The sequence below is a fragment of the Carcharhinus amblyrhynchos genome, chromosome 7, assembly GCF_965287045.1.
Source record: "Carcharhinus amblyrhynchos chromosome 7, sCarAmb.v2.hapA, whole genome shotgun sequence".
In the NCBI taxonomy this organism is placed as follows: Eukaryota; Metazoa; Chordata; class Chondrichthyes; order Carcharhiniformes; family Carcharhinidae; genus Carcharhinus; species Carcharhinus amblyrhynchos.
This window is the reverse complement of record NC_137330.1, coordinates 12,170,051-12,242,139: the sequence shown is the minus strand read 5'-3', so window position 1 is coordinate 12,242,139 and position 72,089 is coordinate 12,170,051. Positions and strand designations below refer to the sequence as shown.

The 72,089-nt window shown below is 45.5% G+C and overlaps 1 protein-coding gene across 1 annotated transcript; it reads left to right on the top strand.

Annotated features, from left to right (window-relative positions):
- The first annotated feature begins 30,617 nt into the window (after window positions 1–30,617).
- On the top strand, window positions 30,618–56,278 carry lgsn (lengsin, lens protein with glutamine synthetase domain). The gene is made up of 4 exons (XM_080193165.1): window positions 30,618–30,659; window positions 34,707–35,445; window positions 47,723–47,895; window positions 53,463–56,278. The coding sequence occupies exons 1-4, from the start codon at window positions 30,618–30,620 to the stop codon at window positions 54,642–54,644; spliced, it is 2,136 nt and encodes a 711-aa protein (XP_080049291.1). The 3' UTR covers window positions 54,645–56,278.
- Window positions 56,279–72,089: the final 15,811 nt, after the last annotated feature.

The window sequence follows — 72,089 nt, the reverse complement described above, 5'->3', positions numbered from 1 at the left end:
ACACTAATAACAAATAAACTTAAAGTAGTTAAAGTGGAGGTGGATAAATATTTGATAGATCGAGGAATAGAGAAACATGGGGAAATGTCACAGAAAAGTAACAGAGGTTGGCATAGATCAGCCATAATCGTATTGAATAGTGGGACAGGCTTGAAGGGGCTGGTGGCCTACTCCTGCTTCTATTTCTTGTGTTCTTGTGTTGTCTAAATCTCTCAGTAATTATTTGTAGTTTAAGTTTGAAATTACTTTAGAAAATCTTATTTTCTTGTAGATCTTTTACTAGGCTTCTCAAAACTCTATAGCAATGTAAAGCATCCTGCTACGCTTAGGAAAATGATTGCTTTAAGTTCATCCGTAATCTTGAGGCAGCCAGTTTACATTGAAATCTCTCTTCATGAGCACAGTGGCATAGTGGTTCGCACCTCTGCCTCACAGCGCCAAGGACCTGGGTTCAATTCCCAGCTTGGGTGACTGTGCAGAGTCTGCACGTTCTCTCTATGTTTGCATGGGTTTCCTCCGGGTGCTCTGGTTTCTTCCCACAGCCTGAACGATGTGCTGGTTAGTTGGATTGGCAGTGCTAAATTCTCCCTCAGTGTACCCAAACAGGTGCTGGAGTGTGGTGACTAGCGGATTTTCACAGTAACTTCAGTGTTAATACTTGTGATATTAATAAATAAACTTTAAAAAAAAACCATGTTTCCACATTTTCTTCAAACATCTCTGTGGCACCGGCTTTGTCCGCAATTGCCTTTACCGGTTATTGTAATACTTTTGTTAACTTTTCCCCTCATTTTATTTTTTTTCTCTTCCTGATTAATTTGTGTTTATCGCTTGGAATTTTTTTTCAAAACTACCTCTTTGGTAGGCAATCACAGTTCTATTCCCTGGCCAAAATTGCTTTACTTGTGATTCCCATTTGGCTTTTTTTTGTTTGGAGCAATAGTGACTCTCTTTTGAATGTACAGGCTCTTTCTCTTTGTAATGAGTGTGAGGACGCCATTGCTGCAGTCCCCAAGTGCAAGGTCCCACTGCTCGGCAGTCTATCCAGCCACTAAGCAGCAGGCAAACAATTCTATTACAAGGCTGCTCACTGTTGTTCTTGCAGTGGTGGTGGGTTTTCATTATTCATCCTGTTTCAGAATGAAGGTGCTGAAGTTCTTCCTTCTGATGTCAATGTTCTATTTCAGGCCAAAGTCATGGTTTTAAAGAAAAGCTTCAGAATCTGGTCAATTTCCTCGACCTTGTCGCCAGTTTTTCCTTGTGTTGGTGCTATTGTTTCTGATCAATCTGACAACAAGGCAAAAGGTTATCTGAAGTGCCACACTGTGGGTTACTTAAAAAACACTGTGGGTTACTTAAAGATACAGAAGTCTGAGGTCACCTACCAATCAACTCAAAAAAAGCTTCTTCCTGCTGCCATCAGATATTTGAATGAACCTACCTCGCACTAAGTTGTTCTTTCTCTACACCCTAGCTATGAGTGTGACACTATATCCTGCACTCTCTCCATTCCTCCTCTATGAACGGTATGCTTTGTTCATAAAGTGTGCAAGAAACAATACTTTTCACTGTATACTAATACAAGTGACAATAACAACTCAGACCAAATCAAAATCAAATCAATGCAGCTTTATTTACAAGGTGTTGCCTGATTGAAGTCCAGCATGGAACAGAGATAAAAACCCAGGGATTCCTCTGTTGACATCACAGCACATCATGTCACTAATCACACAGAGATGCATTGCTTTATAATACATGACATTCTCCCCTTTTACTTCAGTAGTACAACAATAAACTTTTAATAACCAGCTCATTTCACATCTGTTACTGGCAAGATGCTGGATTCAATAATCAAGAGGAAATACTGAATCATTAGGAAAGCTGAATATAACCAAACCTAGTCAACATGGTTTTATGAAAGGTAAATCGTGTTTGACAAATTTGCTCAAATTCTTTGAGGATGTAACAGACAGAATAGATAGAGGGGAACCTGTAGATGTTGTGTATTTAAATTTCCAGGCATTTGAGAAGGTGCCGCATAAGAGGCTGGGGAATAAAGTAGAAGCCCATGGAGGTAAAAAGACATGGATTCATCTGGTAATATCACAGCATGTCACGTGACTAATCACACAGTGACACATTGCTTTAAAATGCATGACAATATTCCATTAGTATCTGGATGAATTGCATTGTATGTTTGAACCCAATGCATCAAGATTGCTACCATCTGATCTTTGTCGACAAAGAAGCTTTTTACTTCTCTTAATCTCTAGAAAAGTGATCCCCAATTTATTTGATATGGTGACCCTAAGCTTATGGCAACAACATCCAAAGCTATAAATGTATTCTTTGAATAATGGTTCAGAGATCAAAAGCACTCAGTCTTTACCATAATGTCGCCATCTGGCATGTACATAGAATCCATAGAATTAAGTACATGGCATGGTGGCACAATGGTTAGCACTGCTGCCTCACAGCACCAAGGTTCGATTCCCAGCTTGGGTCACTATCTGGGCGGAGTCTGCACATTCTCTCTGTGTCTGCATAGGTTTTCTCTGAGTGCTCCGGTTTCCTCCCACAGTCCAGATGTGCGGGTCAGGTTGATTGGCCAGGCTAAATTGTGCCTTAGTGTCATGGGAATTAGCAGAGTAAATATGCTGGGTTACGGGATTAGGGCCTGGGTGGGATTGTGGTCGGTGCAGACTTAATGGGTCGAATGGCCTCTTCCTGCACTGTAGGGATTCTATGATTCTACATAGAATCTACAACACAGAAGCAGGGCATTTGGCCGAAATGGCCCATGCTGTTTTATTTAGTGCTTCATAAAATGTGGGCGTCACTGGCTAGGTCAGCATTTATTGTCCATCCCTAATTGCTCTTGAGAAGGTGGTGGTGAGCTGCCTTTTTGAGCCGCTGCACTATTTGTGGCACAGGTAGATCCATTGTGCTGTTAGGGAGGGAATTCTAAGATTTTGACCCAGCGACAGTGAAAGAACGCTGATGTATTTCCAAGTCAGAATGGCGTGTTGTCTGGTGGTGTTTCCCTGCATCCCATTGTCCAATTACGCCGCATTCAAACCACATCCTCCCACGTTTCTTCATCATAGAATCCTACAGTGCAGAGGGAGGCCATTTGGCCCATTGAGTCTGCACTGCTACCAATCCCACCCAGGCCCTATCCAGACATGGGGAGAATGTGCAAACTCTACACAGACAGTGACTCAAGCCGAGAATTGAACCCGGGTCCCTAGCGCTGTGAGGCAGCAGTGCTAACCACTGTGCCACAGCAGATCCTTCTACGCTTTTCTCCCTCATGTTTTTTTTCTAGCTTTCTCTTCAACAATTCCATGATATTTATCTCAACCACTAGCTAGTAGCAAGTTCCGCATTGTAGCTTCTGTCACCCATGTGGATTGCACAGGATTAGACACAGCAGCCACAGCGGAGAGGATTTGCTAATCTCCTGTGTGTTACGCAGCAATGGTTTCATGAACCAGGAAATGTTGTCTACCATGCAGTTTGCAAAACACAGCTTGGTGTATTCTAGCATTCTGAAATTACAACTGGACATCTTTGAGAAGAGATAAGTTTGCATGATGATGTACAATTCTGCAACAGTAATCAGCATTTCTAACCCAGTTTGTTATCCAGAAGATTCATTTGCCAGACAAACCATTATAGGTTCAACATTAATAACAGTGGCCCTTTTTTTTCAACAAGGCATGTTACTTAAAAGAACAGACTTTAGTATGGGGTATAGGTGATAGAAACTGCCTGGGTTTTAATTTAGCTTCATGATGTAGTTCAAACCCCGGATTGAATTACAGCCTTGTACCACAAGTTTAAGTAGCTGTTACTCTATACTTTATTCTATATTTAATCGTCAGCTTGTAGTTTACTGCTGACTCCACTCTGCCAGCGGGCCAAGGTAAGAGCAGTCTCAGACGGTGCCAGCCATTAATTTGATTGCTGTGTCTCATGGAAACAATGCTATTGTAGGAGGTGCTGGTCAAGGAATTAAAAGCCCAACATGAAGAAGGCAAGAACCTGCATTTATATGGTGCCTTGGATGGCCTCAGGACAGCCCCCAAAGCGATTGACAGCCAGTGAAGGACCTTTAGAAGTGTGGTCACTGTTGTAACGTGGGAAATGGAGCATCGAGCCTGCACACACAGCAAGAACCCATAAGCAGAAATGTGATAACGACCAGATCATCTTCTGTTGGTGGAGGGGTAATTATTGGCGAGAATGCCACCAACTCCCCTAGACCCTCATGACAGTAGGTCTGGATCCCCACAGGAAAGATCAGGCAGAATTGCCCCGTCCCGCCTGCCATGGGAATTGCAATAGGCAGGACAGGACAATGTAAAGGTCCGTTGACCTCAGCGGGATTTTCTGACCTTGGGGGCGAGTGCGGCCGGAACATCCCACCAATCACCCCTGTGCTCACCTTATTGACCACTTGGATCATGATCAGATTATCTCTCGGTCTACACTTTTCCTGTTCAGGCTGTGCTTTTTGATAGGACCTATATCATCCTTATATCATCGTCGTAACTCATTTTTGTAATTTCTCTATCCTTGTTGTGATATGGAAAACAGAACCTTGCAGAGTAGCAATGTGACCTAACCAAGGTTCTACATGACAGTTTAACACAACTTCCTTGCTTGTCAATTCTTTTCCTCTAGAAATGAATTCCAGTGCGTTGTTTGTCATTTTTATGGCCTTATTAACTTGCGTCACTACTTTGAAAGGTTTATGTTGGTACCTTTCATGCCATTCTCCATCAAGCACCAGCTAGGTACAGGGTCAATGACATCAGCACAATGCATGGGATCTTGGAATTGGGTATGTCAATACTGTTACTTTTTAAAAAATTCATTCATGGGACCCGCATCGCTGGTTGGACGAGAATTTATTGCCAATCCTTAATTGCTCTTGAATTGAATGGCTTGGGAGGGCATTTCAGAGCTCAGTTAAGAATCACCACATAGCTATGGGTCTGGAGTCATGTGTAGGCCAGGTCAGGTAAGGGTGGCAGATTTCCTTTCCCAAAGGACCAAATACATTTTTATGATAATTGACAATGGTTTCATTGTCATCATCAGACTTTTTAATTCCAAATTTATATGGTATTCAAATTTCACCATCTGCCACAGTGGGATTCGAACGCAGGTCTCCACAGCCTTACCCTTGGTCTCTGAATTACTAGTTTAGTGAAAATACCACTATGCCACTGCCTCCCCATTTCTGGGTACAGTTGAGGGGAGAGCGGCTATGTGCAATTGGCTGCATTTGATAATGCAATTTTTATGATGGCCGCAAAGGATTGTTGATAGATCTCCCCGCGGACTTCATGGAACACAGACTCCCTTACTGAGTGAGCAGAAATTTTCCCAATGGAAAGAAATCAGCGCGAGATTAAAAACTGTTGCTTTAACCTGAACCATTATTGTAGGTCCCTGGGTATGGACATGCTGTAAGTCATGGGTGCGGCTCTTTCATGGGTTTCCAATAAAGGGTTTCTGGTGATGGCTGAGTTACTACATTAATAGAATAGGATCCCTGCAGTGAAGAAAGAGGCCATTCACCCCACTGAGTCTGCACCCAGTCTCTGAAAGAGCATCTCACCCAGCTGCCCCCCTCTCCCCCTTCCCCATCCACTCGCCCTATCTCCTTAACCATGCACATTTATCATGGCCAATCCATCTGACCTGCACATCTTTAGACATTAAGGGGAAATTTACCATGGCCAATCCACCTAACCTGCACATCTTTGAACACTAAGGGGAAATTTACCATGGCTAATCCACCTAACCTACACATCTTTAAACACTAAGGGGAAATTTACCATGGCTAATCCACCTAACCTACACATCTTTAAACACTAAGGGGAAATTTACCATGGCTAATCCACCTAACCTGCAATTCTTTGGAAACTAAGGGGTAGTTTACCATGGCTAATCCACCTAACCTGCACATCTTTGGAAACTAAGGGGTAGTTTACCATGGCAAATCCACCTAACGTGCACATCTTTGGAAACTAAGAGGTAGTTTACCATGGCTAATCCACCTAACCTGCACATCTTTGAACACTAAGGGGAAATTTACCATGGCTAATCCATCTAACCTGCACATCTTTAGACTCTAACGGGCAATTTAGTGTGACCAATCTAATGGTACCAAAGGGGAAGTCATTCAGCTGCTAAGCCTGTTCCACTATTCAATTATCTTGTCTACCTGACTTGGTTCTGTAACCTTAAAATACCCTTAGCCAACAACAATCTATCAACATCAATTGTGATGTTTTTAACTGATTCCCAGCCTCAACAATCTCTTTGGGATTGTGAGTTCCTCCTGATTGAAAAACACTTCCTGATATTACCCTGAACATCCGAGCTCGCATTTTAAGGATATGCACTCTTGTTCTGGACTCACTGGAGGAAATAATCACTTTCCATCATTGTCTGAGTGTTGTCAATTGTGCCTCACCAAAGGACTTGGTGTGGCAGCAGGCCGTGAGAACTACCTCAGCCAGTACAGGGATTGAATCATACAATTGGCATTATTGTGCGCTAGACCCTAGCCAACTGACCAAATTATTTTGTCCATCACACTTGCTCTGATGATGCAATCTTCCACAACAGTGTTTCTGATATAGGTGACACAGTGGTTAGCACTGCTGCCTCACAGTGCCAGGGACCCGGGTTCGATTCCCAGCTTGGGTCACTTCACTGTCTGTATGAAATTTGCATGTTCTCCCCGTGTCTGCGTGGGTTTCTTCTGGGTGCTCCAGTTTCCTCCCACAGTCCAAAGGTGTGCAGGTTAGGTTGATTGCTAAATTGCCCATTCGTGTCAGTGGGACTAGCTAGGATAAATACCTGGGGTGTGGGGATAGGGCCTGGGTGGGATTGTGGTCGGTGCAGGCTCAGTAGGTTGAATGGCCTCCTTCTGCACTATAGGGATTCCATGAAATATCTTCCACTTTTTTCTCAACCAAGGATCAGACATGTTCCCCCCCAACACCTTCACAGTGGTTGACAAGGCTCTCAACTGTGCCCATCCTATTTTCTGCACTTCTACTCTCAGCCCTTTTCCTTCCATTCCAGAACCACAATCGGGTACTACTCATCCTTGCGTTCCACCCCATCAGTTGCTACATTCAGAGGATCATCCTCCACCATTCCCAGGAGCTCCAACTCAATGTCAGCACCAAACATATCTTCCCCTCCACTCTCAGCAGTGTGAAGAGACCATTCTATCCACAACATCCTGGTCCTCTCTTCAATCATCTCCAAACACTTTGTCCCCTCATCATATTTCTTCCCATACAATCACAAAAGGTGTTACACCAGCCCTTTTACCTCCTCACTGTCCCATACACTGCTTCTAGCTAAGCAGCAATTTACTGGTACCTCTTTCAGGTCAGGATACTATATTAATTACTCATAATTGTTCCATTCAACTGGGGAGAAAAACAGAGACTAAACTAACAAGACTAAATAGTGAGAGTGATGGATAAAGTTTGGGAAGATGTGATAAATTAAATAGAGAAGACAAGCCACAAGAGCATGATAGGAATAAGGGAAATGGGCTCTTTGTGTGACAGGAAGGGACAGAATATACAAAACTAAGAGTGCACCAGCAGAAAATGTTAGCAATAAGATTACAAAAATAATAAAAAGGTAGAATTAAAGGCTTTATACCTGAGTGCTGGTAGCTTTGATTTTGATTTGACTTGATTTATTATTGTCACATGTATTAGTATACAATAAAAAGTAGTGTTTCTTGCGCGCTATACAAACAAAACATACCATTCATAGAGAAGGAAAGGAAAGAGTGCAGAATATTACAGTCATAGCTAAGGTGTAGAGAAAGATCAACTTAATGCAGGGTAAGTCCATTCAAAAACCTGATGGCAGCAGGGAAGAAGCTGTTCTTGTGTCAGTTGGTACATGACCTCAGACTTTTGTATATTTTTCCCGACGGATAGCATTTGTGGTAGCATTTGTGACAAAGCAGATGAATTGATAAAGCAAATAGAAATGAGTGTGTATGATTTGATAGCAATTACAGAGACACAAAGTTAAAGTTAATTTATTAGTCATAAGTGGGTTTACATTAATGGTGTTACTGTGAAAATTCCCTAGTCGCCACACTTCGGAGCCTGTTCGGGTACACTGAGGGAGAATTTAGCACGGCCAATATACCTAACCAGCACATCTTTCGGACTGTGGGAGGAAACCGGAGCACCCGGAGGAAACCCACGCAGGGGAAAACGCACAGACTCCATACAGACAGTAACCCAAGATGGAAATCGAACCTGGGTCACTGGCATTGTGAGGCAAAAGTGCTTGCCACCATACTGTCCCTTGGCTGCGGGATGACAAAGACTAAGACCTGACTATTCAAGGGTACATGACATTTAGGAAGGACAGGAAGGATAATAGTACAATAGATAGAGATGACCTTAATTCTGGAGACCAAAGATGTAGGAATAGGTTGAGTGGAGATAAGAAAGAGTAAAGGTAAGAAGTCACTTGTGGGAGTTGTTTATCAGTCCACTAACAGTAACCACACAGTGGGATGGGGTAAACAGGGAGCAACAATGGTGGCTTGTATATTCTATCCCTTCCTGCCCATCTCTCATTGCCCTTGAGTAGGTGGTAGTAAATTTATTCTTGAACCACTACAGTCCATGTGTTGTAGGTACACCTACAGTGCCATTAGGGGGAGGAGTTCCAGGATTCTGACCCAGCGTCAGTGAGGGAATGATGATATATTTCCAAATCAGGATGGTGAGTGACTTGGGAGGGAAGTTCCAAATGCTGGTGTTTCCAGGTATCAGCTGTCCTCGTCCTTCTAGATGGTACTGGTCACATGTTTGGAAGGAACCATGGTGAGTTCCTACAATGCATCTTGTAGATGATACATGCTGCTGTCACTGTTCGATGGTGGTGGAGTGTAACCTGGCTGATTATTCATTGTGTGTTTTCACAATAGTTTCTTAGTGCAGCGCATTTTAGCACCAACCAAAGAGCAGACTATATTGGATGTATCATCAGTATGTATCATCTATAAGATGCATTGCAGGAACTCACCATGGTTCCTTAGCCAGCACCTTCCAAACATGTGACCACTACCATCTAGAAGAACAAGGACAGTTGATACCTGGAAGCACAGTTGCCTCACTGCTGCTCGGTCAAAATCCTGGAACTTCCCCCCAAACAGCACTGTGGGTGTACCTACAACACATGAGCTGTAATGTACAATGAGACAGGATTAATTAGTGACCTCCTAGTGAAGGTCCTCCTAGGTAGCAGTGATCATAAGATGGTTGAATTTCACATTCAGTTAAAGGAAGAGAGGAATGGATCTAAGACTAGTGTTTTATACTTAAATAAGGTCAATAATAAGGTTATGAACACAGAGCTGGTTATACTAAACTGGGAAAATAGGTGAAGAGATAGATCATTAGAGATGCAATAACTGATATTTAAGAAGATATTTTAGAATAGTCGGAAAGGATGCATTCCAATAAGAAAAACTCGAAGGGAATGATGCACCATCTTTTTTAAAGTTTATTTATTAGTGTCACAGGTAGGCTTATATTAACATTGCAATCAAGTTATTGTGAAAATCCCCTAGTTGCCACATTCTGACACCTGTTTGCATGCACTGAGGGAGAATTTAGCATGACCAATGCACCTAACCACACATCTTTTGGACTCTGGGAGGAAACCAGAGCACCCAGAGGAAACCCGTGCAAACACAGGGAGAACTTGCAGACTCCACAAGGACAGTGACCCAAGCTGGGAATTGACCCAGGTGCCTGGTGCTGTGAGGCAGCAGTGCTAACCACCGTGCCACCGTGTTGTCCACAATTTGTAACTAAGGAGGTTAAAGATGGTATCAAATTGAAGGGAAGAGAGCATAATTCCGCAGAGATAAGTGGCAGATTAGAAGATTGGACAGAATATAAAGATCAGCAAAGAATGGCTGAAAGTTTAAAAGGAAAGAGAAGTAAGAATATGAGAGAAAGCTAACTAGAAACACAAAGACAGTTAGTAGAAGCTTCTACAAATATTTAAAAACAAAAAGGGTAAGTTGGTCATCGAGAAGAGAGTGAGAATGGGGAATTAGTATTGGAAAATAAGGAAATTGTGGATGAACTGAACAGATATTTTTCATTGTCTTCACCGTACAGAATACAATTAACATCCTAGAAATAATTACAAATGATGAGGAGAAAGGGAGGGATCAAATTAAAACAATTATAATTATCAGGGAAAGAGTACTGAGAAAATTATTGGAACTGATAGCTCCTGATGGTCTTTGTCCTCGAGTCTGAGAAGAAGTGGTTGCTGATATAGTCGATGCATTGATTATGATTTTTCATAATTCCCTAGATCCTGCAAAGGTCCCATTAGGTTAAAAAATAGCGAATGTGAATCCCCATTCAAGAAAGGAAGCAGATGCAAAGGAGGACACCAGAGGTCAGTCATCCTAACATCCATCACAGGGAAAAGGATGGAAGATATTATTAAGGAGGCTGCAGCGGGGCCCCTGGCAAATCTTAATGCAATCTGGCAGAGTCAGCATGGTTTTGTGAAAGGGAAATCATTTGGCAGGAAGAATAGAAAAGTAGCATATTATTTAAAAAGCGATAGATTGCAGAACTGAGAAGTACAGAGGGATCTGGGTGTCCTAGCACATGAATCACGAAAGGCTGGCATACAGGTACGGCAGGCGATTAGAAAAGCAAATGGAATCTTGTTACTGCAGGGGGAATGGAATAAGGAATTAGGAATGTTTGGCTGCAGTTGTACAGGGCACTGGTGGGACTACATATGGGATTTTCCTGTCCTGCCCCATGGAGGTGGTCCACCATTGGCCACCAGAGGGATCTTCTGGTCCATTGCTGCCAACGTGTTTTCCCATTGTTCACAGCCCCTGTGTTGAGGAACCTGCGATGGGGTGGTGGTGAGGGGGTGCTGTTGGTGAGGGAAGGAATGGGGGAGGGGTGTGTCGTGATCAGTGGGACCAGAGGATGCTGGTGCATATGGTCTAAACGGTGAGCCCACATGTGGAGTATTGTGTACAGTTTTGGTATCTTTATTTACGAAATGATATAAATGCATTAGAACCAGTTCGGAGAATGCTCATGGTCACACGGCTAATACCTGGGATGAGCTTTTATCTTCTGAGGGAAGATTGGACAGGTTGGGCTTGTAGCCGTTAAAGTTTACAAAATGGAGAGCTAATCTTATTGAAACATGTGGGCCGAAATTTTACCATTCCGCCTGCCATGGAAATTGGAGTGGGCAAGGGGCGGACGAAGGAAAGATCGGTTGACCTCAGGCGGGATTTTACAGTTTCGGGACGAGCGAGGCCGTAAAATCCCACCCCTCAGTGGGGATTCTGTGACCTTATGTACAGCTGGGATTCTCTGGTTCCCCTGCAGTGAATGGAGATTTGGCTGAGCGGTGGCTGGGAGAACTACATCAGAGCATTCCGGTCATAAGATCTTGAGGGGATTTGGCTGGGTGACTTGGGGAAGGAGGTAGAACCCAGGTGGCATGGTTTAAAAATAAGGGTAATCCCCATTTGAGATGGGGATTACAAGAATATTTCCTCTCAGAGAATCATGGACCATTGGAACGTCCACAAATGGAGACCAGTCCTGATGGTCACATCAGGGGGCTTGGAGGTTACTGAATCCCTGGGTAGTTGGGAAAATGGCTGGGTAGTATCCTGGCATTGCCAAGTGCCAGGTTGGCAGTGCCATAGGGGCATATGGGGTGGTCTGGAGATTTGGGTTCCCATTAAAAGTGGCAACTGTGTCATTCATATCGTTTTGTAAATAAGGATACCGAAACTGTGCACAATATTCCACATGCGGGCTCACTGTTCTGACCATTTCTGCTGGCATCTTCTGGTCCCGTGAATGGTGACCCCCCCCCGCTCATCGCAGGTTACCCAGTAGCAGAGGCAGTGAACAGTGAGAAAACCCACTGACAGCAGTGGACCAGAAGATCCCTCCATCAACATCTTCAGGTTCCCACCTCAAAATATTGAATGCTAAGTGTGGGAGAATTCAGTGAGAATCTCCCCAGGCTCTATTTTTTAAAATTCATTCATGGGACCTGGGTGTCACTGGCTGCCCAGTATTTATTGCCCATCCTTAGTTACCCTTGCACTGAGTTTCTGGTTTGGCCATTTCAGAGGGCAGTTGAGAGTCAACCACATTGCTGTGGGTCTTGAGTCACATTTAGGCTAGACCTGATAAAGACAGCAGATTTCCTTCCCTAAAGGACATTAGTGAACCAGATGGATTTTTCTGACAATCGACAATGGTTTCATGGTCAGTAGTAAGTTCTTAATTCCAGATATTTTTTATTGAATTCAAATTCCACAACCTGACGAGGTGGAATTCGAACTTGGGGCCCAAGAACATTCGTTGAGTTTCTGGATTAATAGTCTAGGAATAATATCACTAGGCCATGATCTCCCCCTAAAACATTACGAACCAAATCTCACTGGTTCCCCTGCTGTGGACAACAGTGAGACTGGAATTCTGCAAGCTCGCCCGTGGCTGCGATTCTCCAGTCCTGCTGCAGTGAGTGGAGTTTGGGCTGAGTGCCAAATTTTCCATTCTCACTAGCCAGTGTTAACGGGGTGAACAAGACCAGGGAATTCCAGCTTTAGAAATTTTTGGAGAGAATTCCGCCCTTAGTTTGTGCGTCCTGTCCAAAAATGTACGGATTAGGTTGGTTGTCCATGCTAAATTGCTCCTTAGTGTCGGGGGATTAGTAGGGTAAAAATGTGGGGTTAAGGGGATAGGGCATGGGTGGGATTGTGGTCAGTGCAGGCTTGATGGGCCAAATGGCCTCCTTCTGCACTGTAGGGAATCTATGAGCCTGGGATAATTTAACCTTTTAGGTCCCAGTACAATGCTAATAAATCTGGAAAATTCCAAACAGCACATTAAGTTCTACTAAATATTGGACAAAGGCTATAACCTCTGATTGCCAGAATCCACCTGCTCAGTGGCCAGGTACAGGGTTTTGTCGGGTGTGGGTAAGAGTTGGACAATGCAGATGGACATGAGAACTTTTAAAGCAATCTTTCACAGTGCTCAGCAAAAGTATATACCAGTGATAAGAAAGGACTGTAGAAAAAGAGGTAATCAACCAGGGATATCTAAGGAAATAAAGGAAGGTATCAAACTGAAAGAAAATGCATACAAAGTGGCAAAGAGTAGAACCATAGAACATTACAGCACAGAAACAGGCCTTTTGGCCCTTCTTGACTGTGCCAAACCATTTTTCTGCCTAGTCCCACTGACCTGCACCTGGACCATATCCCTCCACACCCCTCTCATCCATGTACCTGTCCAAGTTTTTCTTAAATGTTAAAAGTGAGCCCGCATACACCACTTCATCTGGCAGCTCATTCCACACTCCCACCACTCTCCGCATGAAGAAACCCCCCCCACGAATATTCCTTTTAAACTTTTCCCCCTTCACCCTTAACCCATGCCCTCTGGTTTTTTTCTCCCCTAGCCTCAGTGGAAAAAGCCTACTTGCATTCACTCTATCTATACCGATCATAATTTTATACACCTCTATCAAATCTCCCCTCATTCTTCTACGCTCCAGGGAATAAAGTCCTAACCTATTCAATCTTTCTCCGTAACTCAGTTTCTCAAGTCCCGGCAACATCCTTGTAAACCTTCTCTGCACTCTTTCAACTTTAATAATGTCTTCCTGTAATTAGGTGACTAAAACTGCACGCAGTATTCTAAATTTGGCCTCACCAATGTCTTATACTACCTCACTATAACACTCCAACTCTTATACTCAATACTTTGATTTATAAAGGCCAATGTTCCAAAAGCACTCCTTACGACTGTATCTACCTGTGATGCCACTTTTAGGGAATTATGTATCTGTATTCCCAGATCCCTCTGTTCTACTACACTCTTCAGTGTCCTACCATTTACCTTGTATGTTCTACTTTGGTTTGTCCTTCCAAAGTGCAATACCTCACACTTGTCTGCATTAAACTCCATCTGCCATTTTTCAGCCCATTTTTCTAGCTGGTCCAAATCCCTCTGCAAGCTTTGAAAACCTTCCTCACTGTCCACTACTCCTCCAATCTCTGTATTATCAGCAAATTTACTGATCCAATTTACCATGTTATCACCCAGATCATTGATATAGATGACAAACAACAATGGGCCCAGCATTGATCCCTGAGGCACACCTCTGGTCACAGGCCTCCACTTAGAGAAGCAATCCTCCACTACCATTTGCTGGCTTCTTCCATGGAGCCAATGTCTAATCCAATTTACTACCTCTCCATGTATACCTAGTGACTGAACCTTCCTAACTAACCTTCCACGAGGGGCCTTGTCAAAGGCTTTACTGAAGCCCATGTAGACAACATCCACTGCCTTCCCTTCATCCACTTTCCTGGTATCCTCCTTGAAAAGCTCTAATAGATTGGTTAAACATGATCTACCACACACAAAGCCAAGATGACGCTCCCTAATAAGTCCCTGTCCATCCAAGTATTTGTAGATTCTATCTCTTAGTACTCCTTCCAATAATTTATCTGCTACTGATGCCAAATTTACCAGCCTATAATTTCCTGGATTACTTTTAGAGCCTTTTTTAAACAACGGAACAACATAAACTATCTTCCAATCATCCGGCACCTCACCCGTGGATACTGTTATCGGACAACAAATTTTATGAAATTGGGCGCTCAAAATGGAAGCAAACTAAAGTTATCCTCAGGGCCCTTCACTAAAATCACAAAGTAACGGACACTGATCAGTAGGCAAGAGCATGCTTTTAGAACGCAAATGAGGGCTAGCACATAAGGGAAATTGGACAGGATGGCACCTACAGGAACTAAATTAAAGAACACATCCCCACCCCATCATAATCAGGACTTCTAAACCAGTTGAACAACCCACGGAGACACCTAAAATTAACACAGTTAAGGAAGCGTCCCTGGTCCCTCAAAACTCTTTGAGATCAATAACACACCTCTGGTTCAAACCCCAGAGATTCCAGACCATTGATAACCAACCAGACAAAAACGATCAACACACACTTAAAACAATTGCTCCAACACTCGAAAACATCGAAACAGGATGGCTGAGGTCAAATACTGTAAATAAAGGATTGGCATTTGAAACGCGAAGTTCAGGTATAACTGTAGCCCCTTGTGGGGGAGTCTTTAGAGCGCTTTCGGGACAGTCTGATCGTATGTCCTGACTGTGCTTCTCCGTCGACGTAAAAAGAAAATAAAGCTGTGCCGTTATTGAACTTCACCCTGAGTCCGTAGTGGTCGTTTCGCCCAGTCGCGCTAACAATACCAACATTTTAAATATATCTGCCAGGGCCCCTGCAATTTCAACGCTAGTCTCCTTCAAGGTCATGGGAATACCTTGTCTGGTCCTGGGGATTTATCTACTCTGATTTGCCTCAAGACAGCTAGCACCTCCTCCTCTTTAATCTGTACAGGTTACATGACCTCCCCACCTGTTTGCCTAATTTCCGTAGACTCCATGCCAGTTTCCTTAGTTAATACAGATGCAAAAACCCATTTACTATCTCCCCATTTCTTTTGGTTCTATACAAAGCTGACCACCCTGATCCTCAAGAGGACCAATTTTATCCCTTACTATCCTTTTGCTCTTAATATACCTGTAGAAGCTCTTAGGATTATCCTTCACCTTGACTGCCAAAGCAACCACATATCTTCTTTTAGCCCTCCTGATTTCCTTCTTAAGTAGTTTCTTGCACTTTTTATACTCCTCAAGCATCTTATTTGTTCCCTGTTGCCTATACATGTCATATATCTCTCTTCTTCTTTACCAGAGTTGCAATATCCCTCGAGAACCAAGGTTCCTTATTCTTATTCACTTTGCTTTTAATTGTGACAGGAACATACAAACTCTGCACTCTCAAAATTTCTCCTTTGAAGGCCTCCCACTTACCAATCACATCCTTGCCAGAGAACAGCCTGTCCCAATCCATGCTTTTTAGATCCTTTCTCATTTCTTCAAATTTGGCCTTTTTCCAGCTTAGAACATCAACCCGAGGACCAGATCTATCTTTATCCATGATCAAGTTGAAACTAATGACGTTATGATCACTGGAACCAAAGTGTTCCCTCACACTCACATCCATCACCTGCCCAAACTCATTCCCTAATAGGAGATATAATATTGCATCCTCTCTAGTTGGTACCTCTATATATTGATTTAGAAAAATTTCCTGAACACATTTTACAAGCTCCACCCGGTCTAGTCCTTTAACAGTATGTGAGTCCCAATCTATATGTGGAAAATTAAAATTCCTACTATCACAGCTTTATGTTTCTGGCAGTTGTCTGCTATCTCTCTGCAGATTTGCTCCTCCAATTCTCACTGACTATTGGGTGGTCTATAATACAACCCCATTAATATGGTCATACCCTTCCTGTTTCTCAGCTCCACCCATATGGCCTCAGCAGACAAGCCTTCTAATCTGTCTTGCCTGGGCACTGCTGCGAAATTTTCCCTGACTAGCAATGCCACCCCCCACCCTTCATCCCTCTGCCTCTATCACGTCTGAAACATTGGAACCCTGGAACATTAAGCTGCCAGTCCTGCCCCTCCTGTAACCAAGTTTGACTAATGGCTATAATGTCATAATTCCATGTGTCAATCCACACCCTCAGCTCGCCTGCCTTCCCCACAATACTCCTGACATTGAAATAGACACACCTCGGAAGATTATTACCACCACGCACAACCCTTCTATTTGCGATTTTGCATGAACTGTTATCATCATTTATTTTCACCCCCGCTCCACTACCTGCTCTGGCACTCTGGTTCCCACCCCCCTGCAAATCTAATTTAAACCCTCCCCAGGTTTAACCCTCCTCAGGGAACCCAGAGGACTGGGAAATCTTTAAAGGTCAACAGAAAGCCACGAATAAAGCTCTGGAGAAAAGTAAGATAGTCCATGAAAGTAAACTAGCACAGAATATAAAAACAGATAGCAAAAGTTTCAACAAATATATAACACGACAAAGAGTGGCTAAAGTAAACTTTGGTCCTTTAGAGGATGAGAAGCGGGATTAATAACTGGAAATGAGAAAATGGCTGAGGCATTGAACAGGTATTTTGTGTCGGTCTTCACAGTGGAAGACACAAATAACATGCCAAAAATTGATGACAGGAAGGCTTTGGCAGGTGAGGACTTAAAAACTATCATTATCACGAAAGAAGTAGTGTTGGGCAAGTTAAGGGGGCTAAAGGTAGACAAGTCTCCTGGTGCTGATGGAATCCTTCCCAGGGAACTAAGAGATGGCAGGAGAAATAGCAAATGCACTAGTGGTAATTTACCAAAATTCGCTTGACTCTGGACTGATTTCCACAGATTGGAAAACAGCAAATGTGATGCCACTGTTTAAAAAAGGAGGTAGACAAAAGGCAGATAACTATAGGCCAGTTAGCTTAACTTCTGTAGTAGGGAAAATGCTTGAATCTATCATCAAGGAAGAAATAGTGAGATATATGGATATAAATTGCCCCATTGGTAAGACACAGCATGGGTTCATGAAGGGCAGGTCATGTTTGACTAATTTAGTGGAATTCTTTGAGAACATTACATGTGCAGTGGATAATGGGGAACCTATGGATGTGGTGTATCTGGTTTTCCAGAAGGCATTTGACAAGGTGCTGCACCAAAGGCCACTACATAAGATAAAGGTGCACAGTGTTATGGGTAATGTATTAGCATGGAAAGACGATTGGTTAACTAACATAAAGCAAAGAGTGGGGGAAAATGGGTATTTTTCTGGTTGGCAATCAGTGACTAGTGGTATGCCTCAGGGACTGCAATTATTTATGATTAACATAGATGATTTGGATTGTGTAGTGTGTCAAAATTTGCATATGACCCTAAGATGAGTGGCAGAGTGAAGTGTGCAGAAGATGCTGAAAGTCTGCAAAGGGATATAAATAGTTTGAGTGAGTGGACAAGGGTCTGGCAGATGGAGTACAGCGTTGGTAAATGTGAGATCATCCATTTTGGTAGGAATAACAGCAAAATGGACTGTTGTTTAAATGGTAAAACATTGTAGCATGCTGCTGTGCAGAGGGACCTGGGTGTCCTTGTGCAAGAATCATGGAGTTGTTTGCAGCTGCAGCAGATGATTAAGGCGGCAAATGGAATTTTGTCCTTCGTTGCTAGAGGGATGGGGTTTAAAAACAGCGAGATTATGTTGCAGCTCTATAAGGTGCTGGTGAGGCTACACCTGGAGTACTGTGTACAGTTTTGGTCTCCTTGCTTGAGAAAAGATATACTGGCACTGGAAGGGGTGCAGAGGAGATTCACTAGGGTGATTCTGGAGTTGAGGTGGTTGGCTTATGAGGAGAGGCTGAGTAGACTGGGGCTATACTCATTGGAATTCAGAAGAATGAGGGGAGATCTTATAGAAATTTGTAAGATTATGAAGGGAATAGATAAGATAGAAGCAGGGAAGTTCTTCCACTGGTGGGTGAAAATAGAACTAGGGGCCATGGCCTCAAAATAAGGGGAAGCAGATTTAGGACTGAGTTGAGGAGGAACTTCTTCACACAAAGTGTTGTGAATCTGTGGAATTCCCTGCCCAGTGAAGCAGTTGAGGCTACCTCATTGAATGAATAGATACATTTTTGACAGTAAAGGAATTAAGGGTTATGGTGAGCAGGCCGGTAAGTGGAGTTGAGTCCATGAAAAGATCAGCCATGATCTTATTGAATGGCGGAGCAGGCTCGCGGGTCCAGGTGGCCTACTCCTGCTCCTGGTTCTTATGTTCTTAAGAGGCAAGATTTGCCTGGCCTCCCTGTCTTCACACTGCTCACTTCAACTCTCACCAACGTGGAACCCACCCACTTCATGTCCCATAACTGTTGGCATAACAACAGTGAGGAAATTGTCCCTGATGCTGTGTTGCTCTGCTACTTGACACAGAACTAAAAGGGGTTAATTGTGAGGTCAGCACACAGAGTCGAGGCTGGTTTTCCCTTAAGCACAGAAGATTAAAGGGTGCACTAATTGAGGTGTTTATGGTGATTAAGGGATTGGCTGGGTTAGATAGAGAGAAACCATTTTCGCTGGCACTGGTGGGGGAGTCCAGAACAGGGGGGCCTCATCTTAAAATTAGAGAGCGAGGCATCCAGGGGTGATGCCAGGAAACACATCTTCGCACAAAGGGGAACATTCCACCCCAAAGACCTGTTGCAGCTGGGGATTAATTAAAAAGTTTACAATTGCATTTGCTTTTTTCTTTGGTTAATCAGAGGTCATAGAGTCAGTCAAAGGCTGGAATTTTACTGCCCCACCCACCGCAGGAATCAGAACAGGCGAAGGACAGACAACTACGGACAGAATTTTATGGTTTGAGGACGTGTGAGGCTGTAAACTCCAGCCCATAGACTGCCCCTCCCATATCCCTTGATCCCTTTAGCCCTCAGAGAGCTATGTCTTATTTCTTCTTGAAACCCGACAATGTTTTGACCTCAACGACTTTCTTTCTGTGGTGGTGAATCCCACACATTCACCAGCCTCTGGGTGAAGAAATTTCTCCTCACCTCAGTCCTAAAAGGTTTATCCCTCATCTTCAAACTATTAGCCCTAGTTCTGGATTCTCCCACTGTCGGAGAGCATTCTTTCTGAGTCCGCCCTATCACTTCCTGTCAGAATTTTATAAGTTTGTATGAGAACCCCTCTCACACTTCTAAACCCCAGTGACTATAATCCTAACCTAGTCTCTCCTCATATGACAGACCTGCCATCCCAGGAATCAGCCTGGTAAACCTACGCTGCACTCCCTCTATAGCAAGGACATCCTTCCTCAGATAAGGACTGGGTAATAATGGGTAAAGTTTGAGTAATGTTGGGGGAAGGAAGCAATTTGGAAACCAAATGGTTACATTTTAGAAGCAATAGATCTTGTGGTTCTGATTCACAAGTCACTCAAAGTCCAGGCGTTACAAGGCTACATTTTATGGATACGAAAATAGAGCAAGGAAATCATTGTGAACAGGAGGAGGCCGTTCTGCCCCTCGGCCCAATTCGTCCATGCCGGCCGGGTTTCCTAAACTGAACTAGTCCCACATGTTGCGTTTAGCCCATATCCCTCTAAACCTTTCCCAACCTTGTACCCATCCAAGCCTCTTTTAACTGTATTAACGAATATGGAGCTAACGTGAGTGGACACACTTCAAAATCAGCCATGATCCAACAGATAGGGGGAAAATGTTCGAGGGGCAGAATAGAACATAGAACATAGAACATAGAACATTACAGCGCGGAACAGGCCCTTCGGCCCACAATGTTGCGCTGACCAGTCTTATTTTTAAAAAAAAACATTGACCCACTAATCTAAACCAATCCCTTTTCGTCCATAAACCTATCCACCAATCTCTTAAACGCCCCCAAACTAGGCGCATTTACAACTGCAGCAGGCAGGGCATTCCAGTCCCTCACCACCCTCTGGGTAAAGAACCTGCCCCTGACATCCGTCCTATAACTACCCCCCCTTAATTTAAAGCCATGCCCCCTCGTGCTAGATTTCTCCATCCGAGGAAACAGGCTATCACCATCCACCCTATCTAAACCTCTAATCATCTTATATGTTTCTATAAGATCCCCTCTTAGCCGCCTTCTTTCCAGTGAAAACAACCCCAAATCCCTCAGTCTCTCCTCATAGGACCTCCCCTGCATACCAGGCAACATCCTGGTAAACCTCCTCTGCACCCTCTCCAAAGCCTCCACATCCTTCCTGTAATGTGGGGACCAGAACTGCACACAGTACTCCAAGTGCGGCCGTACCAGAGTTGTGTACAGTTGCAACATGACGCTGCGACTCCTAAATTCAATCCCCCTACCAATAAACGCCAAGACACCGTACGCCTTCTTAACAACCTTATCCACCTGATTCCCAACTTTCAGGGATCTATGTACACATACACCTAGATCCCTCTGCTCCTCCACTCTATTCAAAGTCCTCCCGTTAGCCCTATACTCAACACATCTGTTATTCCTACCGAAATGGATTACCTCACACTTCTCCGCATTAAACTCCATCCGCCACCTCGCGGCCCAGCTCTGCAACCTGTCCAAGTCACCCTGCAAACTTTGACACCCTTCCTCACAATCTACCACACCTCCGACTTTGGTGTCATCAGCAAACTTACTAATCCACCCAACTATACCCTCATCCAGATCATTAATAAAGATTACAAACAGCAGTGGCCCCAAAACAGATCCCTGAGGCACACCACTCGTAACCGCACTCCATGATGAATAATTACCATCAACCACCACCCTCTGTCTCCTATCTGCTAACCAATTCCTGATCCAAGTACCTAAATTACCACCAATCCCATACATCTGCATTTTCTGCAGAAGCATACCATGGTGAACCTTATCAAACGCCTTACTAAAATCCATATATACCACATCTACTGCCTTACCCCTATCCACCTCTTTGGTCACCTTCTCAAAGAACTCAATAAGGTTAGTAAGGCACGACCTTCCCGCTACAAAACCATGCTGACTATCTCTAATCAATGGCCTCCTCCTGTTCACAATGATTTCCTTGCTCTATTTTCGTATCCATAAAATGTAGCCTTGTGATGCCTGGACTTTACTCTTTGAGTGACTTGTGTACCAGAACCACAAGATCTATTGCTTCTAAAATGTTACCATTTAGTTTGCAAATTGCTTCCCTCCCCCAGCATTACTCAAACTTTACCCATTATTACCCAGTCCTTATCTGAGGAAGGATGTCCTTGCTATAGAGGGAGTGCAGTGAAGGTTTACCAGGCTGATTCCTGGGATGGCAGGTTTGTCACATGAGGAGAGACTAGGTTAGGATTATATTCACTGGGGTTTAGAGGTGTGAGAGAGAATCTCATAGAAACTTATAAAATCCTGACAGAATTAGATAGGGTGGACACAGAAAGAATGCTCTCCGATAGTGGGAGAATCCAGAACTAGGGCTAATAGTTTGAAGATGAGGGATAAACATTTTAGGACTGAGGTGAGGAGAAATTTCTTCACCCAGAGGCTGGTGAATGTGTGCAATTCACCACCACAGAAAGTAGTTGAGCCCAAAACATTGTTGGATTTCAAGAAGAAATAAGACATGGCTCTTGGGGGCTAAAGGGATCAAGGGATATGGGGGCGGGTGGCAGAAGGGAGGGGATCAGAATATTGAACTTGATGATCAGCCATGATTGTAATGAATGGCGGAGGAGGCTCGAAGGGCCAAACGGCCTACTCCTGTTTCTATTTTCTACGCTTCTGTGTTTAAAGCCCGTTGAACAATGCTGTATATTCAAAAGTGACTCTTTTCTTTGAGAACAGACGGGAAACAAAAGGTCAGATCTAAATAGGTCTTGTGTATGAGTTTGATTATGCAGATAGTAATAACCAGGTTTGGATTAAACAGGGGAAAGATAAACAGACCGAAGAAAGTACAACTTGATACCGGTGCATGAGACCAATACATCATGTTGACCTTCATTGAATGCAACTGTGAGGCATAAAGAACATAATCCAGATTACTGCGCTAGTGACTCACTTCAACATGACTTTAAAAGGCAGCGTCTTTAAACCTGTCATGTGCCTCTGTTTATCCAGCTAACCTCTAGATATTATCTGAGCCTGGCATAATTTAAAGATGTTCTGTCAGCAGTTTTCCACTTAATTATTGCCGACACCTTGTGAGGTGTGACTATTTTCAAGCAAAGTACCTATTCCCACTGAGGAATACAGACACGTCTCCACATGTATGCCTCCCAGTCCCTACACCTGTCTCCCCTTTTAGATAGCCTCTCTGGTCAGGAATACCATTAGGCCATTCAGCCCCTCGGGCCTGTTGCACCTCTGGGTTAGATTGTCCTGATCTGTACCGTGGAGTTTCGCTGTGCAGTTTAAATGCCGATCTCCTGACACAGCTGTGATCGGTCGCTCGCACTTTCACTTCTGAGAATGAAGGCAGTGGTTTCTTAACCCTTCACAAGATTCACCCTCCTTACTTGAGAAAGGATATCCTGGCACTGGAGTACACCCCCCCCACTCCAGTACCAGTATATCCTTCATAACCCTGACTGAACCCGAACAGGGCGGCACACCGGCACGGTAGTTAGCACTACTGCCTCACAACGCCAGGGATCCGGATTTGATTCCTGGCTGAGGTCACTCTCTGTGAGGAGTCAGTATATTCTGCGTGGATTTCCTCCGGGTGTTTCGATTTCCTCCGGAAGAGGTGCTGGTTAGGGTGCATTGGCATCGCTGAATTCTCCCTCAGTGTACCCGAACAGGCTCCGGAGTGTGGTGACTAGGGAATTTTTCACAGTAACTTCATTGCAGTGTTAACGTGAGCCTTCTTGTGACATTCGTTCAAAAGAAACTAAAATGCAGGCTGGCACTCCGAGTGTTGGCATTGACAGAATTCCGACAGAGGTTCTCCCTATTGAATGAGATGAGAATCCGAGGCTCCCTCTGCCTTCTCAGGTGGATGGACATTTTGAAGAAGAGGTTTCTCCCCATTTCCCACTGACCCCTCAGCCAACGTCACAAAATCAGATTCATCTCACTGCTATGCCTGGGAGTTTGTGCAAAACTAGCTGCTGTGCTTCCTGTATTAAAACAGTGTCTATACTGTTAAAAGTACTATATGGGCTGTGCAATGTTTTGAGATGGCCAGACTTGATCAAAGAAGTTAAAGGAAATGCAAGTCTGTCTTTCTGAGGGCAGAAATGAGGCATGCTGCAGAAAGTCATGTGTAGGGATGTGGGGGTAGGGCCTGGGTGGGATTGCGGTTGGTGCAGACTCAATGGGCCGAAGGGCCTCTTTCTGCACTGTAGGGTTCTATGATTATTTTCCATGCAGTTGTCATGGATAGTTGTGTTTCATTAAATGTTCTTATTCTTTTACGTGTTCCCTTAGAACCAACTTTCAATGGCTGGGACGGCACAATGGCACAGTGGTTAGCATTGCTGCCCCACAGCTCCAAGGACACAGGTTAGATTCCTGGCTCGGATCACTCTGTCCGGGCAGAGTCTGCATGTTCTCCCCATGTCTGCGTGGGTTTGCTCCCACAGCCTGAAAGACGTGCTGGTTAGGGTGCATTGGCCGTGCTATATTCTCCCTCAGTGTACCCGAACAGGCTCCGGAGTGTGGTGACTAGGGAATTTTCACCGTAAACAATTTCGATGCAGTGTTAATGTCAGCCTACTCGTGACACTAATCTTTAAACTTTAAAAACTTTGTTAGCGGAAGTCAATTGGATTACTTGAGCCTTTTGAAGACATGCCTTACAGCTGACTAAAGAGCTCCCCCTGCAGACGGTGCTCAGGAACGGCTGAGAGACGGTCACATCCACAGTCACACAACAAAGACAGAATTGTATGCAATCTATAGAATCATAGAAAAACTGCAGCACAAACAGGCCCTTCGGCCCACAAATTGCGCCAATCTTATCTTTACCTACTCGGCTTACCTATAACCCTCAATCCTATTAAGTCCCATGTACTCATCCAGGAGTCTCTTAAAAGACCCTAATGAATTTGCCTCCACTACCACTGACAAGAAATTGGGTGCACGTTTTGAGGGAGATCATTTATCTGAACTGAGGCAGGGGGAGAACAGCCAAACCTCTATTGAAACAAAACGCTCAGGTGAATGTAACAGGTAAGGTCACCAGGCTGCTGAAAGTGTTAATAGGTTTAATTGCTGGAACAGTTGCTTCAAACTGCTGTTCTTTTCAAGGCTTTCTGTTTCCCATCTTCCCTATCCTCTCACTTGGATTTTCAAATTCTCATCCTCCCATTCAAATCCCTCCATGGCCATACCCCTGCCTATCTCTGTAACCTAGGGGAGGTGGTGGTCTATTGGTAATATCACTGGTCTAGTAACCCAGAGATCCAGGTTAATGTTTTGGAGATATCACAGAATCCATAGAATCCCACAGTGCAGTAGGAGGTTATTTGGCCCATCGAGCCTGCACCGACCACAATCTCACCCAGACCCTATTGCCATATCGCCTCATATTTACCCTGCTACTTCCCCTGACACTAGGGCTAATTTAGCATGGCCAACCAACCTAACCCGCACATCTTTGGATTGTGGGAGGAAACCTGAGCATCTGGAGGAAACCAACGCAGAGACGGGGAGAATGTGCCGATTCCACCCAGACAGTCATCCGAAGCCGGAATTGAACCTGGTTTCTTTGCGCCATGAGGCAGCAGTGCTAACCACTGTGCTACCATCCACATTGGGTTCAAATACCCACCACGGCAGCTGATGAAATTTAAGTTGAATGAATAAAGTCTAAAATTGAAAGCTAGTCACAGTAATAGTGACCACAAAACCATCTTTTCTTTGCACACAAAAAAAAGCATCTGGTTCACTCACGTCCTTTAGGGAAGGAAATCTGCCATCTTACCCGGTCCTGGCCTACATGTGACTCCAGGCCCACAACAATGTGGCTAGCTCTTAATTGCCCTCTGAAATGCCTAGCAAACCACTCAGTCCAAGGGTGATTAGGGATAAATGCTAGTATTGCCAGTGACACGCACATCCTATGAATGAATATTGGACAACCTCCTCCAGCCAACGAAGACCATCTCCCACGAATGAATTTAAAAAATCACTATGCTCCTCGGATTCTGTCCTTGTGCATCTCCTATTTTCATCTCTCCGTTCCTGACAGCCGTGCCCTTAGTTACCTAATTCCTAAATTCTGGAATTCCTTCCCTCAACATGTCTACCCTTTTCTCCTCCTTTAAGATGTGTTGTAACACCAAAGGACTTTGGTAATGTGGGAAAGTTAGAAATATCACCAGTGCATTTACCAAGACATTAGAATGTCACTCAGTAATTCCTATCCACTGTATGTGCAGACTCTGCACATTCTTCCCGTGTTTGCGTGGGTTTCCGCCGGGTGCTCCAGTTTCCTCCCACAATCTGAAAGACGTGCTGGTTAGGTGCATTGGCCATGCTAAATTCTCCTTCAGTGTAGTCGAACAGAATGTGGTGACTAGGAGATTTTCACAGTAGCTTCATTGCAATGTCAATGTAAGCCTACTTGTTTGATTTGGTTTGATTTATTATTGTCACATGTACTACCATACAGTAAAAAGTATTATTTATTGCACGCTATGCAGACAAAGCATATCATTCATAAAGAAAGAAATGAGAGAGTACAGAATGTAGTGTTACAGAGTTAGCTATGATAAAGAGAAAGATCAACTTAATGCAAGGTAGGTCCATTCATACTTGCGACACAAACAAATAAAATAACAAAACAAATAAAAATGAAGGCTTCTAAGGTTGAACATAGACTGTTTATTGGTACATTTAATTATGTATATCTCCAATATACTACCTCACTGCTGCCTCCAATCTGGCTCCTTTCAGACTCTATGGCACACACAGTCCACCTTTGTGCCTCTCTCTACATCATACTGTGGGTGCTACTGTTTCCCCAGTCCCACATTAACCCTTACATTGGCTGGACTTTCTTATGTTACAGAATGCTCCGTATGAAAGGATGGTGGGAGCTGACACCCTTATAGAATCACAGAATGCCTGAAGTGCAGAAGGAAGCCATTTGACCCACCACATCTGCACTGACCATAATCCTACCCAGGCCCTATCCCCGTAATCCCACGCATTTACCCTGCTAATCCCCCTGACAACCTGGGCTAATACAGCATGGCCAATCAACCAAACCCGCACATCTTTGGATTGTGGGAGGAAACCGGAGCACCCGGAGGAAACCCACGCAGATACAGGGAGAACATACAAACTCCACACAGACAGTGACCCAAGCCGGGAATGGAATCCAGGTCCCTGGTGCTGTGAGACATCAGTGCTAACCACTGTGCCACCATGCCACCCTCTAGGACAAAGATGAGCAGTTTTTTTCTCTCAAAGGGTTGTGCAACTTTGGAACTCTCTGCCTCAGAAGGCAGTGGCGGCAGGGTCGTTGAATATTAAGGCAGAGGTGGATAGATTCTTCTTAGGCAAGGGAATCAAAGGTGATCGGGGGTAGGTAGGGAATGTGGAACTCAACACAAGCAAATCAGCCATGAACTTACTGAATGGTGGAGCTTGCTGGAGGGGCCGAATGGCCTTCTTCTGGTCCTATTTCACACGTTCGTATCTGTATAATAGTGACTTCCAAAAGTGATAAATCCTTGCAAAGGATAGATCTTTGGGACTACGGGAGAAAAGGAAGGGGAGATGGAAGAGAAACAGAAAATATTGGAAAAACTCAACTGCCAGGATTTTACCGTTACGCCTGCCCCGGGATTGGGGTGGACGTGGCTCACAGAACGGAATTCTGCGTTGGCCTCGGGTGGAATTCACGAACCTTGCCTGAGTGAAGTCATAAAATACCAGCCAACATGTGTGGGGGCCGAGAGCGCAACATGCAAAGATCCATTGTCCTCGGGTGGGATTTTCCTGATTTGGGGTGAGTGCGGCCGGAAAATCCCAGAAAAACTCAACTGCTAACCCTGCTGAGTTTATCCTGCATTTTCAGCAGGGTTTTGCTTTTATTTCAACAGAGTTGGAATGATTTTCTCAGTCCTCTCCAGTGTAGAAAAGATGGGCCGAATGGCCTTCCTCTGCTCTGTATTGTCTTAAGTTTCTCTTCCGCTGTTGTTAGTCAAAGTGTAAGAGCAGTTAGAGAGGGAGGGTGCTATCTTACCGTTTTGATTCTAAGTGCTGGGTGTTCTTAAATCTGGGAGTGTTTCAGATCTGACTTTTAGACCCATTCTCAGGCACCCCCGTGCGCACTCTGTCTGTGAAAATATCAGTGATTCCGAATCGCGCTGTACAAGCCTGTGGGTGAGGCTTAACACGCCCAAAATCCTGCAGCACCGATCGGCGCCTCCAACTGCGCACGCGCAGAAAGAAATGATAGAATGTGGCTCCCCTGCCACGTCGCTCCCAGGCTGGATAATGCCCCCCACAGACATTGCCCTACTACCACAACATTACTGACCCCTTTATCCAACCCCCCCCCCCCCCACCACCCTCTACCACCCAGACTGATCACAGGTCCCTTCCCCCCTCACTGATCTCAGACAGAATGGCAGTGGATCCCCCCTTCCCCCTCACTGAGCTCAGACAGAGAGGCAGCAGACCCCCCCTTCCTCCTCACTGAGCTCAGACAGAGAGGCAGCAGACCCCCCCCTTCCCCCTCACTGATCCCAGGCAGAGTGGCAGTGGACGCCCCCCTTCCCCCTCACTGATCCCAGGCAGAGAGGCAGCAGACTCCCCCGTTCCCTTTCACTGACCTCAGGCAGAATAGCACTGATCTCAGGCAGGGTAGCAACGGACCCCCTCCCCCACTCCCACGCCCCCTCCACACCGATCTCAAGCAGGGAGCCGTCTGTCGCTCGGCACTTACTTCCTCACTAAGTGGAACGTCCGAGTTGTACTTTTGTGGAGCATGTCTGTTTCGCACCAAATCCGGATGGGCGAATGCGGTGGTAAAGGGGGAAGTTCTGGCAAGGTTCAGCGTGCAGCCCATTAAGTCAATTAAAATGCATGCAAATAGCCTTTGCACCCATTTAGGTGGAGTCCTGATCGTGGCCATTTTCAGGCCTTGATAAAGGGGGAACTGGTTCGGAATCGGGTGCAGATTGCGCTACTCGCCTGACGCCCGACTTTACCAATTGTTCGCCACATCGGACCCTGTGAGACTAGTGGGGGACGGTGACCAAAGTCTGAGCAGATCTGACCCCTCACGGCCAGGGTGCCTACAGGGAGTGAATGTTGGTGGGAACGGAAATGTGTGAGATGTACGAGGAGAGACTGACTAGGTTAGGATTGCTTTCACTGGAGTTCAGACAAGTGGTGGGGGGGGTGGATCTCATCGAGACATAAAATTCTAACAGGACTAGGAAGTTCCCGCTGATGGGGGAGTCCAGAACCACGGGTCACAGCCTGAGGATACAGGGTAGACCATTTAGGACGGAGATGGAGAGACATTTCTTCACCCAAAGAGTGATAAGCCTATAGAATACGTTACTTAGAATAGGATCATACAGTGCAGAAAGAGGCCATTCGGCTCATCAAGTCTGCATGAACCACAATCCCACCCCAGGGCCTATCTCCATATCCCTACATTTGTACCCACTAATCCCTCTAACCTATGCATCCCAGGACACTAAGGGCAATTTAGAATGGCCAATCAACCTAGCCCGCACATCTTTGGACAGTGCCCAGAGAAAACCCACGCAGACACAGGGAGAACATGCAAACTCCACACAGACAGTGACCCGAGCAAGGATTTGAACTCAGGTCCCTGGAGCTGTGAAGCAGCAGTGCTAACCACTGTGCTACCGTGCCGCCCACAGGGAATAGTTGATGCCAAAACATTGAATGTATTCAAGAGGCGGTTTGATGTAGCACTTGGGGCAAACGAGATCAAAAGTTATGGGGAAAAAGCAAAATTAGGCTGTTGAGTTGGACGATCAGCCATGATCGTGATGAATAACAGAGCAGGCTCGAAGGGCCAAATGGCCTCCTCCTGCTCCTATCATCTATGTTTTTATGTAAGATGGGTCGAGAACTTGCTATCTATCACATGATAATGCAAAGTCAACTGAGACCCCCACGATGGAGGAAACCACCATCCCTCGCGCTATGTAGATTTTTGCAAAGTGCAGCTTAATTTCGATTCATTCGTGGTTGAATGAAAAGAGAACTTGCATTTAGAAACGGATCGAAACCAAAATGTCCTGGTTGTGGCTCTGGCTCTGTAAAACGCATTGCATTTGTGCCCACAACAATGCTCTTGTTTTGCTGAACCGTGCGAGAGCTTCGGGAGGTTTCTACTCCCGTTTCCAGGGCTGGATTAGTCACTGCCTTTGTTAGAAAGAAGTCAGATGCTTTGGGAGGGACTAGCTTCCCTTTCAGGCATTACACTGTCTGGTCAAACATGCAAAAATAAAACTTACTGATAAAACTAATCACAGAATTTTCCATCCATTCACCATTGTCCAGCCACCTATAAATATTCGACAGATGACCTCTATTCTTTCAATGTCCTGCCCAATTTACATGATGTTAAATGGTGATTTGAATGGAGGAGATGCAAGATATCAAGGAAGAAGAGATTCTCACTGCCACAGTAAGCCAAAGACCTATATTGTATCAGTGTTGCCATGGGGTTCCCTGGTTGGCTCAATGAGTCTATCTTGGTGGTACAGGTCGATGGGCCAAATGGCCTCCATCTGCATAGTGGGGATTCTATGTATTTAATGGCTCTATGGGATGTGCTGACCTGATAGAGGACTTATGTAGGGTAGATGATAGGGTAGATGAAGCAAAACCTTCCACTGGTGGGGGAATCCAAATAAAATGTTCCTAAATACAAGATAGTCACTGATGCACGAATAGTTATGTCAGGATAAATGGTTGTGAGTGGCACATAATGTGGTTGAAGTGGACAGTTTGTTTTCCCCGAGGTATACTTTTTTGAAAAGTTTTATTTATGAGTGTCATAAGTAGGCTCACATTAACACGGTGCGGAGATGCCGGCGTTGGACCAGGGCGAGCACAGGGAGAGGTCTCACGTAAGAAGTGAGCGATGCTCACTCACCTGACGAAGGAGCAGTGTTCTGAAAGCTCGTGATACCGAATAAACCTATTGGACTTTAACCTGCAGACTCCGCACAGTGACCCAAGCTGGGAATTAAACTCGGGTCGCTGGCGTTGTGAGGCAGTAGTGCCAACCACTGTACCACCGTGCCATGCTAAGTTAGCCAGCTAGTTGGAGGGAGGAGGAGTGACGCTCCAATTTTCAATTGTCCAGTAATTATTTTCAATATGTCGAAACTCATAATTCCTTTGCCAATCTCCACTCGGATTCTGCCATTGTTATATGCTATACCTAGGATGTATCATTCTCTTTAAGCTCAAACACTGAATTTAAGATCAGGGCAAGGGCTATGCAGCCAAAGCAACAACGGCAAGTTACTTTGGCGTGTGCCAGTCAGACATGGGGTCAACAATGCTGAGCATTAAAAAGCCTGCTTATTCAAAAGTAATGTTCCCATCATTTTTCTGCTTAATAATGACAGTTTTTAGCACTGCTGCCTCACAGCTCCAGGGACCCAGGTTCAATTCCCGGCTTGGGTCACTGTCTGTGTGGAGTTTGCACATTCTCCCTGTGTCTGCCTGGGTGGGTTTCCTCTGGGTGCTCCTGCTTCCTCCCACAGTCCAAAAATGTACAGGTCAGGTGAACTGGCCATGCTAAATTCTCCCTTAGTGTCCAAAGATGTGCTGGTTAGGTGGCTTGGCCAGACTAAATTGCCTCTTAGTGTCCAAAAAGGTGTCAATTACGTGGATAGCAATGGTAATTGCGTGAGGGATTGGATGGATGAGTTGGTGGGAGGGTGGTGGGCCTAGGTAAGATGCTCTTTTGGAGAGTTGGTGCAGACTCGATGGGCCAAATGGCCTCCATCTGCATAGTGGGGATTCTATGTATTTAATGGCTCTATGGGATGTGTTGACCTGATAGAGGACTTATGTAGGGTAGATGATAGGGTAGATGAGGCAAAACCTTCCACTGGTGGGGGAATCCAAATAAAATGTTCCTAAATACAAGATAGTCACTAATGCACGAATAGATATGTCAGGATAAATGGTTGTGAGTGGCACATAATGTGGTTGAAGTGGACAACTCAATGGGGGAAGCGAGTACATGCACTGCTCGAGTAGTGCAGTGGGTTGGGAGACACCAGTGGCGGCAGTTTTGCGAGATTCATGCTGGGTGCCTAGGCCTCCGTGCGTCTCCCAGGCTAGGTTTTGAGTGTAACCAGCTTTGTCCTGCAAATCAGCGAGGAGCTGATTACCATATTGGAATGGATATTTCAGTATGATTAGCGGACCCACAACGATATTCTCTGGACCTGCTAGCATTTTCCACCCCACCGGCCAGGAGCGGTTCCCTCCAGTGTTATTTCCGACTAGCCCCCACTAACGGGGAGCAGGCATCCTGACCCTGCTGGAGGGGCCATTGAGGCCACCCTGGGAGGTCAGGCATAAGGGAGGTGCCTCTTGTACAGTGCCAGCCTGGCAGTGCCAGCCTGGCACCCTGGCACTGCTCAGTGGGCAAATTGACACTACCCACTGGGCACTAAACAGTGCCAAGCGGGTGGGGCCAGAGGGGGCAGGTCCTACTTGGGGGTACCTACTGGTGGAGATGGGGGGAGGTGAAACCGGTAGTGGGGGGGACCCGCTGCCACACTGCAAAAGGCTCAGCTGGCGAGGGAGAGAGTGATCGCTGCTGGGGCTGGCTATCGAAGTGGGAGGGTTTGGTGCTGCCGGGATGGGTGTAGGGGCTCCTTATCAGGGTAGTGGGAGGAGAGATCGGGGCTGGCTGGGAGGTGAGAGGGGAGGAATAGGGCTTGTCTCAGAGAGGTCTGGGAGGCCAGTGATGGGGACGTAGGGGAGTCAGAAGGCCAGCGATCAGGGTGTTGCGGGGCTGGCCAGTGACTAGGTCAATCTGCTTATGTGCAGTGGCGTGCTCAGCACTATGCTGCTGACCTCTCCAGTGTCCCCTCTTCTCCAGAGTGAATCCCGCTGAGGCATTCTGCATTGCTCAGAGTGTGGGAGATCCGCCCTGGTAAATACGCTGGAAAAAAACCAGCGGGAAACATTCCCGTTTTCCCACACGTTGGGATCTCACATTTTTTGGGGGAGAATCCTGGTATTGATGAGGTGAAGATGTGAGGGGAGGCTCATGAGGAAGCTAAACACCAGTGTGGAGCTGTTGGGCTAAATGACCAGTTTCTGTGCGTGTACAGTCAGCGTAATTAATTTAACATTCTTCACTGACTGAAGATGAAAAGTTGAATTCTGAGCTATGAACCGTCTCAGTTTTGCTGCTTCTTCCAGTGTTCATGTTTCAGGTCACAATCAATTCGAATTCCGTGCTCACCCTGTGAGTGGAAATAATGTCCAGGGATGTGTAGGTTAGAGGGATTAATGGGTATAATGTGTAGGGAAATGGGGGTAGGGCCTGGTTGGGATTGTGTTCGGTGCAGACTTGATGGGCCGAAGGGCCTCTTTCTGCACTGTAGGGTTCTATGTTTCTAATGGAAATGCTCCAGAACGAAGATCGAAGTGGTGGCAAGTACGGTGCCAAAAGACAATCTTTTAATAATCTCTCACGGAGCTAGTTTCAATCTCTGGCTTTGTGAATTGAGAAGAGAAATCTAAATGACTTTTAAGATGACAGCCCAATCGGTAACCTTTGGTAACAGTCAACCTTAATTTCTTCAATTGCTACACATGGGATTGAACTACTTACTACTCACAATATACGCATTGTGACACGACGGTAGCACAGTGGGTTAGCACTGCTGCTTCACAGCTCCAGGGACCTGGGTTCCATTCCCGGCTTGGGTCACTGTCTGTGTGGAGTTTGCACATTCTCCTCGTGTCTGCGTGGATTTCGTCTGAGTGCTCCGGTTTCCTCCCACAGTCCAAAGATGTGCCGGTTAGGTTGATTGGCCGTGCTAAAATTGCCCCTTAGTGTCCTGAGATGCATAGATTAGAGGGATTAGTGGGTAAATATGTAGGGATATGGGGGTAGGGCCTGGGTGGGATTGTGGTCGGTACAGACTTGATGGGCCAAATGGCCTTTTTCTACACTGTAGGGATTCTATGATGAACTGCCCACTTCCATCTCAGTAACAGTACCCTTCTCCATGCTGCCTCCACTCATCCTTTGCTGAAATCCTTATCCATGCCTCTCTTACCCTCCAGCTTGTTCATTCCAATACTCTATTCGCTGACCTTCCCCCCGTAAACTTTTATAAATTCAAACTCATCTAAAAGTTTGGGTTGCACAGTGGCACAGTTGTTAGCACTGTTGCCTCACCACATCAGGGACCTGAGTTTGATTCCCAGCTTGGGTCACTGTCTGCGTACTCTCCTGATGTCCGCATGGGTTTCCTCTGGCTGCTCTGGATTCCTCCCACAGTCCTAAAGACGTGCCGGTTAGGTGCTAAATTCCCCCTCAGTGTACCCGGACAGGTGCCGGAGTGTGGCGACTAGGGGATTTTCACAGTAACTTACAACCCCTACAGTGTAGAAGCAGGCCATTCTATCGATTCAGTCTACATAGACCACAATCTAACCCAGGGCCTATCCCCACAATCCCATGCATTTCCCCTAGCTAGTTCCCCTGACACTAAGGGGCAATTTAGCATGGACAATACACCTAACCTGCACATCCTTGGAATGTGGGAGGAAACCAGAGCCCGCAAATTTACCTTGCTAATCCCCCTGAAATTAGGGTCAATTTAACATGGCCAATCAACCTAACCTGCACATCTTTGGACTGTGGGAGGAAACCGGAGCACCCGGAGGAAACCCACACAGACACAGGGAGAAGGTGCAAACTCCACACAGACAGTGACCTGATCCGGAAATCGAACCCGGGTCCCTGGCGCTGTGAAGGAGCAGTGTTAACCACTGTGCCATCGAGTGTTAATGTAAGGCTACTTTTAACACTAATAAATAAATTTTAGACTGTGTTGTATTCAGTCCTGGTTCATTCAAAGAATTGTGCCCTTTCCAATTCATAACCCAGTGCAATCTCTTATTGACAGGAAGCGACTGATGGAACAGATGAAATTGATGGGAGTGGAATATCCTTCACTGGGCAGAAGAGGGGTGTCCGAGTCATTGGAAAATTTATGCCACCCCTGGACTGGGAGAGAACTGAGAAGAAACATGCACCGCGTTCCACGGGTCATTCCTACTTGTACAGGCCAGGTCTGCCGGTCATCACAGGGCCACATCCTGACCAGCCGGCTGAATCCCCAATGACAGCGGAACAGTCTGGGGGTGGAAAGTGTAGTCGATGTGGTGGAGACGGTCAAAAGCAAGGAGAGAAGGCCACAGAGGACTGGGAAACGAGCCACGAGGAGGGAAAGACTCGGGGCATATTTGTTTCAAAGGTTGGGATTTCGAAAGAAACGATGGATGAGTTGAAAGCCCTTCTCAAGGAGAGCCCTTTAATTACCAGCCGCCAGAGAGTGAACAATGAAAGCAGTTGTTCGCCCCCCTGTTCGAAGGTGCAGAAGCCTGAAGAGAAACCGCAGGAGGAAGAAGGTAAACCCTCCGTCTCCTCAAAAGTAACTCCCAAGTCTCCTCAACAGAAGGCAGCACAAGGACCAAGCAAGACACCCACTGGTAATGAGCTACCAAAGCCAGCAATGATCACTTCCAATGTTCAAATCCCAGACAGTACCAACGTCAAAGCAATAGCATTGAAGACACAAGAGATACCTAGTCACACTGACCGTGGGCCAGTTTCTAAACATGACTCAAGTCCAGATGATACAGGTTAGTACCTTGGTGATTTATAGTGTGTCGCAGTTCACTCATAAAGTCACAGAGTCCCTACAGTGCAATGAGGCCTTTCAGCCCATCAAGTTTGGATCAACAACAATACCACCCATGCCCTAACCCTGTAATCCCACACATTTACCTTGCCAAAAATTGATGACAGGAAGGCTATGACAGGTGAGGATCTAAAAACTATCGTTATCGCGAAAGATGCCTGTTGGGCCAGCTGATGGAGCTAGAAGTAAACAAGCCTCCTGGCTCTGATGGAATGCATCCCAGTGTACTAAAAGAGATGGTGAGGGAAATAGCAAATGCACTAGTGGTAATTTACCAAAATTCAGTGAACTCTGGGGTGGTTCCTGCAGATTGGAAAACAGCAAATGTGACGCCACTGTTTAAAAAAGGAGGTAGACAAAAGGCAAGTAACTATAGGCCGGTTAGCTTAACTTCTGTAGTAGCGAAAATGCTTGATTCTATCATCAAGGAAGAAATACGAAACATCTAGGTATAAATTGTCCCATTGGTAAGATGTGGCACGGGTTCATGAAGGGCAGATCATGTTTGACTACTTTGGTGGAATTCCTTGAGAACATTACATGCACAGTGGACAATGGAGAACCTGTGGATGTGGTGTATCTGGATTTCCAGAAGGCATTTGACAAGGTGCCGCACTAAAGACTGCTATTTAAGATAAAGGTGCGCAGTGTTACAGGTAATGTATTAGCATGGATAGAGGATTGGTTAACTAACAGAAAGCAAAGAGTGGGGTAAATGAGTGTTTTTCTGGTTGGCGATCAGTGATTAGTGGTGTGCCTCAGGGATCAGTGTTGGACCGCAGTTGTTTACGATTTACATAGATGATTTGGAGTTGGGGACCAAGTGTAGTGTGTCAAAATTCACAGATGACACTAAGATGAGTGACAGAGCAAAGTGTGCAGAGGACGCTGAAAGTCTACAAAGGGATAGAGATAGTCTAAGTGAGTGGGCAAGGGTCTGGCAGATGGAATACAGTGTTGGCAAATGTGAGGTCATCCATTTTGGTAGGAATAACAGCAAAATTAACTATTATTTAAATGGTAAAAAATTACAGCATGCTGCTGTGCAGAGGGACCTGGGTGTCCTTGTGCAGGAATCTCAAGGAGTTGGTTTACAGATGTGTCAGGTAATTAAGAAGGCAAATGGAATTTTGTCCTTCATTGCTAAAGGGATGGAGTTTAAAAATAGCGAGGTTATGTTGCAACTGTATAGGGTGCTGGTGAGACCACACCTGGAGTACTGTGTACAGTTTTGGTCTCCTTACTGGAGAAAGGATATACTGGCACTGGAGGGGGTGCAGAGAAGATTCACGAGGTTGATTCCGGCATTGAGAGGGTTAGCTTATGAGGAGAGGCTGAGTAGACTGGGGCTATACTCACTGGAATTAAGAAGAATGAGGGCAGATCTTATAGAAACATATAAGATTATGGAGGAATAGATAAGATAGAAGCAGGGAAGTTGTTTCGACTGGCGGGTGAAACTAGAAGTAGGGAGCATGGTCTCAAAATAAGGGGAAGCAGATTTAGGACTGAGTTGAGGAGGAACTTCTTCACACAAAGGGTTGTGAATCTGTGGAATTACCTGCCCAGTGAAGCAGTTGAGGATACTTCATTGAATGTTTTTAAGGCAAGGATAGATCAGTTTTTGAACAGTAAAGGAATTAAGGGTTATAATGAGTGGGCGGGTAAGTGGAGCTGAGTCCACGACCAGATCAGCCATGATTTTATTGAATGGTGGAGCAGGATTGAGGGGCTCCTCCTGCTCCTAGTTCTTATCTCCTCTGACCTATACACCCCGGGACACTGAGGGGCAATTTAGCATGGCCAATCAATCTAACCCACATATCATTTTATTGTGGGAGAAATCTGGAGCAAACCCACACAGACAGGGGGAGAACATGCAGACTCTGCACAGACAGTGACCCAAGCCGGGAATCGAACCCGGGTCCTTGGTGCTGTAAGGCAGCAGTGCTAACCGCTGTGCCACCGTGTCACCCCACTCGGGACTTGTGGCTACATGCATGTTTGCATGCCTGCTGCAGTCTGGAGCTATGGATAGTATGGCAGTTCTTTCCATTACATGGCTGGTCCAGAATCTCTCCCGCCTGTTACTGTATTGGAAGGATTTGCAGGTTGATAGCCTACCTGCTTAGTCATATGTTCCTTGGTTATCAAATTCCAGAGTTGGACTGGAACCAAGAACCTCTGGTTCAGAGGCAGGGACCCTATCACTGTGCCACAAGACATCTGTGATTAGTACTTGTCTTTACCCCTCTGTTACTCCAATCAGCCAATTCAAATATAATACAAAGCAATCAATGAAACTTCTAGGGGGAGAATTTACATTGTGATATTCTGATCTCAACAACGGTAACAAACTTTATTTATGAAGTGTCTTTACTGCAGTAAAATGCCCCAAACTACTTGACAGGACTATTATCAAAGTTTGAAACTGAGCCAAATAAGGAGAATTAAGTTCAGAGGACCAAAATCTTGGTCGAGGAGATAGAGTCTAAGAAGTATCTTAATGGGCAATGAGAAATAGAAAGGTATAACGGTTCAGGGAGAGGATCCCAGAGTAGAAGGAACTTAAATGTACAGTCGCCAATAGTAGATGTAGATGGGAGCTTCCTCTTCACGCTAAGTATAGCTGCTAAAGCTAATACAAAGACTCACAACACGCTGTACTGAGAATGAAGATGTGACTTTATTTAACCAAATGACCAAATGGGAGAATGATATGAGGAAGCCTTGCACTCAGGGTATAGAATGCGGGCAGCCGGATATCAGTCTGAAGAACAATGGCCCTGTGAAGGCAATTATTCATTCCCAAAATCATATTGCCGATCTTTCTGGTGGGCATTATCCAGTAAACACTAGTACAAAAGAGTCAATAATCATTCTGTCATTGACGCCAGCTAACAACAATTACACATCATGACCTCATGGAATTTCATTTGTTATTTACGAGTGTTACCTCCCTTCTGTTGCCCAGCAAGATGGGACGCTGGACAGTGAAATGATTCCCACCGAATTAAACCCATGTGACTCTCGTCTGACCCTGAAAAATTCCTCATGCCCGCTCGCCACCTACTTATTTCTCGGAGTTGTATGACCCTATTCATAAGGCGAGCGTTGGTAGTCACTGTGTTCCTGCTGATAGCATTACTGCTTTCTGTGAATCTATTGTTCCTTCCCTCTCCCTGTACTTTGTCACTGACCGAAGTCTCACAAAATGTAACCAAAAGCAAAACACATCCATCTTGTAAGTTGAAAATACATGTTTTAGATGAGAAATATTTGTTAATTATGCAGAGCTGTCTTCTATGGCAACAGCCCTGGTTCCCATAATCCAAGATCATTCATTCTAAAGTTAATATCGCGTTAGTGCTCCTAAATCTACAGTTATGTGTTTATTAGCCCCATTCACTCCCCTACATCAGTCTTCCCTTTTGGCCATTGGCCAAGGACCAACGAAGGCCACTAAATGGATGTATCTAAGTAACTAACCTTAGTCCTTACTAAGTACTTCGACTTTCAGATTCTCTTCTTTGCCCTACCTGCTGTCACTGATGTTGTTCCTTCTATGGACTTGGAAAGTTGTGCACTTCCATATTTGATCAGGGGTACAATTACTGCTAACACTAGGATTACAATGAAAATAATGTAATCCCTTCCAAGGTCGATGTTCCCGGAGAACATATTCAGCTAGAGAGCCAACTAGCCGAGGTAAATGAATTCACGATCTTTCAGTTTCCCCACCTCCTTCTTGATGTGTACACCCAGATTATGTTTACTGAACGGTCTGGTATGTAAGTGCTACACGCTGATCTAATTACAGCACATGTCCCTCCCCTTTCTGCCAAGACTCAATCCAGTGCCACTATAATCCCTCCGTATGCATGGCAACCATCTCACCATTGATCATCGCGACGACAGCTTCTGTATTGGCAACTTGTTCCCATATTGGGTAACTATGCTGGAAACCATTCTCCTTCTGTCATAGCTCGCTGGCTTCTTGGTAGTCGAGGGAGTTTATTATGTGCGGAAATTTCTTTCAGGGAACAAGATCCCTTCCATCCAACAGGGAACCAACCACAGGGTATCTCCACGAACCCCATGTACCATTTTAGAGTTGGATATTATGGTTCACTGAAGCAGTATGATGTGTTACATGACTGGTCATTACTGGGTGGTTTCAGGTGTAGCACACTCCTTGAGCTTATTGTATAATCACTTTCACTTACCCCTAAATTTTCCCAGAACCTCCCAACTTCTCTATGCAATAGATTTCTCTTGGTGTCGGTGCTGCTTTAAATCTAGACTAGGAGCTGATCCTATTAAATTATAAACAACTACACGTACCCCTACATACAGTTAGCCTTCCTGCATAGACCTCACTTCTGTGAAACTACTCCCTTACCTCCTAAATGAAAAACCCTAATATGTAATGTCTTCATGAGTGTGCCAAATATAAGAATTAACCTGTGTTTCCTGATAAAGGTCCTGAATGATCTTAGATGCTGGTCCCATATGAGCCAATATCTGCATATTCTGTACTAGAAAAAAATGGAAACACAGACATTCATCATAAAAATTGCCATGGTTCTCCCTTTATATAAGTTTTGACCATTAGTCAATGTTAAACAAATAAGATTCAATTATATCCCACATTACAATCATGGTACATTTGATGTGGTCTTCTTGTCATCAATGTTGGGTGTAATCCTCCTGTCCTGTCGCTGGGATGTGGGTTTGGGCTTGTTTTCTTTTTTTAAGAGCTCTCACAACCCTATAAAACATGAGTCTGATGCCTCGCAGCATTGTTAGTTCCTTATCAATTCAATCATTCCTATCTCTTTCCTTTTAATACTATCCTGATTATTTTGCGCTATTATCCGCTTAAACTAATTGCTAATCTACAAATTCAAATTACTCCAGCAAAGTTCTCAAGCTGCTAGAAGAGCCATTGTTACCCCCCTGTTCAGTAGGATTATAAATCCTCTGGGGTGATCTACTGATACTTACCACTTCAGGATTACTAACTGAGATAAGGTTTTAATTGAGTCCAGGGTCACCACCGCGGCTTGGGTTGCTCATCAGTGAGGGCACATGTTTGTCCTGCACTGATACATTGAGGACCTCCCCACTTGACTTCTAGCCCTTTCCTATCTGTCATAAGTTTCACCATTATCTTATCCCCTGATGTAAGTAATTTAAGAATGTTCTCCTCTGCTGGTTTCATCCACACTCTGTGCTGTTGGAGGGTAACTACATACATTTTCAGAGAATGTAAATGATTAATTAATTCTCTCACACACTGAAACGCTGTGCTTTGGCTGATTAACTTCTCTCCTACCAGATATCGCATCCTCTGCATTGCTCTTCCAGTCATCAGTTCAAACTCTATTCCTGGAGAGGGAGTAGCTCTTTGTTGTAACAATATTGCAGGCAAAACCTGCACCCAATTTTTTCCTTCCTGTAAAATAGCCTTGGCCAGACTGTTCTTTAACGTCCTGTTCATCCTTTCTACCATTCCTGAACTCTGGGGGTGCTATGGTATGTGAAATCTTTGCTTTATTCTCAATATTCTACAAGCTTCCCTGTGAAGTGGGTTTTCTGATCTAAACCTAACTGAAGAGGCATATCCCATCTGGGAATTACTCATATCAAAGCCAGTGTTTTGACTGTAACATCTTTGCATGGGAATGCCTCTACCTACCAAGTAAACTGATCAATAATTACCGGGTAATAGGTCTTTCCTTGCATTCTGGGTAAGGCCCTGTAAAATCCATCTGTAACTTTCCCCATGGTCCTTTAGGCCATGGCTGATTACCCCTCTTGACCTTGCAGGGACAACCTGATTCCACTAGGGTGCACTTCAGGCACCTTTGACAACGCAGTCCCATGTGTGCTAATCCATGATATGCCTCCAATAAGGTCTGTTGTATTACTTCTGGGGCTATTCTACCTTACTTTCTCCATATGTGTCTCAACCTCTCTGTCCTCCATGTTTTTTTCCCATTCCTGTTGGTCTTCCTCTGATGCCTGTTCCTCTATCTGTTTCACATTGATGTCTGTGACTTCCCTGGCTTGTATTGCTGTTACACTTGCTGTTTGGATTTCTTCCACATGCTGTTCTAACAGGTTTTTAAGCTGCTTTATCTGCTCTACCGTTTCCTACTTGGGCCTGGGTGGAAATCATCTGATGGGCGTGTACTTTATTAAAGTTAAAATTTATTTATTTGTCGCAAGTAAAGCTTACATTAACACTGCAATGAAGTTACTGTGAAATTCCCCTGGTTGCCACATTCTGGCACCTGTTTGGGTCAATGCACTTAACCAGCACATCTTTCAGATTATGGAGGAAAGCCACACAGACATGAGGAGAATGCACAGACTCAACACAGACAGTGACCCAAGCCAAGAATTGAACCCAGATCCCTGGCGCTGTGAGGCAGCAGTGCTAACCACTGTGCCACTCTACTGCAGCTTCTGAGGAACTGTGAGCTGCCTGCAATAAATTCTTGATTAGATGTTCATGCTGGACATGTCCCCAGCTTGATCTTACAAATCTCCTTCTTCCCCAAGCTGTCATAGACTACACCAAAGGTGTATCGGCTATCTGTGAACACATTTACTCACTTTCTTTTACCCCTTTCAAAAGCAATGGACAAAGTTAACAACTCTGCTACTTGTACTGAATTGCTCCCTGGGATTTGTTCTCCTGCAGTCACTGTTCCTTTGCCATTCACCACCACCCATGCTGTGTGGGGTTGGCTATTGACTTATTTTCTGGCTCCATCTACTTACAAATTAATCCCTCCCTTCCTAGTGATTAGTTCCTTTTCTAATCCCCTTCGCTCGCTCCTTCTGTCACTTCCACCATACATTCATGCTCATACCTTCCTGCAAGATTTTCTCTTACATTGCTGCTGATCTCTACATGTCTGTCTGCTGGCAAAAAAATATCCTTCCCACTTGAAACGTCTTCCATCAGAAACTCTTTTTAACCTCCCTGCTTCTAAAAGCTGAATGATTGTGTGTGGGCTGTAGAGAATTATTTATCCCATCACGTTAAGTGGCTTTGACACTCTCACTGCCCGGGAGACACATGCTAAAGCTCTTACTAATCAAAGCATTCCTTTGCTATTGAATCTATCTACCTCCATGCCATTGGGTTACTACTGCAGCTTGTGCTCCATCACTCTCCTAACAAAAGCTTGGTAAGATCCAGTAGACCTAGGGCTGGGCCTCTTGCCATGGCTTGTTTTAAATCTGAAAGGGCTTGTGCTTCCGTGTCTCAATACTTCCTGACTACCAGCCTTTCCTCCCTTCATCAGGTTCTGTAAAGGTTTGGCATGTACAGCATAATCCTCCACAAAATTCCTGCAATAGTTAAAAGGCTCCAATGTTTGTCTTACCCCTTCCTGATAAGAAATCTTTGCACATAAAATATAACCTTCTCTGGAATTCCTCTTTTCCTCACCAACTTCTACAACATAATAACATCTTTGCAGCAGATATCAAACCTTTCAATTTGATTCTGGGCAGTGGCTTATTTTGGTTGCTCATTCATCTTCTTAAAAAACAACATCATTTGTTAAGAATGATCGCAGATAACAGTGTTGTGAGCTTTCAAGTGTCCATTAGTATCTACTCTATCTCTTTTTTTAAAAGCTCGTTCCTTCATCCATAGCTATCACCTAAATTGTGTTTTACTTCTTAGAATCCCTCCAAATGTCTCTTTTTATTCCCAATATTGTTCTCTGTATTCACCAAATGAATTCCACCTTTAATCCTGTCCTACTCTGTCTACTATCATCTCTTCCATAATGTCTCTTTTATTACCCTGTTCACTTTCCACATCTCATCTGTACCTCACTTACCTGTTCCTTTCCTTTAAGGGTTCCTTTATTCCACTGGATCATTTCTCTCGCTTCTTTCTTATCACCAATCCGCCAATTATTAAACTCACACTCCTATTCTACCTTATGTAACTCTTAACTAAATGCTCGAATGATCTCGCTTCCCTCTGTTATGTGTTGATTTAAGCTAATGATTTTACCATTAGAAAGCTACCACAAACTCTTAAAACGCAAAGATCCATTCTGTGTGGGTCAGAATAGAGAACTCTCTACTTGTTTTAAAACGGGACGCAGTACATTTTTTCGACTGAATGTCATTGCATCAAAACATTGTACTCCTGAAACAAAGATTAATCCCAATCTTCCCATTGTTAAGATTAATCCAAAACAAGATGTATCATCAATTTTAAATACCCTCATTCTCGACCTTTCATGCTAAAGACTATCACACTCCACCTACTAACAAATTTTCAGACACAACATTTTGCCATTTTTAGACCAATGCAGACACAAAGAGCCCAAACCTCTGTCAAATTCTTATCCTCTTTTTTTTAAAGAATGACCTTGGCCATTGATTACCTCCAAAAAAACGAGGACTTGAGATTTTAGTATCTTATTTTGATTTTTAAAGTGTCTGCTTTAGTCTTCATTCTGTTGTTATCTGCAATTTCCAAGCACCCACACAAGGGTGCTCTCTCTCTCTCTCCAATCCAGATCCCTCTCTGTTTCATTTTTAACCCCTTATTTCCCTCTTTGAGAATTTCTCACTGGCTTTTTTCTCTCTATTAATTCTAGCTCCTTCTCCTCTGTCCTCTCCACAGGCTGCTGGATCACAGCCTGTTTGACTGTCTGTCTCTCTCTGTCTCTCTCTCTTTCTCTTTCTCTCTGTCTCTGTCCCTCTCTCTCTGTCTTTGTCTGTCTCTCTTTGTCTGTCTGTCTCTCTCTCTCTGTCTTTGTCCCTCTCCCTCTTTGTCTGTCTCTCTTTACCATTAGAAAGCTTTGTCTGTCTCTCTTTCTCTGTCTGTCTTTCTTTCTCTGTCTGTCTGTCTCTGTCTGTCTCTCTCTCCCTCTCACTCTTTCTCTCTCTCTCTCTTTCTCTTTCTCTCTCTCTCTCTGTCTCTGTCCCTCTCTCTCTCTTTGTCTGTCTCTCTTTCTCTGTCTGCCTCTCTCTGTCTGTCTCTCTCTGCCTCTCTCACTCTGTCTCCCTCTCTCTTTTCTCTCTCTCTCTCGCTCGCTCTCTCTGTGTTAACCCCTTGAGTCTCACTCTAAGCCCACCCGGGACTCTCACTACTCTCCTGCCCCACCTTTTGGGGACTTCTTACTTTCTTTTTTATCTTTAACACCTCTTAGTGCAACCTCACTGTTCTGCCAACTTTTTGTTGGAGCCTTGTCACCTGCTGTGGTACTGCTCTCTTTTTTTGGAGACTCGTCACCCAATGGTGCCACTCCCTCTCATTTTTTGGAGATGCGTCACCCAATGGTGTGGCTCCCTCGCTTTTCCTGCTCCTGGACCAATCTGGGGTCTTTGTCACCCCCGGTTCTCCGTATTAAGTGCCCCAAGCTCCTCATGTCTTCTCTGACTTTCACAACCCTTCACAGAGATTCCGGAGGGTCAACTTATGGTCCTGATGGCCTGACAGGGGCTGCTCTAACTAATTGGGATGGTCAATATAAAAACATGCTCTCACACCCCCACTTAGGAGTCCTGTCTAAAGCCAGTGACATCACCCCACTCGCTGCGCCAAATTGTAGACGGGGGCTTCCTCTCGAGGCTATGTATAGCCACTAAAGCTAATACAAGGACTCAAAATACAGTGAACTGATGTTGAAGATGTGACTTTATTTAACCAAATGATCAGGAGAATGATATGAGGAAGCCTTGCACTCAAAGTATAAAATGTGGGCAGCCGGGTATAAGAACATAAGAACATAAGAAATAGGAGCAGGAGTAGGCCATCTAGCCCTTCGAGCCTGCCCCGCCATTCAATAAGATCATGGCTGATCTGTTGTGGCTCAGTTCCACATTCCCGCCCTCTCCCCATAACCCTTAATCCCCTCTCTCATCAAAAACCCATCAACCCGCGTCTTAAAAATATTTAGTATCAGTCTGGAAAACAATGGCCCCATGAAGGCAATTATAGATTCCCAAAATCATATTGCCCACATTTCCGATGGGCATTATCTAGTAAGCACTAATACAAATATCATCCTTTCATTAACTCCAGACAATAGCAATAGAGGATCAGACCTAATGGGATTTCATTTATCATTAATTACGGACGTTACTTCCCTCCTGTTGTCCAGCAAGATGGGACGTTGGACAGTGAAATGATTCCCACCAAATTGAACCCATGTGACTCTCTTCCAACCCTGAGAAATTCTTCACGTTTGTTCGCCACCTGTTTATCTCTCGGAATTGTATAACCCTATTCACAAGGCCGGCATTGGTAGCCGTCTTGTTCCCAACCACTGCTGATAGTGGCACGGTAGCACAGTGGTTAGCACTACTGCTTCACAGCTCCAGGGTCCTGGGTTCGATTCCCGGCTCGGGTCACTGTCTGTGTGGAGTTTGCACATTCTCCTCATGTCTGCGTGGGTTTCCTCCGGGTGCTCCGGTTTCCTCCCACAGTCCAAAGATGTGCGGGTTAGGTTGATTGGCCATGCTAAAATTGCCCCTTGAGTGTCCTGGGATGTGTCGGTTAGAGAGATTAGCAGGTAAATGTGTAGGGATATGGGGATAGAGCCTGGGTGGGATTGTGGTCGGTGCAGACTCGATGGGCCGAAGGGCCTATTTCTGCGCTGTAGGGTTCTATAGCATTACTGCTTTCAGTGAATCCATTGTTCCTTCCCTCTCCCTATATTTTGTCACTGACCAAAGTCTCACAAAATGTAATCAAAAGCAACACACATCCATCTTGTAAATTCAAAATACATGTTTTAAGCGAGAAAAATTTGTTAATTATACAGAGCTGTCTTCTATGGTAACAGCCCTGGCTGGCTTACGTTCCCATAGCCTGAGATCATTCATTCTAAAGTTAGTGTTTAGTGTTCCTAAGTCAATGGTTATGGGTTTTTTAGCTTAATTCATCCCCACTACATTAGTGGGATAAAGGAAAAATCAAGGATGTGAAAGAGACTAGATAGGAACATAGAGATCTCGGGGATTTATAGGGCTGGATGAAAGATAGGGAAGGAGTGAGGCCATGGAAGGTTATATCCTGACATAAATGTTTAGGAAATCAGGTTGAAAAGGTGTTAAAAACCGTTTGCCCCACTTCTCCAATTGCAGAAGATGGCAATTAGTCTTGAGCAGGAATACCTTGTCTGAGCTCAAAGGAAACACTTGAAGCTGAGCTTGATGACTTTCTTCAGAGGCAACCTTTAGCAAAGTGAGGTTGTGCTATCTCACGGGATTGGTAGGATTCAAACCCAGGTCCGTAGAACATTACCCTGGGCCTCTAAATTACTAGTCTAGTAACAATGCCTCTGTGTCACTGCCTCCATCTAGTTTTTTTTCAGGTATGGTAAAGCGTAGAAGTGTTGGGTTCCAATGATTGGTGACTGAGGACTTAGAACCACAACAAGTTAACAAATACTCTGAAAGTAACCTCTCTGTTTTAAGTTTTGAGTTTAAGTTCATTTATTAGTGTCACAAGTGGCTTACATTAACACTGCAATGAAGTTACTGTGAAAATCTCCGAGTCGCCACACTCCGGTGCTTGTTCAGATACACTGAGGGAGAATTTAGCATGGCCAATGCACCTAACCAGCACGTCTTTCACACAGCGGGAGGAACAGGCAGCATGGGGACACAATGTTAGTGCTGCTGCCTCACAGCGCTAGGGACCCAGGTTCAATTCTGGGCTTAGTTAATTGTCTGTGTGGAGTCAGCACATTCTTGCTGCATCTGCATGGATTTCCTCCGGGTGCTCCAGTTTCCTCCCACCGTCTGAAAGACGTGTTGGTTAGGTGCATTGGCCATGCTAAATTCTCCCTCAGCGTACCCGAACAAGCACCGGAGTGTGGCAATTAGGGGATTTTCCACAATAACTTCATTGCCGTATTAATGTAAGCCTACTTGTGACACTAATAAATAAACTTAAACTAACATGACAATTAGATAGTCATTATCTTATTACTACATTGAGACAGCTTGCTTTGCACAATATGGTTGCCATGTTTCCTATATTACAACAGTGACCTCAGTTTAAAAGTACTTTATTGGCTTTAGGTGCTTTGAGATAAAGTGGAGGAGTGAAATGTGCTATATAAAAAAGGGAGGCTTTTCATGAGCTTAAACTTACTGAGCCACGTGGCCTTTGTCTGTATTGTAGACAGCATGTAATGTAATAATCTCTCTTTATCTTACAGATAACATGAGAGAGCTACCTATGGATAACAGTGTAACTCTCTCACAAACAAGCACTACTATTGAGCAAGTGAAGCAACAGATCACAAGAGAAGACATTAGGTTCATTCGTTTCGAAGCAAGTGACTTTCACGGGATTTCAAGATCGAAAACAATTCCGTCCCGTTTTTTCCAGGTATGGTAAATGTACTGCTTCCAATGACTGGTGACCGAGGATTTAGAACAATACCAGTTTAATGAAAGTCTGAGCAGTTCTTACATGCTGTGAGCCTGCCCGCATTCTAGGGAGATCCCGTGTTAGCGACACGTGACCCTTGATGTACCCACATCATCTCAGCATCCACAGCATGTCATTTGTCTTTGATTGGGCAAGATAACACACTGATTGAAGAAAGTCACTTAGAAAGGTCACGCATCCAGATCCCTTCCACATTTACGCAGACAATTTAGTGTTTCAGATTAACATTGAACTGACAATCCCTGTTGTGTGATTTTACTTTGTTGCGGGCACAGTGGTTAACACTGCTGAGAACCAGGGACCTGGGATGGATTCACACCTTGGGTCACTGTATGTGTGGAGTCCGCACATTCTCCCTGTGTCTGTGTGGGTTTCCTCTGGGTGCTCTGGTTTCCTCCCACAGTCCCATCAACGTGCTGTTTAGATGCATTGGCCATGTTAAATTCTCCCTCAGTGCACCCGAACAGGTGCCGGATGGTGGCGACTCGGGGATTTTCACACTAACTTAATTGCTGTATGAATGCAAGCCTACTTGTGACTAAAATAAATAAACTTTGAGCTTTAAACCTCTGAGCGCAAAGGTTGTGTGCCCAAATCCTGGCCTGGATTCTTTGAACAAATTTGCTCTACCGCCACCACCAGGGGAACGGAGAATTTGGCACTCAGCCAAAACTCCATTCACTGCAGCAGGACTGGAGAATCCTAGATGTTAGACAGAAGTTCATAGAGTCATAGAGGTTTACAGCATGAAAACGGACCCTTCGGCTCAACTTGTCCTTGCCACCAAATTTTTATCACTAAGCTAGTCCTAATTGCAGCATTTGGCCCATATCCCTCCATACCCATCCTACCCATGTAAAAGTCTAAATGCTTTTTAAAAGACAGAATTGTATCTGACTCTACTACTACGTCTGGCAGCTTGTTCCAGACACTCACCACCCTCTGCGTAAAAAATTGCCCTCTTGAACCCTCTCGTATCTCTCCCCTCTCACCTTAAAACATAGTTTTAGACTCCCCTACCTTTGGAAAAAGATATTGACTTTCTACTTTATCTAAGCCCCCCCATTATTTTATAGACCTCTATAAAATCACTCCTAAGCCTCCTACACTCCAGGGGAAAAAAGTCCCAGTTTACCCAGCCCCTCCTTAAAACTCAAATCATTAAGTCCAGGTAACATCCTTGTAATTTTTTTCTATATTTTATAATTAATATATTATTAAAACCTTTTCTTAATAATATCCTTTCTATAATCGGGTGGCCAGAACTGTACTCACTATTCCAAGTGTGGCCTTGCCAATGTCTTGTACAACTTCAACAAGTCAACCCAATTCCTGTGTTCAACGCTCTGACCAATGAAACCAAGGATGCCGAATGCCTTCTTCACCACTCTATTCACTGTGGCTCCATTTTCAAGGAGCTGTGAATGTGTAACCCTAGATCTCTTTGTCCTTTAACTCTCTCCGACACCCGACCATTAACTGAGTAAGGCCTGCCCCAAGTCGATCTGCCTAAATGCATCACAGAGTCAGATACAATTCTGTCTTTTAAAAAGCATTTAGACTTTTACATGGGTAAGATGGGTATGGAGGGATATGGGCCAAATGTGGCAATTAGGACTAGCTTAGTGATAAAAATTGGGCACATTTAGCTAAATTAAACTCCATCTGCCATTCATCAGCCCACTAGCCCAATTGATCAAGATCCCATTGTAATCCGAGATAACCTTCTTCACTGTCCACTATGACACCAATCATGGTGTAATCTGCAAACTCAGTAACCATGCCCCCTAAATTCCCATCCAAATCATTAGAATTTAAGGCGGATTCGGTTGGAGAATTCTGGGCCTTATGTCTGGACTGAATGCCAAACCAAACTTACCTCAGCGCAATATTAAAAAATATATGATCCATCAGGTGAGGCACGAACGTCCTGGGCTAAAGTGAAGTTTTCATACTCCAATGGTGCAATGGATAACGTGAGTGATGTCCATCTCATTATGGTTAATTATGGGATCCTGCTGTGCGCCATGCTTCTCAAGCTCAAACCGACTCAATATGTGCAAAGAGCTTTGAAATGAATTTTTACTACTTTTTGTATTGAGAAGTCCAGGCCAGAATGCATAGTTCAGGATGTCCCACCTAAGCTGAGTATAATATGAGGGAAGATAGGAGAATTCAATAAGTCATGTTTAGGTGACACGCAGATTGTGGGAGTTAGAGAAACTGGAAGGAGGAAGGGAGGTCTCCAACATTGAGGTTCAGAATCATAGAATCCCTACAGTGCAGCAGGAGGACATTCAGCCCATCAAGTCTGCACCAACTCTCTGAAGAACATCATACCCAGGCCCACCCACATGCCATATTCCCGTAACCCCACATATTTGCTCTGCTAATCCCCCTGACCTACACATCATGGGACACTAAGGGGCAATTTAGCCTGGCTAATTCACCTAATGTGCACATCTATGGAGTTTGGGAGGAAACTGGAGCATCTGGGGGAAAACCCACGCAGACATGGGGGGAGCGTGCAAACACCATGCAGGCAGTGACCCGAGGTGGAATTGAACCTGGTCCCTGGAGCCGTGAGATAACAATGCTGTGTAAATGAAAATAAATAAATGGAAGCACAAATGAGGGGACAGTGGCACAGTGGTTAGCACTGCTGCCTCACAGCGCCAGGGACCCTGGTTCGATTCTCAGCTTGAGTGACTGTCTGTGTGGAGTTTGCACATTCTCCCTGTGTCTGCGTGGGTTTCCTCTGGGTGCTCTGGTTTCCTCCTACAGTCCAAAAATGTGCAGGTTAGGGTGACTGGCCATGCTAAATTGCTCCTTAGTGTCAGGGGGGATGTCAGGGGGATTAATAGAGTAAACCTATGGGGTTATGGGGATAGGGCGTTGGTGGGATTGTTGTCAATGCAGGCCCGATGGGCCAAATGGCCTCCCACTGTAGTGGTTCTATGATTCTACGATAAAGACCCATATAGAAATAGTAAGCTCAGTTACTATACAGAGCTGTCTCTCACATTCATTTAACACTCATCAATCCATCATTCTACTGCCATTCTCAAACATTATATAGTGAGCAACTATCTTGAGTTACATTTGAGCTGAACACGTCAATGGATGTTAGCACTGGAGTATTTGAGTATGAAATGTTTCTGGATCAGGTATCGGAACTGCTGGACAGAAAAGGACCAGGCTCACTCTGGCTTCCACCACAAGGGTAGTTAGAACGACGATGAAGTTATTGGTCAGTCACAGGACTCGATGAGTCTGGAACAGACTTACTCATGACCCAGCGAGGGAAGGCTTTGCGGTCCAAAGGTCCAATGTTATCTTGATAAAAGTAAAATACTGCAGATGCAAATCTGAAATCAAAACAGAAAACCCTGGAAAAACTCAGCAGGTTTGGCAGCATCTGTGGAGAGAAACAGAGCTAATGTTTTGAGTACAGAAGATTCTCAGAAGAGTCATATGGACGCGAGAAACTTTAACTCTGTTTCTCTCCACAGATGCTGCCAGACCCACTGAGTTCATCCAGCAATGTCTGATTTTTTATTTCAAGGTTATCAATTTTGTTTTTCTTGTACTTTAATTTATATTAAGAAAGACTTGCATCTCTATGATGTATTTCACCAACTGACTATACTCACCAACTTGGAGAGGATCCAGAGGAGGTTCACGAGAATGATCCCGGGAGTGAAAAGCTTGATGTGTGAGGAGTGTTTGAGGACTCTGGGTTTATACTCGATGGAGTTTAGGAGGATGGGGGGGGATCTCATTCAAACTCACAGAATACTGAAAGACCTGGATAGAGTGGACGTGGGGAAGATGTTTCCATTGGTTGGCGAGACTAGGATCCAAGGGCACAGCCTAAGAGTAAAGGGTGATCCTTTAGAATCGAGATGAGGAGAAATTTCTTCAGCCAGAGGGTGGTGAATCTATGGATTGCATTGCCACAGAAGGCTGTGGAGGCCAGGTCATTGAGTGTATTTCAGAGAGAGATAGGTTCTTAATTGGTAAGGGGATCAAAGATTATGGGAAAAAACTTGGATTGTTCTCACTGGAGCGATGGAGGTTGGGCAGAGAGCTAAGAGAAGTCTACAAGAGGCATGGATAGAGTGGATAATCAGAAGACTTTTCCCAGGCTGGAAGAGTCAATTACTAGGGGGCATAGATTTAAGGTGTGAGGGGCAAGTTTTAAAAGAGATGTACGAGGCAGATTTTTTACACAGAAAGTGCTGGGTACCTGGAACTTGTTGCCAGAGGAAGTAGTGGAAGTGGATACGGTAGTGACTTTTAAGGGACGTCATGACAAATGCATGAATAGGATGGGAATAGAGGGATATGGTCCCCGGAAGTATAGGGGGTTTTAGTTAAGTCAGGCAGCATGGTCAGTGCAGGCTTGGAGGGCTGAAGGGTTTGTTCATGTGCTGTAATTTTCTTTGTTCTTTGTGTCTGTGTGGGTTTCTTCCTACACTTCGACAATGTGCTGGTTAGGTGGTTTGGCCATGCTACGTTGCCCCTTAGTGTCAGAGGGACTAGTTGGGTAAATGAGGGATTAGAGGGATGTGTGGGATTGTGGTCGGTGTGGGCTCGATAGGCTGAATGGCCTCCTTCAGCACTGCAGCATAAGGAGATGGTGTTTTGGGGAGAGTATGTCATGAATAGTAGAATAGTTGGAAAATGAAAATAGATCTCCCTTCTGGAGTATTGCCTGTGTTTTGGGGATTAGGAATATTTGCACAGAATCCATTGTAGATACAGCTGTCAGTGGAAAGTACAGACCCAATGGGTAGAAGGGCCTTGTGTTATAATTAGCACCCTTTGAGTCTGAGAGAGTGCTGGGCAGTACGATGGCACTGTGGTTAGCACTGCTGCCTCACAATGCCAGGGACCCAGGTTCAATTCCTGTCTCGAGTCACTGTCTGGGTTGAGTTTGCACATTCTGCCCCTTTCTGCATGAGTTTGCTCCAGTTTCTTCCCACTGTCCAAAGATGTGCGGGTTAGGTTGATTTGCCATACTAAATTGCCCCTTAATGTCAGGGGATTATAAGGTAAATAAATGGGTTTATGGGGATAGGGTCTGGGTGGGATTGTTGTCAGTGCAGGCTCAATGGGCCAAATGGCCTCCTTCTGCACTGTGGGGATTCTATGATCATTAACCATCTAATTGTATAGATACAATTGAATTAGCTCCCAGTTCTGTTTGCCCGAGACATTTACACAACGTTTGAACTCTGTAGAGACATCAAGACAACCCAATATTTTACCGAAAGAGAAAATGCTGGAAAATCTCAGCAAGCCTGGCAGCATCTGTGAGGAGGGAAAATGGCTGACGTTTCGAGTCCAGATAACCCTTTGTCAAAGGGTCATCTGGACCCATTTTACCATGTGCTCAACTGGTGACATTAAGGCACTTTTAAATGACAACACTAAATGGTTTTGAATTGCCAAAGACCTGCACGGAGGTTAACTCTGTCAAACTTGTGTTTCCTACACAGGAGAAGGTATTTCATGGGGTGCCCCTCCCAAGAGATTACCTGGAGCTGATGTTGAGCCCAAAGGAAAATGAGTTTGATCATCCCAGTTTCAATAGTGACATCCTCTTAATGCCCGACATATCGACCTTCAGAGTCCTCCCGTGGGCTGAGAAAACAGCCAGGATCATTTGTGATTCTTGCTCGATAGCAGGCAACCCTCTTCTGACGTCTCCGAGGCAACTGGCCAAGCTACAGCTGAACCAGCTTCGGGCGTATGGCTTCACCTTGCGTTCCTCCTTCACCTATGAGTTTTGGCTTTACAGTTTTGCTCAGACGCTAAATACGCCCACGGCTTTCCCTGCCGCCACTCTGCTGAATAACCACGACCAGAGCTTTGTGCAGGAGTTATTTGATGCCATGTACGGAGCTGGGGTCGACATTGACAGCTTTTCCTCTTCCCGAGGCCCCGGTCAAATGGAGGTCTCGCTGCGAGCTGAGTTTGGGCTGGGTGCAGTGGACAATGCCTTCACGTTCAGGACGGGCGTCAAGGAGCTGGCGAGGAAACACAACAATGCCGCCAGCTTCTTCACCCTCTCCGGCTTTGGCAACTCTGGGACGTTCTCCCACTCTCTGTGGGATGCCAACGGGAAGCAAAATCTCTTCTGCGATCCCTCGGCGGCGGCGCAGGAGTTGTCGGGCATCGGGAAGAGGTGGCAGACTGGCCTGGCACACCATGCCGCAGCCCTCAGTTGCCTGGTGGCCCCTGGCCCACGCTGCCGCAAGCGCTACAACGACGGGAAAGGCGAAGGGGTGGTGGACGTGACCTGTGGGATCAACGACAATACCTGCGCCTTTAACGCCAAGTTCCATGGGGGCGGAGGAGCCCGTCTCGAAAACCGCCTGGCGTCGGCCGTGGCCAATCCTTACGTCGTCCTCGCCGCCACCGTGGCCGTGGGCCTGGACGGGCTCAGGAGGGGGTCACCGGAAAGCGCGACACGGGCTGCGCCCGTTCTTCACCCGCTGAAACCCTGTGCCATTCCCATTCGACTGGAGGATGCACTTGATGCTCTGGAACATGACCACTGCATCCGGAGGGCATTGGGCGAGCCTTTCATCCAACATTTCATTGCAATCAAACGGTTTGAATTGAAGACACAGACTTTAGATGGCGAGGACGAGAAGTACTTAGAGTACTTCATCTAATAAAATAAATAGGTACATACAATATGTCATAAACAGCACATCATAAACCATGCCATATACCACACATTCTATGGAATATATAGGATACAATGTACAAAATACGAGATATAATAAATCATATACTAAAGATCCTATGTAACATATAGAATACAACATATCATATACAACACATTATATACCACATCCTTTTCAGCACATTATATATCAAGTCCTATACAGCATATCATATATCACATCATGCACAGCACATTATATATCACATCATACGCAGCACATTAGATAGAATATATAACGTACAAATTATAATACATAAGATACAATAAATCATATACTACAGATCATATGTAAGGTATAGAATGCAATATATCATACCACACACTACATTATATTGCATATCACTTACAGCCGATCATATTTAATATATGACTTACAATTTATCAAATGTACTATGCAATATATTCTATAGACTGTACAATATATTATATATACCATATAATATACAATGTATCATATAAAATAGATCATGCTGCTTTATGCCAGTGTTTCAAAGTAGCCCATTCACAAAACAAGCCTTCATTCTTTAAATTGAGATGAGCTGGCAGGAGAAGGTAAATCCCGAGGGTTGGAGTTCTTAGACGCTTTGATGAGGAATCTAGGTTTTTAGGCAAATCCTTGGGAAGGAATCATTTCCTTTCCAATGAAATTCTGGTTCTGCGATGGAGTTACGGAGCTAAGGATATTTCTACAATGCTTTTGCAAATCGTATGATGTAACTTTTTGATGGACTTTGACTGGATAAGGAGACAGGGAAGGTTAGGCTCAGTTTTATTTCTTTGTAATTTACTTCTAAGTTATCTCCAATTGAAGAGTGGCTGCGTTTTTGCTTTGAGGGGGGATATATGAAAAATATCAGTTTTCTCCAGGTATTAAGTTTAGTAAAACAGTTCTCAAGAGTAATGAAATGAACGTTGTTCCCAGAAAACGAGAGTGGATTGCACCCCTGCTGAGTCCTCTTGCCACCATCGTAAAATGGGCGAATAGGATTATTAAAACAAAAACTGTTAAGCACTGTTGTATTTTTTATCTGAACGAGACCTGAGGCAATTCTGTAGACTTGCACGGAATGATGGGAGTAGGTCATGAACATAGATTGAGTCCTGGACTCACATTCAAACTTGGCATTAGTCATACGAAGGCAAGATAAAGCTTTGAAATACTGTAATTGTACAGCACTGACAAAAGTGAGTTGATGCGGAGATGCCGGTATTGGACAGGGGTGGACAGGATGAGAGGCCATGCGACACCAGGTTTATTTGAATCACAAGCTTTCGGAGCACTACTCTTTCATCAGGCTGTGTTGTACAGAGTGAGTTGTACAGAGAAGTCTCTAACCTTTTTGAATGGGTACAGCAACCACTGACAGTTAGCATAAGGACACCAGAGTGTCCTGGACATGTGGAAAGTGCGGGGAATTAGTTACTAAACAATATAGTCCAGGTTGCTGATCAGTTTTATTTATTCATTCTTGGGATGGAGTCATCATTGGCAAGACTGGCATTCGTTCCTCACCCTTTGGTGAACCCTTGCTAATGAGTATGATTGTGCACCTAAGAGACTCCGTGTCCTGGGTTCTGTGGGCCCTCGCGTGGCTGAAGAGCCCCATCCGAGAGTCATATCTCCGATCGCAAGTTTGACAGATGTTTCCAGGAGTTGAGGGCACCTTTTCCAACCCTGTTCCCCATGCAGGGAAAGCAGATTTGCCCCTTTAGAGAGCTGATCACTCCCAATTCAGAAGCCAGCTCACAGTGTTCCCTCTCATTTTATTTTTGGTGTGTTTGTAGGTGATTTAGTTAGATGCACCCCCCACCTCCCCCCCCCAAGCTTTTCTGAGCAGCCTTGCATGCGTGTGAGGCATTAGACTATTGAGTTGTCTGTGTGAGGATTTGTGGTTTGACTTGAGGGAACATTGCTTGCTAGCACGTTTAATAAGGCAGCTAAGAGTCAGCACCATTGATGTGGGACAAGAGCCCAGGCCAGGTAAGGACTTTTGAAGAGTGTGATCCAATATGGTTTTACTGATAAAAACTTCTTATTTCAAGATTGTTTGTTTTAGCCTCATTATAATTTTCACGTCACTGTGATGGGATCTGAACTCACTGGGTTAGCTGGGTGGTCACAATCCTGACGTCAGCCTCTATTGTGGAACAGCAAGCCTGGAGCTGTGGAGGGATATTGGTCTTGATTTCCCTGGAGATACCCCTTTAAGAAGCTGCCTCTGTGAGCTCTCTCAGCTAGGGACGATGGGTGGACCAGGGAAGTGGGCTGCCTGAAAGGAGGGTCCCCAGCCATGTCCCGCTGTCAGTCCCACTGGCAGAGGTGGTGCTGCTGAGGCAGGTAGATGAGGGCGAGAGCCCATCAAATTGGAGGTGCCTGATGGCCTCACCTGTAAGTGTTAGAACGAAGAAGCCCACAGCAGGTAGAGCCATCCGCCAAGGAGGGGGCAACTCACAGGCTCACTTCTGGCAAGATTAGAGGCGATGCCTTAAGTGGCACATGGAAGGTGGAATTTTCCCATCCCTCTTGCCGCAGGAATCGTAGCGGGCTGCAGACGGACCATGCAAATGTTCATTGATCTCAGGCAGGATTTTCCGGGTTTGTGATGAGTGCAGCTGGGAAATGCCGCCTGGAGTCTTTGGCTCCAATGGAGTCTGGCTGCAGGGAGGCCAATTCAACAGAGGGTGAGGTGGGGGGGAGGGAGGGGTCGCTGATGGTGGAAATGTATCTGGGAACCATTTGGACGTGGCTTCTCTCCACTCCTGGCCACCTTCCCTGCCAGCTTTTCTCCACTCGGCCAGGAAACTGCAGCTGATTGTCCCTGGAATAAATACTTGTTTGGATAACACAACTACAACATTTCCCGCAGTAAGATCAGCTAGCTGAATATCACAGAGGATCAGTTCATGTCAAAGCTTAGGGTGCAAAGGCAGGTTGTGATTTGAAGGAAGGAGAACAAGTTGATCAGGGCTGTTAAAAATGCAGTTCGGGCTTTATAAATAGAGGTGTAGGGGGTACACAAGCAAGGAAATGACATTAAACCTCTCTGATATGTGGGCCAGACACTAGATGGAGTAATGTGCCCAGTCCCAGGCTCCACACTTTAGGTAGGATGTCAAGGCCTTCACCAAGGTGTAGAGGGGACTTAATAGAATGGTGGCAAGGATGACGGACTTTAGACATGTGAAGAGAGTGGAGAAGTTAGTATTATTCCCCTTAGAGGAAAGAGGGCTAAGGAAGGTTTAATAGTGGAGTTCAAAATTACGAAGAGTTTGATATTGGCAGGATGGTTGGTAGCTAGAGGTCACAGATTTTGGATGATGAGCAAAAGAAACAAAGGGGTGAAGAGGATTTTATTTATTAAGTAAATTGTTATGATCTGGAATGTGCTGTCTGTAGAAGCAAATTCAACGGCAACTTTCAAAATTGGCCAAAGGCTTGAAGCACAAGGGTGGTGGGATTAATTGGATAGCTCATTCCTTACTACAGGTAATGAAATAAGAGAAAGAAGGGTGGCCCTCTGTCTTCTCTGAGATATTGGCTACCAGATAAAGCCCGAACTGATGATGTCCTGTCAACTCCTCCCTCCAATTCCAGACAATGAACAGAGGGAAAGAGACCTGAGTGTGAACTTCAACCAGCATTGAAAAACTATTACCTTCTGTTGGACCATTTTACAATTATCCAACTGTAAGCTGCTTTAACTAATTAGCCTTTGCCCAGGACAGAAGACATTTAGTTTGATTTACTTATGCATTAATGATCATTTCTGTACAATAAAAGATGAACAGACTGCAAGATGTATTAAAAGGAATACAATTTTGTTCTGTAGGTGTATGTGTTTTGTGTATTGCTGTATTTTGTATTTCTGTGTTATGTTATATACCATGGTATATATCTGTATTGTGGTATATCTCTGTATAGTGGTGTATCTCTGTGTCATGGATTTTCTCTATGGCATGATATACCACTGTATTCATATAATCATAGAATCATAGAAACCCTACAGTGCAGAAAGAGGCCATTTGGCCCATCGAGTCTGCACTGACCACAATCCCACCCAGGCCCTAACCCCATATCCCTACATATTTTACCCGCTAATCCCTCTAACCTACTCATCTCTAAGGGGCAATTTTTAGCATGGCCAATCAACCTAACCTGCACATCTTTGGACTGTATTGTGCTTATCTCTGTGTCTTTGTGTATCTCTGTGCTGTCATATATCTGTGTTGTATATTTCTATATTGTAGTATTTCTCTGTGTCACGGTATACCTGTGTCATGGTATATGTCTGTTCTGTGTATCTTGTATATTTCTGTGATGTAGTCCATATCTGTGTTGTACATTTCTGCGATGTGGTGTAACTGCTGAGGTACAACTGCACTGTGGTATATCTCTGTTGTATATTTCTGTGATGTGGTATACTTCTGTAATTTATTTGCCCTTGTTAACTATTGGGCACATGTGGGATGCTGCGTTATTCTTCATTCTCCAGATAGCCAAAGGAACAAGGGCAATTGAGCTGCAGCTTTGAAGCAAACAGGCTAACTTCAGGCAGCCGGAAAATACTAGGCAATGAACAGCCATTGCCTTGGAAGTGAAGATTAAAAATTTAGCTGTCACTAGAGGGCAACCTCAGCATAGTTTTGGCAGTAAATGTTTCTCAGTAGAAGGACGGTGCCTGCTTGTTATCCGTTAGATTGCAGCAGCAGGAATGTGAAGAGGTTTATTTACTGTAAATACATTAGCTGACACGCAAAATTGAGAAAAGAAGGAACGGAAGAATGAAATAGTTTGTGTTTACATAGCGCCTTTGGTGACCCCAGGATGTCCCAAAGCGCTTTACGCTAGGTGAAGTGAATTTGAAGCATCATCAATGTCGTAATGTCGGATAATGTGTGCACAGCAAGATCCCACAAACGCCATTCTGACAATGAGCAGAACATGTGCTTTCTGGTGATGTTGGTTTGGAAAACTGGGAGAGTCTCTCCTGCTCTTAGAATCATTGAATCCCTGCAGTGCGGAAGGAGGCCATTTGGCCCATTGAGTCTGCACTGACAGCAAACCCCGGAACTCCATGTATTTATCCTGCTAATCCCCCGACAGCAAGGGGCAATTTAGCATGGCCAATCCACCGAACCCACACATCTTTGGACACTGGGAAGAAACCGGGACACCTGGAGGAAACTCACGCAGGCACGAGGAGAATATGCAGGCTCCACGCAGACAATGACCCAAGCTGGGAATCGAACCCAGGTCCCTGGCACTGTGAGGCAGAAATGCTAGTGACTGTGTTGCCTTGCCACCCATTCCTAATAGTATCTTGGATCTTTTCCAAAGTATTGCGAGGTTTGCCAACCGGCAGAGAATCTGTACTCACATCAGGTCCCATTTACCTGTTGTCCACACAGGGATGTACCACAGCAAATTCAACATCGTATGTGCTTGGAGAAGGACAAAATGGTCCAGACTGTCTCTAGCCACTTGAGGAAGGGGGCAGGGCTTAACTCACCAGGAAGACTGTTGCAGCAGCAGAGGGCGCCATTGCGCATGTGCAGATCTGTGACTGCACATTCACAATGGCAACCAGCAGAGAGCTAAGAAATCTGAGAGACCTGTCAGTTTCCTTGTCATTGCAGCTGGCCTCAAAAAAGCATGTCCCCCAGCTATCCTGAGGGCCCACGGCTGATCATGAGAGCCCCACCTCACCCAGAAATATCACTCCTACTCCCTGCTGCCCAGATAATCATTCCCGCCCACCATGCAGACTGATTGCAAGCAGTCGCAGAGGGGCACCCCTCCCTTCCCTACCAACTGTGTGCAGAGTTATGTGCCCTGCCATGTCTCTATTGAACTAATTAAACTGTAATAAATATTAACAAAAGATTTTATTAAAACACACATCAACTATTAATCAATCAGGACTTTTCCTTGCACTGATGCCATAGAATCATGGAATCCCTACAGTGCAGACGGAGGCATTCGGCCCATCGAGTCTGCACCAACAACTAGGCCCTATCCCTATAATCCCACATATTTATCCCACTAATCTCCCTGACACTAGGGGACAATGGAACATGGCCAATCAATCTAACCTGCATATCTTTGGACTGTGGGAAGAAACTGGGGTACCCAGAGGAAAGTCACTGATTCCCCAGAGGGGGACCCACAGCAACTCTGCATGTGATCAGCGGGAGGGGGAAGGGGGCCCCCACTCATCTCCTCCACTAATAAGACACGAGGGGCGATTAGTCCAGTGGGGTGCACATCATATGTCATGAGGGAATCCAATATGCTTCCCATGTCCTGGCCAACCACATGTGTAGGACATGTGGTCAGCTGGAGGAGCTCAGGCTCCAGAGCTGGAGCAGCCGAGAGCAACGTGGATGCCATGTTGCTGAAGGTTATCAGCATGTAGCTTAAGGATGTGCAAGCATTAGACCTCTAAATTAGACCTCCCTCAGTCTGGCACACATAGAATTCTCTAAATTTGCACACCTTTATTGTGAAGTCCAAGAGGCGTAGGCAAAAGTCATAGGTAGAGGAAGGATTGGAATGAGGCGTTCACTGAATGTTAAAATGGGCGGCGTGGGCTTGTTGGGCCAAAGGGCCTGTTTCCTGTGCTGTGTTGTTCTTTGTTCTAAATAGAGTGAATATCTGGGTGACTGCCAGCCAGACAGACAAGGAACCTAGAAATGTAGGTCAAGGGTACCAGAGTGCATGGTGCTCTCCAACTGGTATTCAGCTCTGAAGACTGGTGAGAGTGCTAGTTCCTCTGGGGGATGCAGCCGGAGCTAGGAACACAGCACCTCAGCAATCCAGTGGGACAGGAGGAAGATTGAGAAGGCAGTCACAATTGTGAGTTCAACTGTGAGAGGAAGAAATAAGTATTTCTGTGACCATAGTTGTAAAGCCAGGATGTTAATTACTTCCCTGGTAAATTTGAGAATAAACCAGACAATCTGCCAAAGATCCTTAGGCAGCACCTTCCAAACCCATGACCATCTCCACCTAGAAGAACAAGGGCAGCAGAGAAATGAGAACACCGCCACCTGCAAGTTCTCCTCCAAGCAACTTAACATCCTGACTTGGAAATCTATCACCGTGCCTTCGCAGTGAAGGAACGGTGATATATCCTTCGCTGGGTCCAAATCCTAGAATTCTCTCCCTGACAGCATTGTGGGTCAACCCACAGCACGTGGACTGCAGCGATTCAAGAAGGTAGCTCACCGCCACCTTCTCAAGAGCAACTAGGGATAGACAAAAAAAGCTGATCAGCCAGCAACTCCCACATCCCATGAATGAATAAAAAAAATGCTGGTCAGTATTCAATCTTCCAAGTTTTATTACTTGAACGCAAAGAGAACAAACACAGTGAATCTCACAATGATGTTCTAACAAAGTTCTGCAAAATAGCATCATTTATAGCACTTTTTAGCCAATGGGAGAGAACACACCAGTTAAAGCACATAACAGTTTGGTGTGTATTTTCATTTCAACCCTCCATTTGAATCATTATCACTTTTCCATGCAGCTGTACAGAATTCTTGACATTTTTAGCAGAGAATGTTCAGTAAACGTCCTTATTTTCTTTAACTGCACTCGGAACATTCTGTGGTCTCTCAAGGACCCACTCATGCTCCAGAACAGACCCTTCGCCTGCTGATGGCTGGTTCCAACTTCCACACCGGGAGGGTCAAGGATCTCACTGAGCAACTGTAAAGCATTCTGAGGGGAAGGACGAACAGCCATTAAGCGTGGTCCGATGATGTATGTGCAAAGGGAGAATGTGATTCTGCAGGCAGACTGCAGAGAGTTGGGGAATAGACTAGAGATTAAGATAATTTTTGGATTACACCCAGAGTCATGGAGGGAATGGTCTTCATGAGTGTATTTTCTTTCTTCCCATGATTTCCAAAGTATCTATTTTTGGTCATCTTCCCTTCCTGATTTACATACTTCCCCTTGATTGCATCATCCAGTGATATGAGATCAAATCCCACATGACACCCAGTTCAATTGCTCTGACCCCCTCACCATTGCCTCTGTGCTGTCTGACGTCCAATCTTGGATAACCTGTAACATTCACCAGCTAAGCATTGGGGACGTTGGAGTCCCTATTTTACCATTTTGATTCTGAGTGCTGGGTGGACTTGAAACTGGGAGTATTTCAGCACTGACTTTTAGACCTGTCCTCCGGCACCCCCATACACACTTTGCCTGAAAAAATATCAATGATTCCGAATCGCGCCGCACAAACCTGGGCAGAGCTTAAAGTGCCCAAAATCCTGCAGTTCCGAACATTGCCTCCAACTGCGCATGTGCAGAAGGAAAAAGTAGAATGCTGCTCCACGTCATACCAGGGCCAGGTTATGCCTCCCCCCTGGCCCCCTCAGACATTGTCCCACCCTCCAACATTACTGACCCCCTTATCCCCCCAATCCCCCACCCACCCGCCACCCAGACCAATCGTGGCCCCCTCCCCCCCCACAAAATGTGTGCACGAACAGCAACCCCCCCCCCCCCCCCCACCACCCCCCGATTTTCTGAGGGCAACTTGGGGATGCAGCAGAGGCGAGACAGGACACCCTCCTCCCCCCAGGAAGATGCAAACCCATGGGCTCTAATGGAAAGACAGCCTGGGAGGAAGTCGCCATCTCAGTCAGTGCCAGGACACTGCCCCCCCCCTCCCCCCCCCCCCTGAACTGGAAAGCAGTGCAGCAGATGTTAAGAACTGAACCCCAACTTGCATCTTCCCCCAAATCTCCCCCAAGATCCGCCCAGCCCCAGCCCTCTGCATGCTTCCAGCTCCTGACCCCCCCCCCCAAGCACCTCCTTCCTATCCTCCCCAATGCACCTTACTATGCTCACCCTCTAAGGGCCACCACCTGATGCTCCGCAAGAGTCACGCCACCGTTTCTTTCATGGCTCCATAGGAAAAAGAACGCGCGAGTAGGAGTGGGGAATTCAGTTTCCCCCACCCCTGACAGCGACTCTCTCTCTCCATAGCATTACTGATCAAACTATTTCAAACTGTGTCACTGTTCCCAGTGCTCCACATTAGGGGGAGGCACTGGTCTGGTGGTATTGTAGCTGGACCATTAACCCAGTAACTCTGTTAACGTTCTGGGGATCTGGGTTCGAATCCTGCCACGGCAGATGGTGGAATTTGAATCCAACAAAGTGGAATTAAGAATCTACTGATGACCAAGAAGCCATTATCGATTGTCAGGAAAAACCCATCTGGTTCATAGGAAATTACAGCTCAGAAACAGGCCTTCTTGTCTGTGCTGAACCTTTTTTTTGCCTAGTCCCACTGACTTGCACTCGAACCACATCCCTCCACACCCCTCTCATCCATGAACCCGTCCAAGCTTTTCTTAAATGTTAAAAGTGACTCCGCATTTACCACTTTATCCGGCAGCTCATTCCACACTCCCACCGCTCTCTGTGTGAAGAATCCCCCCCTGATATTCCCTTTAACCTTTTCTCCTTTCACCCTTAACCCATGCCCTCTGGTTTTTTACCCCCCTAGCCTCAGTGGGAAAATGTTCATGTTGATGTCAGTTGGGGGAGGCCCCTCGGTGCTGTGTCACTGAGTAAAGGAAGCCATTGGTTCCCCAGAGCCCAGGAGCGATTCCCTCCTGACCCCGGCCCAGGGCCCTGTGTGGGGGTTTCAGATCCCTCACCCACAACCTAGACATGGGCACAGGTGCCAGCCTGCATGCGGAGCTCAGGTAGGAATCAGACTGGTTTGCACCAGGGCATCATCAGAATGGTGCTTAGCGAATTGTCATCACCCTCCTGCCTGCCAAAAAACAGGCCCCCCCACTCTGGTGTGACAATGCTGCAGTAGATAGAAGGAATTTTTGGGGGTGGGTGGGGGATGGAACGCACAGACACAAACTATTGGTGACTGAACCGTCTGGTGACCAGGGCCTCCCTTGCCACCCTCACATGCCTCATTGGGGCTGCCAGCCCTCCAGCGCCTGGTTGGTGTTCCTCGGTGTGCTCTTCCTCGCCTCCCTCCTTCTCCTCCTCGTCCTCCTCCCCCTGCTGGTCAGCCTCCACATCCTTTTCCTCTTCCTCTCCCTCCTCTTCCAATAGGTCACCTCTCTGTAGAGCCAGAACCCACAGTGGGGAGATCAGGGGGGGCGGGGGGCTTTATGGGAGGGCCCTGCCAGATTGGTCTAGGCACCAGAATGGCATTTAGAGGAGCCCAATGCACCTCTCCACAATCGCGCGGGTGGCTACATGGGCCTCATTGTAGCGGGTCTCCGCCTCAGACACAACATCCACACAGGCGTCATCAGCCATGTCTGAAGCGGGTAACCCATATCGCCCAGGAGCCACCCCTGCATCCTGGGCACCTCCTCAAATGTCCCCTGGGATGTCTGAGCTCCTGACAATAAGGCTTCAGGCACACTCCCTTGTGCAGACGCGCTTGATGTTCATATTGTGGCCGCACACGATTTGTAGATTCCTGTTGATGAATCTCTGCGGATTCTGGAGCTGAGGGGGAGAAGCTGGAGGACGAATTATGGCCACAGGAGGCCCGGGCCTCACCACTTGCTGTAGGGGGGCCTTGAGGGTGACGTGTGTGCAGCCAATGGCCTCCTGTAGGTTAGGAATCTCTGCAATGGCTGTGAACCCTGCAGCCCGGGCTTCCTGATGGGCCGGATCCAGGTTAAATTTCATGTACTGCCCAGTTCAGGCACACAGGGCTCCAGCGACCTGCTTGACCCAGACTGACTGGGAGATGCCATAGAAATTTCCACTAGGAATCTTGAAAGAGCCAGTAGCATTGAAGTTTAGAGCGGTCGTCGATTTGACAGCCACCGAGACTGGGTGCCACCGCTCCCCACAACCCCCCACCCCTTCCTTCCCCCTTACCTCTAGGTGCCAGGTCCTGCAAGATTGGACAGGTTTTGCATGGTCTCCTTTTAGAGATGGAGATGTTGGCAGCACGTGGTGTCTAACATCTGGTCAAATGACACTCGTGCACGGAACTGCCGGGGTCTCTGCTCCCTCTTTCTCCTGCGCCCCCCCATTCTGGGTGAATGGCAGCCGCCTCCTGCCTCTGGTGGTCATCTCCCTCTAATCCTGAAAGTAGTAAGGCCCGGGTCCCCCTCTGCCCGCAAATCTTCCCCCAGCTCCTCCTCCTCAGCTCCAGCAGCAGCCAAAAGAATATCAATGTTGATTGGTTGCGTCGCAAAAGCCACCTCGTCACTCTGAAGGCGGGGGAGACGGAGAGCAGCACATGTAGAGGTTAAGGAATGCTGCTTGCCCCTAGCATATCAACAGTCACTGTCCATACCCCCCAAATCCCCCAGACACATTCTCCCCACAATCACAGCCCCCCCCAATTCCCCCAGCCACATTCTCCCCACAATCACAGCCCCCCCCCAATTCCCCCAGCCACATTCTCCCCACAATCACAGCCCCCCCCAATTCCCCCAGCCACATTCTCCCCACAATCACAGCCCCCCCAATTCCCCCAGTCACATTCTCCCCACAATCACAGCCCCCCCAATTCCCCCAGCCACATTCTCCCCACAATCACAGCCCCCCCAATTCCCCCAGCCACATTCTCCCCACAATCACAGCCCCCCCAATTCCCCCAGCCACATTCTCCCCACAATCACAGCCCCCCCCAATTCCCCCAGCCACATTCTCCCCACAATCACAGCCCCCCCCAATTCCCCCAGCCACATTCTCCCCACAATCACAGCCCCCCCAATTCCCCCAGCCACATGCTCCCCACAATCACAGCCCCCCCCAATTCCCCCAGCCACATCCTCCCCACAATCACAGCCCCCCCAATTCCCCCAGCCACATTCTCCCCACAATCACAGCCCCCCCAATTCCCCCAGCCACACACTCCCCACAATCACAGCCCCCCCCAATTCCCCCAGCCACATGCTCCCCACAATCACAGCCCCCCCCAATTCCCCCAGCCACATTCTCCCCACAATCACAGCTCCTGGTAAAGTTGAGAGGCTGCAGCAATACAATTTGCTAGGACTTTGTGCACATCCTTCATCTGGAAGTGAGCTGAGTGCACTGGGACCCAGCAGCAGCGCAAGACCCGAGGTCAGTGCTGAGACCAGGTTCTGTGCTGCAAGTCGGACATTGGAGACCCTGCTGTGCAACAGCCCCCCACCACCTCCCCCAAACCCCCCAACACACGCGCAGAGCCGCCACCAACCCGAGAAAGAAAATGTGTGCAACAAAAGGACACCTATGAGCAGCAGAGAGCTGTCGGATGTTACAAACTTATCTCCTCACTAACCTTCACTGATGGAGCGCCCGAATCGGACTTTTAAGAACATAAGAAATAAGAACATAAGAAATAGGAGCAGGAGTAGGCCATCTAGCCCTTCGAGCCTGCCCCACCATTCAATAAGATCATGGCTGATCTGTCGTGGCTCAGTTCCACTTTCCGGCCCTCTCCCCATAACCCTTAATCCCCTCTCTTATCAAAAACCCATCAACCCGCTTCTTGAAAATATTTAGCGAGGCAGCCTCCACCACTTCAACGGGCAGAGAATTCCAGAGCTGGGAAGGTAATGGAGGCTGGAAACCTTAAGTATTTGGATGAGCATGTGAAATTGGATTAATGTGACTTTAGTGGTAATTATTGTTGGTGCAGACTCAATAGGCCGAAGTGTCTTCTCTGCACTGTATGATTGATTTCTTTTCTAGCTGCCAATTTAAGCTTTCCATCACTAATTTTACCTGGCCATGGGTGCATGGTTTTAACAATGCAGCCAAATACACACCGAATGTCTTAACTCAACAGCTGCAGTTCACCAATAGTACTTACTATAATCTGCTTTGTTGTAAGTGTGAAAATCCCCACTTTGGGATTTGAAAGCTTAACCTTTTTGTGATCAAAGTGCTTCCCAATTGGAGTTGCTATTGAATGGCACTGTTTTGAAGAGGAGCAGGGAAGCTATCTCCACTGTCCTTGATAATTTATACCCCAAATGCAGATAATCAGGTTCTCATATTACTGTTTTTAATTATCCACCCACGTTTCAACAGTGACTACACTTAAAATTATATAGTACTTTGGGATGTCCTGCTAAAAATCTATTTTTGATATCATTCAATTCTAGTTTAATTCCAAAATTTTATTGAGTATGTCTGTTTTGCGCCGATTCCGGATTGGTGAACGTGGTGGTAAAGGGGGAGGTGTCGGTAAAGTTGGCATGCAGCCCATTAATTCAATCGAATCGGGTTCCATAGTGCTGTGAGGCAGCAGCGCTAACCACTGTGCCACCCACTAAAACCACCTCTTTGACCAGGTTTTACTACCTGTCAATGTTACAAACTGTTCTGTTTAACCAGCTCTTGTCGGCCACTCAAATCAATACTTTCCAAACCAATACTTTCCAAACCAATGCTGTGAGGCAGCAGTGCCAACCACTGTGCCACCATGCCACCCAACTAAGATTAACTAAGGTCGTCTACCAACCAACTTCCGCAGGACAATGCATCACCCCGTTGATTAAGGTCAACATTGAGATCCTGAAAATGTGAAATATTTTCCTTCTCTCTTGTCAAAGGCAGAAATAGATGATAAAATTCACCATGGCCTCCACCATGCTGAGTTTAATTTCCCCCTTCTCTTCTCTTCACCCGGACATCACTGGGTTTTGACAAAGGGCCGAGACTTGAAATGGTGACCGATCTCTGTACACAAGACACCCCCTGTGAGCGCAGTTCCGACATTTTCTCCCTTATTCATCCCAGCTTCCCGGCCCCTTCTTGGCTTCTCACGCTCATTCCCGGGCTGAGACGAGGCCAGCTCCAGCCCCGGCTCCCGTTGCTCACTGAACACTTACAAAGGCAACGGGTGAAGTAAGTTGTTAAGCGCCTTCTGCCCGCCCCAGTCCCACGCAATCACAAAACAGGTCCGATCGCCTTCCGTGGGAAAATAGCTGCAGAATTAGTTTATTTCATGGATGGATGGTTGACTCAGCAGCAGGAATTACAGTCAATCTGATAGGGTCACGACTGAGCAGAAGTCTGCTCCAGTAGCTGGAGCTACCTTGCGCACTAAAGCTGCACATTTCTGTGTCGGGCAATGTTGCAAATGCAAGATTTATTTATCCATTCTTGGCACTCCACCTGTCTCTTGTCCTTCAAGGTGCTGCTCAGGATCTACCTCTTTGACCGAGCTTTCGGTCACCTGTCCGAATATTTCCGTAGGTTGCTTAAGATGTTTAGCTCTATCTCAGGTGCTACTTTAAATGTAAGCTGTTGTCGATATGGCCATCGCTGACGAGAGACCTGCCTATTCAGGGATTGTAAAATAAAACCGTAAGGCCTAAGAGATAGGAGCAGAAGTAGGCCATTCAGCCCATCGAGACTGCCCCGCCATTCATATGACTGATCTTATACAATAATCCTCAATTTCACTTTCCCACTTTACCCCCATGAGCCTTGATTCCCTGACTGATTAAAAACCTATCTCAGCCTTGAAGATATTTAATGATCCAGCCTCTACAGCCCCCTGTGATAAAGAATTCCGTGGATTTACTAACCTCTGAGATATGAAATTCCTCCTCATTTCAGTGGTGACCCCCATTGCAGTCCTAGACTCTCCCACGAGAGGAAAGAACCTCTCTTCACCTCCCCTGTCAAGCCCCCTGAGAATCTTGCACGTCTCAATAAGGTCACCTCGCATTCTCCTTAACTCCAGTGAGTACAGGCCCATCCCACTTAACCTGATGAACTCTCTCCTGTGCCAGTATATCTTTCCTTAGGTAAGGGGACCAAAACTGTTCACAGTATTCCAAATATGGTCTAACTAGTACCTTGTATAGTTCTGGCAAGATTGCCCTATTTTTATACTCCCCCTGAAATAAAGGCCAACATTCCATTTGCCTTCCTATCACCTGATGAACTTGCGTGCTAGCTTTCTGTTATTTATGCCTATGGACCTCCAAAACTCTCTGTGCTACAGCTTTCTGCAGTCTTTCTCCATTTAAATAACACTCAGCTCCTTTATTCTTCCTACCAAAGTGCACTATTTCACTTATTCATACATTATGGCTGGAAAGTTCTCCGGATGTTCATGCCAGAGGGATTCTCTGGTTCCCCTCGGCTGTGCACAACAACCCCTCTCCCCCTCACCACCCCATGGTTTCCATCCGGCATGGGGTGATGTCAGTCGGAATTCCCATCGACAGAAGCCGGAACAGAAAATCCCACCGCTAGCAAACAATGCGCCAATTCTTGCTGGCGGAAAACACTAAGCTGGGAGGCTGGAGAATCTCACCCACTATCCTTACAAAATGTCCCATGGCACTTCTTAAAGTTTTCCATTTTAAAGTTGAAGTTTTCGAGTTTTTTTAAAGTTCATTTATTAGTGTCACAAGCAGGCTTACATTAACATTGCAATGAAGTTACTGTGGAAATCCCCCAGTTGCCACACTCTGGTGCCTGTTTGGCTACACTGAGGGAGGATTTAGCATCTAATGAGCACGTCTTTCGGACTGTGGGAGGAGACTGGAGCACCCGGAGGAAACCCACGCAGACACGAGGAGAACGTGCAGACTCCACACAGACAGTAACCCAAGCCGGGAATCGAACTGGGGTCCCTGGTGCTGTGAGGCAGCAGTGCTAACCAACGTGCCACTGTGCGGTAAACTTTGCCCCAGTGTCCTGGCCTATGTTTATCTCTCTAGTCACCACACCAAAACAGATAGAATGATCATCGCCTCATGGCTTTCTGTGTAACTGTTTTCAAATTGTATTTCAAATGTACTTCATTGCCTTAGAAGCATTTTGGGATGTAATGAAAGTGCAAGTTATGGATTATTTTCATTATTTATTTTTAACCTTTTTTTTAAACTCTTTTTAATTTTGATTTTGTGAAAGTCTGATTAAGTATACTCATTGAAACCTGTTCATCTTTCTGGAGAGCATAACCTCACAGTTCTGGCATCATCCTGTTGCACGTTGGATACAGGAACATAGAACACTCAAATCGTACATTTATGGTACCTTATCATGTAAGAAGTCTCACAACACCAGGTTAGAGCCCAACAGGTTTATTTGGTAGGAAACGCCACTAGCTTTCGGGGCTCTGCCCCTTCGTCAGGTGAGTGGGGCATTCTGATCGCAAACAGGCCATATAAAGACACACACACAGTTTACAATGCTGATTAGTTACCAGAGAAGTATCAAAACTCCATCCTCAAAGTTTCTATTACACAAAGTATCAAAACCCTGTTTACAAAACATGTCAAAACTCGCAGTTTGGACCTGTATAGCATCCTTTAAGAGGCGAGCTGATCATTCTTATTCTTGGCTCCGATGCCCTCTCTGAGTCCCAGACGCAGGAAGCTGCTTCGCGATGGTTGTCCTTGTCCTCTCCCGATGTTTGTTTTCGTCTCTCCTTTTTAACCTGCACAGACTGTGTTCTCACAGTCACCAACTCGCAGGGTGGGCACTGATCGGTCATGAATACTCAGGGGGTCATGTTTCCCTCGGAGGGGGGGTGGGTTGTGTTTCTGAGCTATACTCACAGGGGTCTGTGTTTCATCGCTGTCTACCCCAGGCAAAGCAGCAACCATGAATCAGCTCCCATGCCCACTCCATGGCTGCACATCTCCGCTGCAGACCACACCAGTTTATGCTGCTCCCAAAATTCTGAATCTGATACACAGCTAACCATTTTAACCATCAGGTGTCTTTGCGGACATCCATCAGGTCTTTTAAGAGACTTTTGGATAAGTACATGGAACTTAGTAAGATAGAGGGTTATAGGTAAGCCTAGTAGGTAGGGACATGTTCGGCGCAACTTGTGGGCCAAAGGGCCTGTTTTTGCTGTAGTTTTTCTGTTTCTAACCCTTGGCTGTCTTTCCCACTTTCTCCAGTGCTCCTGTATCTTTTTATGTAATACAGTGATTAGAACTGTGAGCAATGCTCAATTGTGGTCTAATACAGGTAGAGTCATAGAATACTACAATGCAGCAGGAGGCCATTCAGCCCATCGCAGGCCCTATTCTCGTAACCCCACATGTTTACCCTGCTAATCCCCCAGGGCCAATTTCGCGTGGCCAATCAACCTAACCTGCACATCTTTGGACTTCGTGTTCACTATCAAATATATCAGTTGGACTTAAACCTGCTGTTGTCAGACTTCTTACTGTGTTTACCCCAGTCTAATGCCAGCATCTCCACATCATCTCAACTAGCTGCTACAGACAGAGCAGGCAATGAGATTCTAAGATTAACCATTGAAGTAAAACAAATTACAATGTGGTTCATAAATTATTTGAAATATAATTTGATTTATTTGTTGCTGACCAGTGTGTAAGGGCAGGTAATATACAGTGACAACAGAGGAATTGTGATACTTGTCTAAGAACAGCT

What these genes read in the sequence shown, in the direction of transcription:
- lgsn (XM_080193165.1), top strand. Translation starts at nt 30,618, where the DNA reads ATGCCGGCGTTGGACCAGGGCGAGCACAGGGAGAGGTCTCAC. An exon ending in AGCACAGGGAGAGGTCTCAC is followed by an intron (nt 30,660 to 34,706) that starts GTAAGAAGTGAG and finishes TCTTATTGACAG; the next exon opens with GAAGCGACTGATGGAACAGA. An exon ending in CTCAAGTCCAGATGATACAG is followed by an intron (nt 35,446 to 47,722) that starts GTTAGTACCTTG and finishes TTTATCTTACAG; the next exon opens with ATAACATGAGAGAGCTACCT.